Here is a 59,808-nt window from a genome sequence, read left to right on the forward strand (position 1 = left end):
ACGTGTTTATTCGCTCCATTAAACTATTCCTTTCTGAGTCCCTCTTAATTTAAGCCCCTCTCCCTGGAAACATAGTACAAGGAGAGAGAGTTTTCGGTTGGTACCAGTGCAGTGTTATGGAAACAAGGTAGAGGGGAGACACTGTGAGCAGAGCCTTGGCAACACTCCCATGAGTGGGGTGGGGTGGGGGGCAAGGAAGACTCTAGTGTGTGGGTTTTCCTTTTATATATTGCCATCATTTGTTTACCTGCTCTTCTGTTCTTCTGCCTCCCCTCAGAACAAGGTTCTGGGTAGTGAATAATCAATTAATTGATCATCGCTCCTTCGTACTTCTTTCTGTTTCATCGCCTATGACCCACCTCCTGAACCCCGCCCCATGGAGGCAAATAAAAACCTGAGTCCAGAGCCCCACTGCAGAATTTTCTGGACTCCTGGATCTGCCACATTCTTCCTAAAGACCATGAAATTCTCGCTCCTGACCCTTATTGTATTTTTGATCCTGTTCCAGATGCTGCCAGGTAACCAGAACCAAGGAAAAAGGAAGAGAGCTAGGGTGGGGAACTTCCCATGGGAGGTTTGTCATCTTTCTGTCCATCCATTCAGACAAGGTTTTCAGGGGTGTCTGAAATCTGCTTGACCTTATTAGAATGTGCTCCCAGGACAGACCTGATACCCCATACTGGGAATGTGTATCTGGTCAGAATCCCTAGAGCCATGGGCAGGATGTCTTCCAAAAAGTCCTTCTCACACTCAGGTGTAATTTCAACATCCCAAATTGCCCTTGGTACTTTGTATCAATGTCCCAAGGACCCAACTGAGCAGCTGCCTGACTTCAGCTGTCTCTCCAATCCCTACCAGATCATGAGTCCTGAAGCCTTTCTTAGACACTAAGTTCTAATACCTCTCCATAAGAAATCCTTTCATAGTCTGGAATGAATATATCTGCAGAGCAGTCACGTGGAAAAGAGCACAGTCCTTTCCACTGCTTTCCAACTATAGAAGTCTGATTTTGTTAATGATTTATGATGAGATTTTATAAACAAGTGGCCAGAGCTCTAAAACTACTGTTTATGAAGGCCCGAATAATTTTTAGACAAGGTAAAATTTCCTTCATCTGTCTGATGTTTAAAACCTTTTTTCTATACACGTATAAATGCATATAAGTATGTGTGTTCTTATAGCTCTTTTTTTAACCAAAAAGTAACTATGTGTTTCTCTAAAATGTTTTTATTCAATATATGGTAGACATCTTCCTTGTTGTCACATAAAAATTAGCCTCATTGCTTCTAGAAGTTACATACTGTTCCATCGTGTAGATAGATCATAATTTGTGCATCTAATCCCTATTCAGGGTAAAATGTGATCTTTCCAGATCTTTTTTTTAATCTTGTTTTATTTTTTATTTTTTAAAATTTACATCCAAATTAGTTAGCATATAGTGCCACATTGATTTCAGGAGTAGATTCCTTAGTGCCCCATACCCATTTAGCCCATCCCCCCTCCCATAACCGCTCCCATAACCCTCAGTTTGTTCTCCAGATTTATGAGTCTCTTCTGTTTTGTCCCCCTCCCTGTTTTTATATTATTTTTGTTTCCCTTCCCTTATGTTCATCTGTTTTGTCTCTTGAAGTCCTCATATGAGTGAAGTCATATGATTTTTGCCTTTCTCTGACTGACTAATTTCACTTAGCATAATACCCTCCAGTTCCATCCACGTCGTTGTAAATGGCAAGATTTCATTCTTTTTGATTGCCAAGTAATACTCCATTGTGTGTGTGTGTGTGTGTGTGTGTGTGTGTGTGTGTGTGTATATATATACACCACATCTTCTTTATCCATTCATCTATCAATGGACATTTGGGCTCTTTCCATACTTTGGCTATTGTGGATAGTGCTGCTATAAACGTGGGGGTGCATGTATCCCTTCAAAACAGCACACCTGTATCCCATGGATAAATGCCTAGTAGTGCAATTGCTGGGTTGTAGGGTAGTTCTATTTTTAGTTTTTTGAGGAACCTCCATACTGTTTTCCAGAGTGGCTGCACCAGTTTGCATTCCCAACCAGATCTTTGATAAGACAAACAAAATTGCAGCTGACTTTTTGTGCATATGCTTTTACTTACTGGACAAAAAATTTCTAAATAAGTTCCTAGAGGTGGACTTGCTAGGCAGAGTAAGTTTATGATTTTGTTTTTCATGAGCACTTACTCTTTGGATCAGATATGGCCAAAAGAATCACTCTTCTTTCAGGGAAAAAAGCTTTAGAAGACCCAAGTGAACATTCTTTACATAAACCCAGAAAAATCAGGGCTGTAGCAACTTCTCAACTGTAACACTGGTATGAAAGGAAAATAAATACTTTAGATAGTGAAGGAAAAGAACCATGAACCTAGAAATCTTATATCCATTTACACTGCTATTTAAATATAGAAGCATAGGGGCGCCTGGGTGGCGCAGTCGGTTGAGCGTCCGACTTCAGCCAGGTCACGATCTCGCGGTCCGGGAGTTCAAGCCCCGCGTCAGGCTCTGGGCTGATGGCTCAGAGCCTGGGGCCTGTTTCCGATTCTGTGTCTCCCTCTCTCTCTGCCCCTCCCCCGTTCATGCTCTGTCTCTCTCTGTCCCAAAAATAAATAAACGTTGAAAATAAATAAATAAATAAATAAATAAATAAATATAGAAGTATAACAAAAAATATGCCCAAGCATAGAGGGCCTATGAATGTTTGCCACACAAAGACACATTTTGAAAACACTCTTGGAGGAAGAACTCAAATAAAAAGAGAAATGATCCAAGAGAATGTTGGAAATGATATGAGAAGTATGAATTGTCAATTAGTTTGTAAGTTTTTAGTTGACTTAAAAAAAAACTGGACCGGGAGGGTTATAGACAAAGAAAAATATATCCCATAATTCCTGTAAATTTTAGATAATAACATGATTAGGGAGGGGATGGCCAAAGCTCACTGAAGAGGAAGACCAGGAATATGAGAACATTGCTGAGGTGCTTGCCTTGTTAAAAGTAAGTTATAATTATAGATAAGTTTCAATAATCAATAAAGATAGGTTATCATAGACATGGGCTTTATGTTATTGCTAATAGCATAAGAATAAAAATAAAATGAGTATATTTTAACCCATCTGGAAAAAAAAACCCTTATCTACCTAATAAAAAGTAGTAAATAAGAAAAAAAACTACAAGTAGAAAACATAAAATAACAGCAGATATAAGTCCAAATGTAATTTTAATTACAATAAATGTAAATGAATTAAACTCACTAGATAAAGGCTTAGTCTTTCAAATGAGAAAGAAAGCTCAAGCAACACGTAATCTAAAAGGTGCAGACATGCTTGATATAAAAAGATACAGATTAAAATAATGAAGTGCCATACCAGGAAAATATAAACTAAAAGAAAGCTGAAGTAGCAATCTAATTTGTGGCAAAGAAAAATTTAAGGCAAAACATATATTTGACAAAGAGGCAGGTTATATACTCGTAAAAGAAATAATTGGCACTTAAGAACCTTTGGCACTTACAATTTCAGCTTCCAGATTTGAAAACAACAAATGACAGTACTTCAGAGAGGAATAGTTAAGTGAATGGCATTTGGAGATCTTTAACCGAATTTTAAAGTTAATTGAAAACAATACACTGAATATCTGACCAACGTATTGAATAAACTTAAGCTATGGGATACATATGTTTACATAAGGACATTTTTATGCCCGATGGAGAGTAAGCATTCTTTTGAGAACACAAAAACTTTACAAACTTTACAAAAATATCCCACATATAAGACCACAAAGAAAGCTACATTAAACCAAATAATATCATAAAGATCACATTCTCCAATGTAATCAATGAAATTAGAAATTAATAATAAAATTAAAGCAAATGACTCATTTATTTGGAAACCAAATAACACATTGCTAGAAAAACTTTGACCTATATAAGAAATTATATTTACGAACAACTAAGTCACATGGATATGCCCAGAGTCAAATGAGGGGGCAGATCCCCCCAACCATAAATCATAATGTTATACAGCAAAGGGTGTGGATCCAAAAGAGGGTGAAAATTTGGGGCCTTTTTCACAGTCAGCCTACTACATGATATTAGAAGACAGAGCAGGATTACCTTGGGTGGTGGGGGTGGGATGAGAAGAGGAACACTAATGGATGCAGGAGGACACAAAGGGGCTTTCTAGTGCTGATTTCATAGTAGTTTTATGATGCACATCAGTAATTAGTGCAGTTTCTGGAATATGTTATGCTTGGGTTAAAATTTTGCTTTAAAAACTCAAGCATAATTGTGTTATGTATAGCTTCTAGATTTATGCTTTCTGTAATTTTTATCTAGATTTCCTTCTATGTCTCCTCCTTCTATACTTTTTTTTTCAATATTCGACCTGATTCCTGAATATCTTCTTTCATTTGAAATGATATGTGGTATCACTGAAATGTATAAAGTAGCAAATTTCAGCCATTGTTAGTTAAGCATTGGATCAAGTTCAAAAATGCATTTTTAAAACTGTTTATGACCCTTTGGGGACTTTTAAGATTAATAATACTATATCAAGACATAATGAAATATAGGTGATATTTGCATTTCCCAATTTTTAAATTTTATTTTTCTTAAGTAAAGTATGTGTCATTAGAAAATCTATTTAGATTTACTTAACAATTAACAACCAAATTTTGACAGTTTGAAGATACCTAGTGATAATGCCTCAACAGGTAAAACTTGTCAACTAAGTGTACTCTATCCCATTAAACTTGGAAAATCCTATTACCCATACGTTTTCTTGAAGTGACCAATAGGATTTTCGCAAACATCTCAAAATTAAAAGGAACTGTATTTTTATCTAACTAGGAATATTCCATCCTCAGGGATCTGTACAATTCTTTGTTGTTGCCCTTCCAGAATTTATTAATGTGTGGACTTCCCTCCAGATATGCTATAGCCTTTGTCTATAGGATGCTGGTTCTCCCAACCACCATCATCAGCATCACCTGGGAACTTGTTAGAAATGCAAATTTTCCCAGTTTTATTGAGATATAATTGACATATGATGTTGTGTAAGTTTAAAGTGTACAATGTGTTGACCTGATACACTTATATATAGCAAAACTGATACCACCACGGAGTTAGCCAACACCTCCATCATGTCACATAATTTCCATTTCTTTTTTGTGGTAAGAACGTTTAAGATCTACTCTCTTAGCAACTTTCAAGTATTTAATATGATATTGTTAACTATAATCACCATGCTGTATATTAGATCCCTGGAACTTATTTATCTTGTAATTGGAAGTATATACCCTTTGACCAACATCTCATTTCCCCCACCCCCTGGTAAACATCATTCTAATCTCTCTTTCTATGAGTTTGATGCTTTTTTATTCCACCTATAAGTAAGATCATACAGCATTTGTCTTTCTCTGTCTGACTTACTTAGCACAATGCTCTCAAGATCCGTCTATGTTGTAGCAAATGCCAGGATTTCCCTCTTTCTCACGGCTGAATATATTTCTCTCTCTCTCTCTCTCTCTCTCTCTCTCTCTCTGTGTGTGTGTGTGTGTGTGTGTGTGTGTGTGTGTGTGTGTGATCTTTATCCATTCATCTGTTGATGGGTAGTTCTGTATTTTGGCTATTATTTCTGCATCTTGACTGTTGCGAGTAGCGATGCAATGAACATAGGAGTACAGACATCTCTTTGCAATAGTGGTATCTCCTCTTCAGATATATACCCAGAATTGGAACTGCTGGATCATATGGTAGTTCTGTTTTTAATTTTGGAGGGAAACCCCATACTGTTTTCCACAATGGCAGTACCAATTTATATCCCCACCAACAGTGCACAAGGATTCCCTTTTCTTCACATCTTCTGTAACACTTGTTATCTTTTTTTTTTTTTTTTTTTTTTACAGCATCCATTCTAACAGGTGTGAAGTGATATTTCATTTTGGTTTTAATTTGCATTTTCCTGATAATTAGTGAATTTGAGCAATTTCTCAGATACCTGTTGACCATTTGGTTGTCTTCTTTAGAAGACTGTCTAGTCAGATCCTTTGCCCATTTTTTAGTTGAATTGTTGTTTTGTGTTTGTTTATGTTTGTTCGGTTTTTGTTTGGTTTGGTTTTTGGGTTTTTTTGCTACTGAGTTGTATGATTTCCTTATATATTTTGGATATTAACCCCTTACCATATATATGATCTGCAAATATCTTCTCCCACCCCATAGGTTGCCTTTTCATTTTGTTGGTAGTTTCTTATGCTGTGCAGAAAACTTTTCATTTGATGTAGTCCTGTGTGTTGATTTTTGCTTTTGTTGCTTGGGCTTTTGAAATCATATCCAAAAAATCATTGCCAAGACCAATGTCAAGGAGATGTTTCTCTAGGTCTTATTCTAGGATTTTCAGTTGCAGGTCTTTAGTTTTTAATCCATTTTGAGTTCATTTTTGTGAGTGGAATAAGATAAGGGACCAATTTCATTTTCATGCATGTAGACATCCAGTTTTCCCAGCACCATTTTCTAAAGAAACTATCCTGTCTTCGCTGAATGTTCTTGCCTCCCTTGTCAAACATTAGTTGACCGTATAAGCAGGGATTTCTTTCTGGGCTCTCAATTCTGTTCCATTGGTCTGTGTTTCTGTTTTCATGCCAGTATCATATTCTTTTGAATACTACAGCTTTATAATATTGTTTGAAATCAGGAAGCCTGATGCTTCCAACTTTGTTATTTCTCAGAATTGCTTTGGCTATTTGGGGTGTGTGTGTGTATGTGTGTGTGTGGTTCCATATGAAACTTAGAATTGCTTTTTCTGTTTCTGTGAAAAATGCCATTGGAATTTTTCTAGAGATTGCATTAAATCTGTAAATGGTTTTGGGTAGTGTGGACATTTTTAACAGTATTGATTCTTCCAATCTCTGAACACAGGGCATCTTTCCATTTATTTGTGTCTTCTTTAATTTCTTTCATCAAAGTCGTATAGTTTTCTAGAAATGCAAAGTTTCAAGCCCCATCTCAGGCATACTAAGTCAGAAATTCTAGGGGCGCCTGGGTGGCTCAGTTGGTTGGGCATCTGACCTCAGCTCATGTCATGATCTCACAGTCCATGAGTTCGAGCCCCACGTCGGGCTCTGTGCTGACAGCTCAGAGCCTGGAGCCTGCTTCAGATTCTGTGTCTCCCTCTCTCTCTGCCCCTCCCCTGCTTGTGCTCTGTCTCTCTTTGTTTCAAAAATAAAAACATAAAAAAAAAAAAGAAATTCTGGGGAAGAGGCCTATAGTCTGTGTCTTAACAAGCCCTCTGGGGGGGTTGTGCTCAAGTGTGAGAATCAGTCATAATCTCCTATAGCTGTATTTCTGAGACGTCCAACTAAAACACTGATAACACGGATTTTGTTTCATTGTTGCCTCTTAGAGCAATTATTTTTGTGTCATTTGTGGATCCAGCTCAAGCAGAAATTTCTGTACCTTTGGTATGGACAGTGCAAATAACCCAGCTGAATCAGAAGCTAATGTTACATAATCACACAACTTCTTACCGAATAACTGCAGTTCCTGCTGGCTAGAAAGCTCCTTTGATATTGATAAGATACTTAAAAATATGATACGTACCAAACCTTCCTTTGCCTACATAATCCTTCCTAATGAAAACAGGGTTGTTGTGAAGTCACTGTAATAGCTACAACTATAAGCAAGAATACTTTGAGGTAATTGACATCGTTTACTCTTTTCAGTCTGTGGGGGCCAAAAATCTTGCTGGATCATGAAAGGACACTGCAAGAAAGACTGCAAATCTTACATGGTGAAAAAGCCATGTAAAAATGGTGACTATTGCTGCATTCCAAGCAAGACAGATTCTCAACCACACAGACCAACCCAAGCACCTACTAAGAAGTCCCAAATTTTAAGCACTGACTTGGAAGGAAATGTTTGGGAACATGTACCCATAGCCATCATGAGGCAAGCCAAAATTTAGAGGGAAGCAGAAGAAATTTGCTATTTGTCGGGCCAGGGATGGTTAATTCCAGTCTGTCTTCCATGGGTGCATTAAGACCCACATGACCTCCTCTCTGCTGTCATTCATCTGTGTCCTCACAAGGCTGGATTAAGACCTTGAGGTGCCCACAGTACTCACTGAAATGGTGTCCCACCCCCAACAATATGTAATTCTAAAAAAACCCAATAATAGATCAATATAACAGAAGAAAATTTAGAAAACTTCCAGTGTTTCTCATGAAACTTTTCTCAAATAGTTTTTTGGAATATCAAGTATTAAACTACTTCATCCGAGAAAAACATTTTTCTGGGGCACCTGGGTGGCTCAGTCAGTTAAGCAACTGACTCTTGATTTCAGATCAGGTCATGATCTCATGGTTCGTGGGATCGAGCCCCGTGTTGGACTCTGAGCTGACAGCATAGAACCTGCTTGAGATTCTCTCTCCCCCTCTCTCTGCCCCTCCCCCACTCACTCTCTCTCTCGCTCACTCTCTTTCCAAAAAAATAAGTAAACTTTAAAAAAATAACAAGAAAAACATTTTTCCATTTGTTTTGCACCTGCTCTGCTAGTGTCCCATGTCAAAGGTACTATTCTCTTCACCTAGCCAAACAGTTTGAGAAGTGTCTGTGGAATTCCTTGTTTTATACTAGCCTTTTGGTTCAAAATAAGTAACTCCATAATTTTTTGACTAATAGCTACCAGAACACTAAGAATTTCTTTATAAAATAGAAACTACTTCATGGGGTGCCTGGGTGGCTCAGTTGGTTAAGCGTCCGACTTCAGCTCGGGTCATGATCTCACGGTCTGTGAGTTCGAGCCCCACATCAGGCTCTGTGCTGACAGCTCGGAGCCTGGAGCCTGCTTTGGATTCTGTGTCTCCCTCTCTCTCTGCCCCTCCCCTGCTCATGCTCTGTCTCTCTCTGTCTCAAAAATAAATAAAAACATTAAAAAAAATAAAAATAGAAGCTATCTCAGGTAAATGCATCCCATTTATTACTAACTTACCTTTGGTTGTAAATGTCTGTCAGACATAGACCAACGGAATAGAATTGAGAGCCCAGGATTAAACCCCTACATATATGACCAACTGATATTCGACAAGAGAACCTCAGTGGAGAATATCCAATGGAGAAAGGAAAGTGTCTTCATTAAATGGCGCTGGGGAAACTGGATAACTATATGCAGAAAAAAATGAAACTGGACCCCGAATTTACACCACTCACAAAAGTGAGCTCAAAATGGATTAAAGACTGAAATCAAAGGCGTGAAACTATACAACTCCTAGAAGGAAACTAAAGGGAAACTCTCTTGACAGTGATCTTGGCAATGGTTTTTTGGATGTGATGCCAAAGTCCAAGCAACAAAAGCATAAATCAACAAACAGGACTACAGCAAACTAAAAATCTTCTGTACAGCAAAGTAAAAAGGAAACCTATGGATAGGAGAGAATATTTGCAAATCATTTATCTGTCAAGGGGTTAACATCCAAAATATATAAGGAATGTATACAATTCTGTAGCAAAAACAAACAATCAGATTAAAAATGGGCAAAGGACCTGAATAAAAACATTTCTCCAAAGAAGATATACGAATGGCCACCATGTACATGAAAAGGTGCTCAACATCACCAATTATCAGGGAAATTCAGTTCAAAATCACAATATGATATCACCTCACACTGAAATGGCTATCACCAAGAAGATTAAGAGTTAACAAGAGTTGGCGAGGATGTGAAGAAAAGGGAACCCTCGTGCAGTTAGTAGGAATGTAAATGGGTGAAGCACTATGGAAAACAATATTGAGGTTCCTCGAAAAATCTGAAATAGAACCACCATATGATCCAGCAATTCCAATTCTGGGTATATATTGAAAGGAAATGAAAACAGGCTATCAAAGAGATACATGCATTTCCCTGTTTATTGCAGCATTTTGGACAATAGCCAGCATATGGAAACAATCTAAGTATCCATCAATGGACAAACGGATAAAGAAGAGGTGAAATATATAGATACAGATACAGGTGATATAGATATAATGGAATATTATTCAGCCATGAGAAATAAGGAAATCCTACCTTTTACAAAACATGGATGGACCTTGAGGACATTATGCTAAGTGAGATAAGTCAGGTAAAAAAAGACAAATATTGTTATGATACCACCTACATGTGGAATCTAACGAAAAACCAAACTCATAAAAACAGAAAGCAAAATAGTGGTTTTCCAGGGCTGGGGGTTGGAGGTTTAGGAGAGATGTTGTTTAAGGGCATAAATTTACAACAAGTAGATAAATATTAAGTCCTGGAGATTTAGTGCATAGTACAGTGAATATAAACAATATTGTATTATAGCCATCAAAATTGATAAGAGACCAGCTCATAGCTATTCCCACCACACACACACACACACACACACACACACACACACACACACACACGGTAATTATGTGACATTATAGAGGCACTATCACTAAAATGACAATCATTTTACATTATATAAATGTATCAAATCAACATGTTGTACACATTAAATGTATACAATTTATACGTCAAGTTGCTCAATTAAAAATAAAATAAACTCTAAATAAATAAACAAACAAAAAAACCTTCTCTCTGATCTTCTGCTTTAAAAACCTTTAAAAAAACCTTTAAGGGGCGCCTGGGTGGCTCAGTCGGTTGAGCGTCCGACTTCGGCTCAGGTCATGATCTCACGGTCCGTGAGTTCGAGCCCCGCATCGGGCTCTGTGCTGACAGCTCAGAGCCTGGAGCCTGTTTCAGATTCTGTGTCTCCCTCTCTCTCTGACCCTCCCCCATTCATGCTCTGTCTCTCCGTCTCAAAAATAAATAAATGTTAAAAAAAAAATTTTTTTTTTAAATAATAAAAAACCTTTAAAAAACCTTCTGCTTTAGAATGGGGCTGGGCCAGAGGAATGCCCTGAGGAATCTCCTGTCTCCTTTGCTTAAGGACTAGACAACAAAGACAACACTGTTGATTTGCAGGCTCCATGGGCTTATTTTCTTGACCCAAGCTCTGATCATATTTGGCAATCCAAAGGCCTATACAGGAGGTAGCTGAACCCTACATGATAATACTTACTTTTCTGAGGATGTGTGTGTGAGGAGAGGAGTACCCAGAAAAGAACAAGAAAAAAAAAAAAAGCTCAAATAAATGCTTCAATGCTCCGGCATAAGCACCATGGAGAGGAGAGAGGTCAATATCAGTCCCGTTTCAAACCTTTTTGTTACCTCCATTAAAAGGTCCATTCCAAAGGACTAATTAGAAGTCCTTAAGGAGGGGTGTTTGGGTGGCTCAGTCGGTTAAGCATCCAACTTTGGTTCAGGTCATGATCTCACGGTTTGTGGGTTCGAGCCCCACATCAGGCTCTGTGCTGACAGCTCAGAGCCAGGACCCTGCTTCAGATTCTATGTCTCCTTCTCTCTCTGCCCCACCCCTGCTCACGCTCTGTCTCTTTCTCACTCTCTCTCTCTCAAAGATAAATAAGCACTAAAAAATTTTTTAAAAAATAGAAGTCCTCAAGGACTCCATATTGGTTTTGATCTTTGTACAACTCCATCTTCTTGGAGACTCAGCAGCGTGAGAAGCCTTGGGCCCCCCTTCATGGTTCAATTGTGTGATAACTTCACATTCTTATGGGAACTTGGAAGAAAATCTTATCCTGAGTAGGAAGGGCTTATAACAGCAAGTACAGCTAAACCCAGACTATTGGCCACAGTCTTGCAGAAGGTTCCCATCCCAGTATCCATTATCCAATCAATTTTTGTTACTAAATACTTATGGGCTCCCTGCTGATACCATTCTCTCTAAACTTCACATGTTACCATATCAGGAGCTGTATTTCCCTTCTTGGGAATTTAACAACTAAATTTGAATTCTAAGAATGAATCACTACCAAACATAGCAGCACTAAAACAAAACAAAACAAAATAAAACAAAATCCCTGTGACATAGATACTAGTTCTGTCACATTTTGACAGATGAGAAAACTGAGGTCAAAAAGGGCCAATGTCACAAATTTATTCAACAAATATTTTCTAAACATCTATTTTATTGAAAGACCCATGGTTGACATTGAAGCTACAAACCTGAACATGACAGGCTTGATACCTGATCTGACGAAGCTTATGGTCTAGCAAAGAAAGTAGAAAATAAACAAGTGGAAATATAAATAATTTGTGATTACTGGTACAAATGAAACAAGGAAGGTACTCTGACTGAATGACAACTTCAACAGAAGGACCTCTCCTATTCAATTCAGAGTAGTCAGAGAAATCCCTTCTGAGAATGTGACATTCAAGCTAAAGCCTGAAGCAAATAGCCATGAAAAAAAAAGAAAAAGAAAAACCTCTACATGGCTAAAATGAACAAATCAGGAAACTATAGATGCTGGAGAGGATGTGGAGAAATGGGAACCCTCTTGCCCTGTCAGTGGGAATGCAAACTGGTGCAGCTGCTCTGGAAAACAGTGTGGAGGTTCCTCAAAAAATTAAAAATAGATCTACCCTATGACCCAGCAATAGCACTGCTAGGAATTTACCCAAGGGATACAGGAGTGCTGATGCATAGGGGCACTTGTACCCCAATGTTTATAGCAGTGCTTTCAACAATAGCCAAATTATGGAAAGAGCCTAAATGTCCATCAACTGATGAATGGATAAAGATGTGGTTTATATATACAATGGAATACTACTTGGCCATGAGAAAGAATGAAATCCTGCCATTTGCAGCAACATGGATGCAACTGGAAGGTATTATGCTAAGTGAAGTAAGTCAGTCAGAGAAAGACAGATACCATATGGTTTCACTCACATGTGGATCCTGAGAAACTTAACAGAAGACCATGGGGGAAGGGAAGGGGGAATAAAAATAATTACAAACGGAGAGGGAGGAAGGCAAACCATAAGAGACTCTTAAATACAGAGAACAAACTGAGGGTTGATGGGGGGTGGGGGAGAGGGGAAAGTGGGTGATGGGCATTGAGGAGGGCACCTGTTGGGATGAGCACTGGGTGTTGTATGGAAGCCAATTTGGCAATAAATTATGTTAAAAGATAAAAATATGAAAATATTTCTTCAAAACAAAAGACGAACGAACAAAAACCTCTAGGAACAGCGTTCTAAGAAGAGGAAACAAAGAATATGCGTTAAGTGATATGTAGTCACGAAAGGATAGATTATGCCACCATAGCAAATGAGTCCTAAAATCTCAGTGACCTCACAGCAGTGGTTTATATTTGCTTATGAAACGTCCAGGGATGGTCTCCTTCTCTGTCTTGTCATTTAGTTACAGCATCTGAAACATGCAGCATCTAAGATTATCACATTATGGGAAGAGATGGCTGGATAATGATGGGAAGTGTCCTGAAAAGCCAAGGCAGGAAGACTCACATCATTTCTCCACTTATTCCCATTGGCCGGAGCCCAGTCACAGGACAGCAACCCAGCTGAAGTGGTTATATCCTCTTAATCTCTTCTTCCTCAAATGTAACACACCTTCAATTCCTTCCCGAGACATACAATTCAAAATCCAACCCCGCGCAAAGCCCGGAGTCCTGAGTGATGCATGGCCCTCACCTCTGGTCCAGATGGGGATCTCCTCAATCTGACAACCTATGAACTGAAAAGACAGGTTATCTGCTCATCCACGTCATAGAAAATGCTGGGCCAGGAGTAAAGTAACTACAATAAATACTCTCATTTAAAAGAGCCCAGCAGCCATTATTCCATAGCGGTGCTGAAATGCTATTAGGGCCAAATTATGAAGCTCTCACCCTGTGCCTCGGGGAGAGTCCTTGCTGAGGCCCTGATTCTGCTTTCTGAGATGAGCTCCCTTGCCCTTTATTCTCCGTGACCCCTAAATCCACCCCCCCTTGGAGCTTCCTCCTTATGCGTAATTCTTCTTGGCCATATCTGAATTGTGGGAATTTGCTTTTGAAGCCTGCCTCCCTTATGGAAGACTGGAGAACCAAAATTGCATCTCACAGTCAAAGACTGTTGGGCTAGGGTTCATGGTTTGTTTGGCAATGTGGTACTTTTGAAGACTTAATAGGCTCCTAATCTATTTGCTTCCAGTCGGTTCCATCTGCAACTCACAAACCCAATGTTCCTTCCTGCACTTCTCAAATTATTTTTATGCCTCTTTGTACTGTTCTCTCTCCATCTTCCTCCCTCCCCCTTCCTCTCTCTCTCTCTCTCTTTCTCTACCCCTTTCTCTTTCTCATGAGTAGTAGCTACCTTGAGGCTCTCAGACTGAAATTGGAAGTCCACATCATTTTTTTAAAGTTTATTTATTTATTTTGAGAGAGAGAGACAGAGAGCATGAATGGGGTATGAGGCAGAGAGAGAGGGAGAGAGGATCTCAAGCAGGCTCCACACTGTCAGCTCAGAGACCAATGCGGGCCTTGAACTCATGAACTGGGAGATCATGACCCAAACCAAAATCCAGAGTCAGACACTTAACCCATGAGCCACCCAGGTGCCCCTGAAGTCCACAACATTACTCTAATCTCTTCTCTCACTTCAACACACCCAAAATATGTTGCTGGAATTTAGTGGCTCAATGCCTTTTAAAGCTCATCTCTTGTTATTTGAGACCTAGGATCAGTCTTGTTTTCTAACCCTGTAAGGCCATCAGTTTCTGGACTCTCTGTGTTCATAGTATCTTTATTTGTGATAGCCAAAACTAGAAACAATCCCAATGTCTCAGTGGTTAAATGGTGGTATTTTCGTGCTGTGGAACACTACTTAGCAATAAAAGGCGTATGTTGTGGGGTGCCCTGGGTTGCTCAGTTGGTTAAGAAACCAACTTGATTTCAGCTCAGGTCATGATATCAATCAATCATGAGATTGAGCCCTACGTTGGGCTCTGTGCAGACAGAGCAGAACCTACTGGGATTTCTCTCCCTCTCCATGCTTCCCCCCTTGCATGTGGACACACTCTCTCACTCTCTCTCTCAAAAAAAAATTTTTCTTTTAAAAAGGAGTAAACTGGGGCGCCTGGGTGGCGCAGTTGGTTGAGCGTCCAACTTCAGCCAGGTCACGATCTCGCGGTCCGTGAGTTCGAGCCCCGCGTCAGGCTCTGGGCTGATGGCTCAGAGCCTGGAGCCTGTTTCCGATTCTGTGTCTCCCTCTCTCTTTGCCCCTCCCCCGTTCATGCTCTGTCTCTCTCTGTCCCAAAAATAAATAAATGTTGAAAAAAAATAAATAAATAATTAAAAAGGAGTAAACTGTATAACCTTATGGAATCACTATATTGTATATCCAAAACTACTATAACATTGTGCATCAACTAGACTCAAAAAAAATGGATAAAAAGAACACACACACACACACACACACACACACACAAAGGAGTAAACTGTTGAAACATGCTGCAATAGAGATGAATCAAAATAATTACACTGAAGTATAGAAGCCAGATTTTTTTGAAGGAGTACATACTGTGCCGTTACATTTATAGAAAATTCTGGAACAAACTAAAGTATGATCACAAAAACCAGATCAGAGGCTGCCCGGGGATGGAGGAAGAGGGCAGGGAAAGGCAAGGAGGAGGGATTCCAAAGAGGCATGAAGAATCTTTGGGGAGTAGTAGATATGTTCCTTATCTTGATGGTGGTGAAGGTTTCATGAGTAAATATGTGTCAAAATTATCAAATTGTATGCTTTAAATATGTACAACCCATTGTTTGTTAATTATACCTCAAGTCCAATAGACAAGTAAACAATTACTAAATAATAGCCTCCAGGTATATTTATTGATGGATAAGATCTCAACTTATCCCCCCAAAAGAATGGCTGAATGTGGGCCCAGGACCCAGGACTATGATACCATGGACTGCATCCATGCATCTTCTCCCCGTAATAGACTCTTCCCTTTTTTAGGAATTACCCTTCTACACTGCCACCACTGTCACCTCAGACATTAGGGCAGACTATGAACTGGGGTGGGGTACATTCAGATGTTCCTTCTTTTCTATAACATGACAAAAAATGGTTTTCTCAAAGCCTTTCATTTGGAAAGAGTCGGGACACGGAGACCCGCCATTCATAAAATTTAAAACAAGTTTTTCTGCTTGGATAGAATCAGAAAAACTATCCTTTTTAAAAAAATTTTTTTCAGTTTATTCTGAGAGAGAATGAGAGAGCATGAGCAGGGGAGGGGCAGAGAGAGAGAGAGAGAGAGAGAGAGAGAGAGAATCTGAAGCAGGCTCTGCGGTCTCAGCACAGAGTCCGGTGCGGGGCTCAAACCCACTAACCGTGAGATCACGACCTGAACGAAATCAAGAGTCAGACACTTAACCAACTGAGCCACCCACGCGCTCCAGAAAAGCTATTCTTTATCCTATGTAGAAATTTCTCCTATTCTATCACTTAGCCTTGGCTTGACAAAGTCAGTTACAAAATACCCTCGACCTCTCTGAGCAGCCATTTCCTAGTAACGGTGTTCTTACTGTCAGAACATATTAAACGAAAGTTAATTTGGCAAGAGTCCATCACCATCCTGGGCACTCCACATGGGGTCATCCAAAAAGAGAAAAGTTTCTTCATCCACATGATAGCCCTGTAAATTTCTGCAGACTGTTCTCACAGGTATGGTCCACATCCCAGAAGAATCATTAACCTAAAGCTTCACAGGGACCTTTAGAGCCAAGTAAACAAGAGAAAGCAAGAGTTGATGGGTGCAGTGTAAAAATGCGACCATAAGGAGGCAGGACGAAGCCGACTGCAGAGGTTACATCAGGGTTCTGCACCCCAAAGGCAGATATGAATGCCATGGCCTTCACAGATGACTCCCAGACCTCCAATGGCCTCCAGAGTGTCCTTGTCAAAAGTAACATCCCAACTTACTGTTGGAACTGCCTTGGGTAGGGAGGCTTTCTGATGACATTGGGTGACATCCTCCTTTGAGTCCTATTACAAATTGTCTCCCCTAAACTCTGCAGCAAGCCAGCTCTGTTTTCTTGGGCAAGTCGCTTCCCCTGGTGGGCACATATGTAAGTGAGAAATGTGGACTATAGATTGTGTTTGTTACCTCTTATTTCCACCCACCTTCCCGGAGAATATGCTTTGTGCCTTGGGAGGTTCAAAAATGAGAGACACAGTCCCTTATTCTCAGGAATCTCGCAGCCCGGCGCGGGAAGACATACAAGGAAACAGTTTGAATGCAGGCTTATGCCAGCGTGGGCAGGACTGTGAACAGAGAAGGCAGGACCCTGAGGAAAGGCCTACGGAAGCCAGGGAAGTTGCCCTGGTGCGCAAGCCCTCCCCCTCCATATCCTCAGTCACTTCCCAAAAGCTTGTGACCTATAAGCCTCTCCACACTCTCCCAGTGCCTGTAACAGATGCCCTATCAGTGCACTAGTCAATAGACTGATGTTCCGTGTGGATTAGCTTTTACACGTTTGTCCGTATCTGGCCAGTTCAGCGCCTCATCCCTCTGCCCCCATCCCACAGAGGTCAATAAAACTCTAGCTCAGATTTGAACTGCACCAAGGGGTCTGGACTCCTGAGTTCACTGCCTCCTAACTTCCCAAGGACCATGAGACCTGGCTTTTGGTCCTTGGACCAAGGAACTGGCTTTTGCTATCCTTGTGTTCCTACCACAAGTGATCCCAGGTAATCAGAACCCAAGGAAGTTGCAAAAATGGAGGTAGGATGGGCTCCAGCCCACAGAATGTCCAACGTGTTATAGTACCCCCCCCAACCTGGGCAGCTCCATGGCCCCCACACTGGGCCCATGTCCCTGGTAGGGTAGAACCTAAGGGTGGGACAAGATGTCCTCAACAGACAGGGGCAACCCAACATCCAGAATTGTCTTTGGTTCTGTATTCCATGTTGTCATCTAAGGACCAGATGAGAGCTTGATGGACATCAGTTTTCTTTTCAGTTGGTGCCAGCTTAAAAATGACTCCAAAACCCTCTTTCCTGTGTTTTCTTAGCCCTAAAAGTCCAGGGATCGCGTTGAATGTGTCCCTTTCTTTTTTCTCATATCCTGGAATTTGGCAAACAGGTCAGAAGATATCTGCAGAGCTGCTGTGTGAAAAATAGAATTGATTTTCCTTCTCCCTTCGATAGTGAAAGTTTAGGCTTTTAGTAATCGCTGCTTCTTAAAGTCCCCTGAAGTCATGACCAGAACTTTGCGATTGCTACTGGAGAGGACTTGAAGTTTCTTCTTCAAAGCATCCCGCTTTCTCCTTCGTTATATCTCTCTCAAGGTACATTTCAATGTATGAGCAGAGTCATATAAAAAGGAATCTAAATACTTCTGCTTTATGAGAAAAAAGCAGTGTGTGCAATGTAGTGATTCCACAATTCTATACATTTCTCAGTGTTCATCATGACCAGTAGACTCTGAATCCCTTTCATGTGTTTCACCCATCCCCCACCAACCTCCCCATTGGTGACCATCAGTTTGCGCTCTGTAGTTAGAGTCTGTTTTTTATTTGTCTCTTATTATCTTTGTTCATTTGTTTTTTTTCTCTTATATTCCACATATAAATGAAAACATATGGTATTTGTCTTTCTCTGACTGACTTATTATTAGCATTCTTATACTTGAATAAAAAAATTAATTAAAAAATGTTTTAAAAAAAGAAAAAAGTAAACATACTGTATACATGGGTATGCAGCAGCCTTTTGTTCACTTAGTAGTATTTTGGGATTACCTTTCTATATCATCACCGAAAGATCTACCTCATTCTTTGTAAAGTTGTGAAATCTCACTATAAGATAAGCTGTAATTTAGGTACAGCCATTTGGGAATGTCCCACTTTTCTAACAGCTCATCAGTCATCATCCTTGTATAAGTATCTGTACATATTTGGGCAAGGATTTATATAGGATAGATTCCTGGAAGTCAAATGGCCAGGTTAAAGGTCAGTGTAAAGTATTTTATTCCATGAATTCCTCCCTCATATGCCTCTTAGGACACGGCCTGTTAAAGTTTCTGGCGATCAGGGTTTGAGTAATTCTCCAGTTGGAGTTCCAGGCACAATCGGGACAATTCCATGTGGTCCACATAGAACCAACTGGGTCAGCTTTGAGTTCTGGTGGGAAGGGGGGGGTGAGACTAGGAAAGAGACAGATGTGAAAAACTGATAAAAGCAATGCATGAATCATGGGAACTCAGAGCATGAGGGGAGTGAAGGAAATATTGCATGTTCTGGAGTTTCAAGGCTGAGGGTTCTGGTAAGGAGGTACAAATTTGGAGCCAGCCCCTTACACGGAATAGTTGAGATGATGAAGGACGCATAAAGTCTTTGTGTTTTATCTTGGCCAACCCTTATGTTTAAGGAACGTGAGTAAAACCCAGTGACATTTATAAGAACAAGGAGGGGTGCCTGGGTGGTTCAGTCAGTTAAGCGTCTGACTCTTGGTTTCAGCTCAAGTCATGATCTCACGGTTTCATGAGTTCGAGCCCTGCATCAGGCTCTGTGCTGACAGGATAGAGCCTGCTTGAGATTCTCAGTCACCCTCTCTCTCTCTCTGCCCCTCCCCCACTCGAGCTGTCTTTATCTTTCTCAACAATAAACTTAAGATTTTATAAGAACAAGGAAATCTCCATACCTCCCAGCAGCAGCGCACCAGGGCCACCATATTACCGTCATCCTGCCAACACCCAATACCAATTTTTACCAGTCTCACGGGTTAGTAATAGTGCACTGTTGTTTTAATTAGCATTTCTCTTATCCTATGATTAAAATACAAGAACGGCTTCCTTTCAGTTAGCTGCAAGACCCTCGTGATCTCAACCTCCAATTATATTTCTCCAATTACTCTTCACCTAACTTATCCTGTAGACAGGGTCACCACCTTATGGTTTTTCCAAAACTTCAGGATAGATGCTGCCCCTGGGCCTTTGTACCTGCTGCTTCCTCTGCCTGGTATACTTTTCTCACAGTTAGTCTCAGAGCTCCCTCTTTCACGTTCTTCTCAGTGAGATCTTTTGCTATCTCTTCCAATCACACACTCCTATCCACTCTTCCCTGCTTTCTTACTCTTCATAATGCTTGTCATCTGTATTCAACTGTATCTAACATAAAGACTATATCACATTCTTCTCTTATTCGCTGTCTTACTTACTGTCTCCTGAAAAACTGACATCTCCTTGAGAGCAGGACATTTAGTTTATTCTGTTAGTGGATGTATCCTGCTGTATCTTGAACAGTGCCTGTATGTAATCAACACTTAACAAACATTTGTTGACTAAATGAACAAGTGACTCTTTCCACGTCTGTTAATTGCCTGTTCATAGCATTTGCCCATTATTTCTTCTGGGCAGGTGATGCTTTCTTGTTGATGTGAAGTTCTTTGTCTTTGATATTATTCCCTAGTCACTGGCTTTAGTCACTGGGTATATTATCCCCCAATCTATCACATACCTATGCATGACCTTTGCCCATGATATGTCATTCATTGAACAAAAATACTTAATTCTGATCTAATAAAATCCAACCTGTTTGGGGTTTTTTGTATGTGTGTTTTTGTGTTTTTTGTTGTTGTTTTTGTCTTATGGGCTCTGCTTGGTGATTTTGTTAAAAAAACTTTTCCCTCTTAAAAGCAAAAATGAACTACTGGGACCTTATGAGGGATAAAAAGCTTCTGCACAGCAAAGGAAACAACCAACAAAACTAAAAGGCAACCAACGGAATGGGAAAAGATATTTGCAAATGACATATCGGACAAAGGGCTAGTATCCAAAATCTATAAAGAGCTCACCAAACTCCACACCCGAAAAACAAATAACCCAGTGAAGAAATGGGCAGAAAACATGAATAGACACTTCTCTAAAGAAGACATCCGGATGGCCAACAGGCACATGAAAAGATGCTCAACATCGCTCCTCATCAGGGAAATACAAATCAAAACCACACTCAGATATCACCTCACGCCAGTCAGAGTGGCCAAAATGAACAAATCAGGAGACTATAGATGCTGGAGAGGATGTGGAGAAACGGGAACCCTCTTGCACTGTTGGTGGGAATGCAAACTGGTGCAGCTGCTCTGGAAAACAGAGGTTCCTCAAAAAATTAAAAATAGACCTACCCTATGACCCAGCAATAGCATTGCTAGGAATTTACCCAAGGGATACAGGAGTACTGATGCATAGGGGCACTTGTACCCCAATGTTTATAGCAGCACTCTCAACAATAGCCAAATTATGGAAAGAGCCTAAATGTCCACCAACTGATGAATGGATAAAGAAATTGTGGTTCATATACACAATGGAGTACTACATGGCAATGAGAAAGAATGAAATCTGGCCCTTTGTAGCAACGTGGATGGAACTGGAGAGTGTTATGCTAAGTGAAATAAGCCATACAGAGAAAGACAGATACCATATGGTTTCACTCTTATGTGGATCCTGAGAAACTTAACAGAAACCCATGGGGGAGGGGAAGGAAAAAAAAAAAGAGGTTAGAGTGGAAGAGAGCCAAAGCCTAAGAGACTCTTAAAAACTGAGAACAAACTGAGGGTTGATGGGGGGTGGGAGGGAGGAGAGGGTGGGTGATGGGTATTGAGGAGGGCACCTTTTGGGATGAGCACTGGGTGTTGTATGGAAACCAATTTGACAATAAACTTCATATATTGAAAAAAATAAAAAATTAAAAAAATAAATAAAATAAAAAGTTTTCCCTCATTCTTCTGTCTCAAAGGGAATCTTTGACATTATTTTCTAACAACTTTTTTACTATGTCTTTCACATTCACAAGATGAAATGTATAAATCCATTTTTATTTTTCTCATGGAATGAGCCAGTTTTCCCAGCACTGTATGCTGGGAAATGGAAAAATCAATTTCTCCATTGAGTCATAGTGTCATTGTTACTGCATATTAAGTTCCTCATTTAAGCATGGATCTATTTCAGCTGCCTATTCTGTTCTAGTGATGTATTTATTCTTGTGATATTACTATATTTTTTATAATACCATAGCTTTATATTCTGTGAGTGTCTAGAAGGGCAAGCTTTTGTCTTGCTTTTTATTTTTTTAAGAAATCTTACCTCTTGGTGGCCTTTATTCTTCACTATAAACTTTAAACTAGTATAATCAAGTCTTCCAAAAATACCACTGAGATTTTAATTAGAAGTGCATTAAATTTATGGATTAATTTAGAGGAAAGTAAATCTTTACAATAATTAAGTCATTCCATTTAAAATCACATCTGCTATTTGAGTTTTAAAATATATCCCATTGAGGTTTTGGATATTCTTCATTTAAAACAAGATACTTCAGGGGCACCTGGGTGGCACAGCTGGTTAAATATCCAACTCTTGATCTCAGCTCAGGTCATGATCTCACAGTGTGAGTTCGAGCCCTGCATTGGGCTCTGTGCTGATAGCTCAGAGCCTGCTTGGGATTCTGTCTCTCCTTCTCTCTGCCCCTCCCCTGCATTTGCTCTCTCTCTCTCTCTCTCTCTCAAAATAAACAAACTAAACAAACAAGAAAAAAAACCCAAGATACCTCATAGCCATGCTGTATATTTTATTATACATTCTAGTTAGTTATTGTTAGTGTAGACAAGTACTATTGATTCTTGTAAATTGATATACCCATTAATTACAAAGTTTGTTGATTCTTTTTTTTTTATGTGATAATTATGCCTGTTGGAATAAATGACAATTTTATCCCTTTCCTTCCAATACTTACGCTTTTGTTTTGATTTGGCTTTTGCTTGTTGCTATTGTTGTTGTTGTTTTTCCTGTAAGCCCTGACCACGTCTACCACTATTATTTTAAACAATAGCAATAAGGGGCGCCTGGGTGGCTCAGTCGGTTAAGCATCCGACTTCGGCTCAGGTCATGATCTCACGGTCCGTGAGTTCAGGCCCCGCATCGGGCTCTGTGCTGACAGCTCAGAGCCTGGAGCCTGTTTCGGATTCTGTGTCTCCCTCTCTCTCTGACCCTCCCCCATTCATGCTCTGTCTCTCTCTGTCTCAAAAATAAATAAACGTTAAAAAAAATTAAAAAAAAAATAAACAATAGCAATAATAGTATGTCTGTTTTCCTGACCTCAACAAGAATGAATTTCTCCATTAGATAATGTTAGCTCTAGATTTTGATACATAACCTTCACCAAATCAAAGAAATCCTCTCTATTCCTGCTCTGCCGAGAGTTTTCATTATAAGTAAGCATTGAACTCTATCAAATCATTTTTCTGCATCAAATAAGAGTAATTCTATTACTTATCTATTTAATTCTATAAAGGTAGGAAGTTTCATTGATAGATTGATAGATTTTCTAGGTTGGATGATACTTTGCAGTTGGAATTAAACCCTACTTGCTTATGATGTATTTTAATAGACAATTGAATTCAGTTGGCTAATACTGTAATTAGGATATTTTTGAGTTTATATTTATAAACAAAATTGACCTATAATTCTTTTTCCCTCCTATTTTCTGGAACATTTAAAAAAATTTTTTTAATGTTTATTTATTTTTGACAGAGCGAGAGAGAGACAGAGCACGAGTAGAGGAGGGGCAGAGAGAAAGGGAGACACAGAATCCGAAGCAGGCTCCAGGCTCCGAGCTTTCGGCACAGAGCCCGACGCGGGGCTCGAACTCACAGACTGCAAGATCATGACCCGAGCTGGAGTCAGACGCTCAACCGACTGAGCCACTCAGGTGCCCCTGGAACATTTTATATAAGATAATACTTCGATTGATCTTCCACGAAATTAGAAGAACTCACCTTTAAAATCAGGAGGGCTGTGTGATTCACAAGAGCCAAAAGGTGGAAGCAACTCAAATGTCCACTGACAGATGAATGGACAAACAAAATGTGGTGTGCACATGAAATGGAATATTACTGAGCCTTAAAAAAGAAGCAGAGGCACCCAGATGGCCCAGTCAGTTGAGGGTTCTGACTCCTGATTTTGGCTCAGGTCATGATCTCACAGTTTGTGAGATCAAGCCCTGCGTCAGGCTCCATGCTGACACCATGGAGTGTGCTTGGGATTCTCTCTCCCTCCCTCTTTCCCTCTCTCTCTGCCTCTCCCTGTCTTGTGCTCTCTCTCTCTCTCCCAAAATATAGAAATAAACTTAAAAAAATAAAAAATAAAAAAGTGAAATTCTGACACATGCTACAATATGGGTGAACGTTAAAGTCATAATGCTGAGCTAGCCAGCGACAAGGACAAATACTGTGAGTCCACTTGTATGAGGTTACCAGAGTAGTCAGATGGAGACAAAGAGAAAGTAGCCTGGTGGCTGTGAGGGGGATGGGGAGGTCACTTTGAATGGGTACAGAGTTTCTTTTCTTTTTTTTTTTTAACATTTATTTTTTTTTGAGACAGAGAGAGACAGAGCATGAACGGGGGAGGGTCAGAGAGAGAGGGAGCCACAGAATCCGAAGCAGGCTCCAGGCTCTGAGCTGTCAGTACAGTACAGAGCCCAATGCGGGGCTTGAACCCATGAACTGTGAGATCATGACCTGAGCTGAAGTTGGATGCTTAACCGACTGAGCCGCCCAGGTGCCCCCAGAGTCTACATTTCAACAAGATCTCTACATAATTTCTATGCACATTACAAAGTCGAAGAAGCACTTCCCTAATACCTGAGCGAACAAAGCATCTCACATAGGAATACCTACACTATTCTAAGTATGCGGTAATGTTCTGTTCCTTAATGAGAATACAGGCACATGAGTATTCACTTTATTGTTACCGGTATATTTGATATATTCATTTGAATATATATTTAAAGTGGTTAACCACATGGGCCACAACCAATGCAAGAAACTCAATCAACAGTGATAACCAGACGAACTTTCTTTACGTGGATAGCGTCAAACAGGCCCACGGATATATAATATATAGTTCCTTGTGACTAGCAAGTTTCTGTTCGTTTATGGCAAGGTATTCACCTCACTTTCAGAAAAGTTAAAAAATGGCAGGAAAGAGGTTGGGAAAAGAGACTTTTAGAAACATGGTATTAACCAGGCCTGAGCTGGAAGTCTTAAAGCCAGAATCTAATTATGACCCATGATGTTGTTATGGGATTGCCAATATACAGTCATGTTTGTAAAACTGAGCACATCAGTAAGCTAAAATCAATAGTCTCTCCTTTCATTATTTAGCCTATAGTGGTGGGGAAAAAATGCTGGCACAAATGGGACACTGCGGGAAACCTGCAAAGTTGACAAAGTGATAAAAACAGTCTGCTACGTTCCAGGCCAGAAAGTCCCTATCACTTCTACCGCAACCATATAGAATTTTCAATCAGATATCACTGATATAATTGTAGCAGGTTCCACAACACCCTGCTTTGAAAGAAGCACCAAGAATAAAGAAGGTGAAAAGTCTGACTTGGAACTGAAAATTCAGATCTTTTTCTGAGAGGTTCATCAAAGCTCATGACTTCCTCTTGGCTGTCACTCACCCTGTCCTCAGAGGAAGGGACTAAGTCATATGGATAAAGCACTGAAAATACCACAGTGATCACCCCACCTCCGCCCTCCATCAATGTGTAATTCTAGATAAAAACAGCTGTGTAAAGAAGTCTGAAATTTTTCAGTACTTCCAACAATAAAGTCCTCAGTGCTTTTCTCAAAATTTCAAATTCTTAGGTTTTAACCCGTTTCTAGTGACCCTTATTTGCTGGCGACCTATGCACAGCTTTAACCGCTTAGTTAAGTATCCCAAAGCTCATCTTTCCACTGTCCTGTCCTCTCAACAAGTGATTTGGTATACCAGAGGCAGCCCTTGTGTTCATCCTGTCTCTTGGTGGCAGCAAAAATTGTCACAATCAAGATTCCAAATCCTTGGATTTATAAGAGTAGCTCCTAAGATACTAAAGCCTTGCTTTACAACGGCGGACGTCTCAGGTGAAAGCATCCATTTTACCACTCACTAACTTTGACCCTAAAGCCCTGTATCATCACTCACTGTAGGAAATTGGCTGGCCCACGTATAAACTATAAGGACTCTTTTTTGCCCCAAGTGCTTCAAGGTTGGAATAGGAGCTGTTGAAAGGCTGGCTTCATAAACCCATTTCCTCGACCAAGCCTCGATCACACATGGACATCCAAGGGTAGGGATGGCCTCCTAATTGTGGGTAAAAAGATGGGTCATTTTGTCCACTTGGTTACTGAGAGCTTTATTTATCTCCCTCTGATGGCATAAAAATAGCCATGCACCCCGTCTCATTTCAGAGAGGCCAACCCACACAACCACCTCCCACCTCATTTTCCCCCAGACTTCTAATCTTGCTCTTTCTAAGACCCTGACCAGCCCACCAGTCAACCCGTTACCACTGGCCACGAATTACTTTAGATCCATACCTTAGACCATCCCTCCTTCTACAGGAAGGATTTCTCTTGCTCACTGTGGAATTTCGGGCACTTCTAAATCGGGCTGTTTTGCAGCACTTCTGGCTGGTGATAGCACATCATGTAAGCCACTCACAAACTTGGCTGACCTTTTTCCTCCTTGTTAGCTAAACACTGGAATTCTCTGTGGCACTGTTAGTGTGCGATGTAGGAGAGGCAGTAAAACACAGCCATCTGAGCCACCTGCTCCTACAGTTTATTTATGCCTTCCAGATCTACTGAGTCTCCGCTTAGAATATTCCGTTTCCACCCAGCATTAAAATGCCCCTCCACAGGGTCAGGTAATACCCCCATGACGATGGAAAATTCAAATGGCACGAATTTATTTTTTTTCAAATTATCCTTAAAATTATTATTTCCCAACGTTTATTTATTTTTGGGACAGAGAGAGACAGAGCATGAACGGGGGAGGGGCAGAGAGAGAGGGAGACACAGAATCGGAAACAGGCTCCAGGCTCTGAGCCATCAGCCCAGAGCCCGACGCGGGGCTCGAACTCATGGACCGCGAGATCGTGACCTGGCTGAAGTCGGATGCTTAACCGACTGCGCCACCCAGGCGCCCCTCCTTAAAATTATTATTACTAGTAATTCTGATATTTGGAGTCCGTGAAGTCCTGAATCTCTGGTCTGTGGTTTCTCCTGGCCTTAATTCATGGTGCCTTATTTCCTTGTGCTTTTGTGATTTGGGGCTCTGATTTATGCATTTTCCTTGGCGCTTAATCTGAGTAAATTCGTTGAGTCATGACTTAAAGGTCTACTCCTTCATTTGTTTCTGTCACACATCTTTGTCACTACTACTTTGGGGCAACTTTAACTGAATCATCAGTTAAAGCTGATTTTTTTTTTCAGACCATCCATATGCCATGAATTCTGGTTAAGAAACTATGTGATATGTGAGAGCCAGCTTGAGGTTGTAAATTCCCACTAGAGATTTTTTTTTTTCCTGTGTACTGAGTATCAAGGTTCAAGACCAGACAATTTTCCTCAAAAAAAGGCTTGCTAGGGGCGCCTGGGTGGCGCAGTCGGTTAAGCGTCCGACTTCAGCCAGGTCACGATCTCGCGGTCCGTGAGTTCGAGCCCCGCGTCAGGCTCTGGGCTGATGGCTCGGAGCCTGGAGCCTGTTTCCGATTCTGTGTCTCCCTCTCTCTCTGCCCCTCCCCCATTCATGCTCTGTCTCTCTCTGTCCCAAAAATAAATAAATGTTGAAAAAAAAAAAAAAAGGCTTGCTAAAGGAGAAGGAAAGTTGTATCTTTTTGTTTTGGGCTTTTTTTGTTTTTTGTTGTTTAAAAGAACGGCTATTCTTTTTTGTTTTGTCTATTTATTTTTGAGAGAGCACGAGTGGGGGTGGGCACAGAGAGAGAAAGGGACAGAAGATCCAAAGCGGTCTCCAAGCTGAGAGCAGCAAGCTTGATGTACAGCTCGAACATGAAATGTGAGATCATGACCTGAGCCAAAGTCGGACGCTCAACCAACTGAGCCACCCAGGCACCCCGTTGTATCTGTTTTATCCTTACACAGCATGTGTAACACTTTCAGGACTGAGACTTATGTAGGAGTCTTCTCCTGGACTTCCATTTTTTCAGACCCTGGGCGCTGTCTCCTCTCCCTGGCCTACGCCCGACCCTGGCCAAAGCCATGGAAATCAAGTTCAAGTTCACCTGATTCAGCAAATGCTTTCAAGACAGAAGCCAGTTTCAGTTACTGCCTTCAGAAAAGCAGAAAAGGTCAAGGATGCGTAAAAAGTTCTTTTGTATACTTTAAATAAAGTATTTTAGATATTCTCAATGGGAGGGCTCATCCAGGTTCTTAGACCATTACTCTGACAGAAACAGAGGTCCAGAACCACCAATTTTGTCCAGATCATAAGGTTTGTTGTTATGAGAGGCTGGGCAGAAACATAGAAGGAAGAAGAGAAGAGAAGAGAATTGTCAAAAGAGGAGATTAACACTCAGTGTCTGAAGCCAAAATGCTGAAATGATTGTTTTCTTAAATAAAAGAGAGCTGTGCTGGCCATGCATGGCTCTCTTAAGCAGAACAAAGTGCTGAACTTCTATAGCATTTGCGGGGAGCGTCCTGGGGGAGTCGTGTTGGTTACAGACGTGGACATGGGTTGATGACCACCTAGAAGTGTAGACCCTGAAGCGAACCCAGCGCTGACTGTCTGACTTTCAAAGCATAACGCTGTCACTGATGATTTGGCTTTCCAAGGTGTCTTCACGGATGCAAGTTGTCCCTGATAGACGAGAAAGTTTAAAAACCTTTCAAGGTATTTACTTGTTAACACGGCTGGAGAACTGTCAGCCTTCTCCTAGGAATGTGGACAGTATTGATTCTCACAAAAGGAGAGAGAACCAGAGGGATGCAAGGTGACGAATGCCAGCGGAGGAACCCCGAGAGGCAATGGGGGAGGAGCAGCCCAGAGGTTAGGAGGGAAACAAAGAAAGAGTGAAGTCACAGCAGCCAACCCAGTTTCCAGGGAGAGGATGAATTGTGGTTGGAAACGCTACCGCTACCGAGAGGCAGAGTGAGATACAAGTTGAGCAACATCCAGGGACCTTTCAGAAAGGAAGTGCGCCAGTGAGCTTGGCCCGAGCCAGTTCAATGGTACCATAAGCCCAAAAGCAAACTGTAACAAGTTGAGACAGAGACTAGAGAAAGATCCCTGGTAAATGTAGCTACTCTCCTTTTGACAACATTTGGAAGTAAAGGTGGAGAAAGAAAGGAGATATGAGTGGAGGTAAGACAGAAAAAGTAAAATTAGAATTTTACCTCAAAAAGCTCGTGTTGGTTGTCATTGGGGGCACACGCCTCCTAGACTTTCAGGGATTAAAAGTGCTGAAGTGGGGCGCCTGGGTGGCTCAGCCGGTTGACTGTCTGACTCTTAATTTTGGCTCAGGTCATGATCTCACGGTTCGGGGGATTGAGCCCCGTGGTGGCGTTGGCGGCCTCTTTGCTGGGTGTGGAGCCTGCTTAAGATTCTCTCTCTGCCTCTCTGCCCCTCCCCCACTTGCTCGCGCTCTCTAAAAAATAAAAAGTCCCTGACACTCATCAAAAAGAACAACAGCATGTGATATTCAAATTCCTTCCTCAATAATCACCAAACAGACCTCCAGCCTCACGACTTGAAGCCTTGGCAGAAACAACTTATTCACACTACAGCAGCTGGTTAGGAAATTCTTCCATAAACGAAGGCATGCTTGTCTACAAGACGCCCACCCACTGCCCTGTGCATCCATCCCACTAACTCTGATCCCCCTCTGAGCCCTCCATGGCACAGATGAAGTCCTGGCTCTGCCCAAACGCTTCAACTCTCTCTCAGTGGTCTCAGGACCTTCTCTCCCCATCGTCCGTGGTTTTTCTAGATTCTTCTTGTCACTCCAGTTTTCTCTCCCACAGAGCTGGGTCCACAATGGGACAGATACCTCATCATGCAAAACCCAATCTCTCGCCGTGATTTCCAATGGACAAAAGACAGACAAGGGTAGCAGGTGCATGAATTTTAATAAGGGGTCTTGATAGCAGCTTGAAGATGTTGATCACCAGCACTCAAGGTATTTTTGGCCAGCGATTCTGTTGGCTCCAGTCATTTTTCGTCTCTCTGCCAGAAATGCTTATCCTCATGTAGGACTGGAGGCAGCATGACTGATAATTTAAGCAGTAGAGGTAGGGTTGTTCAGACTTTCTGCAAGAGGGTCTACAGATTCCCATGTTTCCCATGCATCGAAGAGTGTGATGTCTGCCTGGCCAAAAAAAAAAAAAAAAAAAATACAGATAGTTAATTTCCATTTAATAGTGGCAATACTAACATAGATCTGAGGAGTCAAGGAGCACAGTCAAAACCTAAAGGGCTGAAATAATTATGTGCGGGGTGCCTGGGTGTCTCAGTCGGTTGAGTGTCCAACTTCGGCTCAGGTCATGATCTCACCGTTTGTGGGTTCGAGCCCCTCATCGGGCTCTTTGCTAACGGCTCGGAGGCCAAAGCCTGCTTCGGATTCTGTGTCTCATTCTCTCTCTGCTCCTCCCCCACCTGTGCTCTGTCTCTCTCTGTCTCTCAGAAATAAATAAATGTAAAAAAAATTTTTTTTTAAATACTTATGTGCCACCACTGCCCACCTATTAGAATGACCAAAATCTGGAACACTGACACCAAATGCTGGGAAGAATGTAGAGCAACAGAAACTCTCCTATGCTGCTGATGGGAATGCGAAACGATAAGGCCACTTTGGAAGACAGTTTGTCAGTTTCTTATGAAACGAAACATACACTTACCACACAATCCAGTGGTTGTGCTTCTTAGTATTTACCAGAACTTGAAAACTTATGTCTACACAGAAATCTGCACATGAACTGCTTCACACAGGCAGTTTGAAAATCAAGCCCAGAGAAACAAAAGCTTCAGGAGGATAATGGAATTCCAGTGCATCTATAGGGTAGCGGAGCTGATGTCTTCCTGCAGAGAGAGAGAGCTGATGTCTTCCTGTAGAGAGAGAGCTGATGTCTCCCTGTAGAGAGAGAGAGAGCTGATGTCTTCCGGTAGAGAGAGAGCTAATGTCTCCCTGTATAGATAGCTGATGTCTTCCTGTAGAGAGAGAGCTGATGTCTCCCTGTTGAGAAAGAGCTGATGTCTTCCGGTAGAGAGAGAGCTGATGTCTTCCCGTATAGAGCCACTGTGATGCTTACAGTTGGTGGAACAGCCGATGCTATATATCAGCTAGCTGTGGCTCCATTTCCCAAGAAGCAGCATTGACTTCCGTGTATCATCTCAGCAGGCAGCTGGTTCAATTTCATTCAGATCTCTATGGACCAGTAATCAATAAATAACTAGGTTCTTCTTTGAGGATCAATATTTATTGACTTATACTAACTACCACCAATAAACCAGTCTTCATGAAAAAAAAATCTGCACATGATGTTTGTAGTTTTATTTATAACTACCCCAAATTAGAAACAACCAAGATTCCCTTCAGTAGGTGAATGGACAAATAAACTGTGGTCCGTCCAGACAAGAGATTATTATTCAGTGATAAAAAGAAATGAGCTATTAAGTCACGAACAGACACGGAGGACTCTTAAATGCACATCAGTGAGTGAAAGAAGCCAATCTGAGAAGGCTCCATAGTGTATGATTTTCAACTGTATGACATTTTGGAAAAGGCAAAATAACGGGGGTAATAAAAAGATCAGTGGTTACCAGAGGTTGGAGTAGGAGACAGATGAAGAGGCAAAGCACAGAGGATTTGGAGGATTTACAGTGAAGTTACTCCATATGATCCTGGGATGATCTATTCATGTCATTATACATTTGTCCAAACCCACAGTACAGTACCAAGGGTGAACCCTAAGGTAAAATATGGACTTTGGGTGGGGCGCCTGGGTGGCTCAGTCAGTTGAGCATCTGACTTCGGCTCAGGTCATGATCTCCAAGTTAATGGGTTTGAGCCCCATGACAGGCTCTGTGCTGACAGCTCGGAGCCTGGAGCCTGCTTCGGATTCTGCATCTCCCTCTCTCTCTGTCCCTCCCCTGCTCATGCTCTGTCTCTCTCTGTCTCAAAAATAAATGACCATTAAAAAAAAAAATTTTTAATATGGACTTTGGGTGATAATGATGTGTCAATAGAGTTTATCAGTTGTAACAAATGTACCACTCTGTGAGGGACGTTGATAATAGGGAAGGCTGTGCATGAGTGAGGGTAGAGGATATGTGGGAAATCTCTGTACCTTCTTCTCAAATTTCCTATGAACCTAAAACCGGTCTAAAAGCATAAAGTCTTTTTTTTTTTTTTAAAGAATCCCTTAAGGGGTGCCTGGGTAGCTCAGTCTGTTAAGCATCCGACTTCAGCTCAGATCATCATCTCATGGCTCGTGAGCTCAAGCCCCGCGTTGGGCTCTGTGCTGACAGCTCAGAGCCTGGAGCCCACTTCGGATTCTGGGTCTTCCTCTCTCTCTGCCCCTCCCCTGCTTGCACTCTATCTCTCTCTCAAAAATAAATAAACGTAAAAAAAATTTTTTTTTAAAGAATCCCTTAAAGGCAAATAAAGCTGTTATGGACATTCATCTACAAGTTTTTGAAACTAAATTTTCATGTCTTTAGATTAAATGCCCAGGGGTGCATTTGCTGGGTAACACAGTTAGTGTATATTTTGTTTTTTAAAAGGAAACTGGAAAACTGTTTTCCAGAGTTGCCCTACCACTTAACCTTCTCAGTGGCAATGTGTAAAAGGTCCATGTTCTCTGCATCCTTGCCAGTGTTTGGTAATGTCACTGCTTTTAACTTCAGCAGTTCTAATAATTATGTAGTGGAATACCATATCATCTTTTTTTTTTTAACTTGTTTTATTTTTTATTTTTTTAAGTTTACATCCAAATTAGTTAGACAATTATTTCAGAAGTAGATTTCTGGTGCCCCTTACCCATATAGCCCATCCCCCCACCCCACAACCCCTCCCGTAACCCTCAGTTTGTTCTCCAGATTTATGAGTCTCTTCTGTTTTGTCCCCCTCCCGGTTTTTATATTATTTTTGTTTCCCTTCCCTCATGTTCATCTGTGTTGTCTCTTAAAGTCCTCAGATGAGTGAAGTCACATGATTTTTGTCTTTCTCTGGCTGACTGATTTCACTTAGCATAATACCCTCCAGTTCCATCCTATGTAGTTGCAAATGGCAAGATTTCATTCTTTTTGATGGCCGAGTAATACTCCATTGTATATATATATCACATCTTCTTTATCCATTCATTCATCGATGGACATCTGGGCTCTTTCCATACTTTGGCTGTTGTTGATAGTGCTGCTATAAACATGGGGGTGCATGTGTCCCTTCGAAACAGGACACCTGTATCCCGTGGATAAATGCCTAGTAGTGCAATTGCTGGGTGGTAGAGTAGTTCTATTTTTAGTTTTTTGAGGAACCTCCATACTGTTTTCCAGAGTGGCTGCACCAGCTTGCATTCCCATATCGTATCATCTTTATTTTTTTTTTTATTTTATTTTTTCAACGTTTATTTATTTTTGGGACAGAGAGAGACAGAGCATGAACGGGGGAGGGGCAGAGAGAGAGGGAGACACAGAATCGGAAACAGGCTCCAGGCTCTGAGCCATCAGCCCAGAGCCTGATGCGGGGCTCGAACTCATGGACCGCGAGATCGTGACCTGGCTGAAGTCGGACGCTTAACCGACTGCGCCACCCAGGCGCCCCCCCATATCGTATCATCTTAATATGCATATCCCTGATGGCTAACGATGTTGAACATCTTTCCGTGTGCCTATTTGACATCTGTATGCCCTCTTTGATGAATTGTCTGTCTCCTAATTCGATGGCTTGGTTTTTACTGTTGAGTTTTGAGAGTTGTTTCTGTATTCTAGGTACAGGTCCTTTGTCAGATACGTGGCTTGAAAATATTTCTGCAATTTGCCTTTCAGTATATCCTATTCACAGGCCCTCTTGCAGAGTGAACGTTTTGAATTTTGATGAAGTCCAACTTGCTAATTTTTTTTTCTTTTGTGGATTGTGCTTTTCATATCTCAGAACTTTTCACCTAGCCCTAGGCCTTAAAGATTATTCCTATGCTTTCTGCCAGAAGTTTTATACTTTTACATCTTTTGTTTATTTTTAATTGCTTTTTAACTTTTTTAAATGTTTATTCATTTTTGAGAGACAGAGACAGAGCGCGAGTTGGGGAGGAGCAGAGAGAGAAGGAGACACAGAATCTGAAGCAAGGTCCAGGCTCTGAGCTGTCAGCACAGAGCCTGATGTGGGGCTCGAACCCACGAACCGTGAGATTATGACCTGAGCCGAAGTCAGACACTTAACCAACTGAGCCACCCAGGCGCCTCTACATCTTATGTTTAAATCTATGAGCCATTTTGAGTTAAATTTCGTATAAGATGTGAGGTTTAGATTGAGGTTCTTTCCCCGCCCCCCCCCCGTCTCTTTCTCTCTTTTCTTTCTGTTCTTACAGACGTCTCACTAATCCAGCACCATTTGTTGAAAAAGCTATCTTTCTCCCATTGAATTGCTTTTGCACATTTGTGAAAAATCAGTTGGCTGTACGCATGTGGACCTATTCCCGGTTTGCTATTCTGTTCCATTGGCCCATATGTCTGTCTCTCCACCAAAATCACACAGTCTTGATTACCTTAGCTATGGAAGTCTTGATATCTGGTAGCATGCTTCCTCTGACTTTATTCTTTTTGTTCAAACTTGTTTTAGCTGTTCTCATTCCTTTGTGGGTTTTTCTCCATTGACAAGATGTAGACAAAATAATCTTGTCTCTATCTACCAAAAATGCTGCTGGGATTTTGATAGAAATTGTGTCAAGAGTGCCTACCAGTTTGAGGAGAATTGGCATATTTGCTTGTTGAATCTTATACTCTATAAACATGGTATGTCTCTTCATTTATTTAGATCGCCTTTCTTTTATCGACATTCTGTAGTTCTCAGCATACACTTGCTACACATGTTTTATTAGGTATACACCTAAGCATTTTATACTTTTTGGAGTGATTGTGAATGGTACTGTATTTTTAATTTCAGTGTTCACATATTCAATGATAGTATATAGAAATGCAATTAATGTTTTATGTTTATCTTGTATCCTAGGACCTTACTGAACTGAATTATTAGTTCTAGATTTTTTTTTTTTTTTTTGTAGATCCCTTGGGATTTTCTACAGAAGCCATTATGATATCTGCAAATATAGACAGTTTTTATTTTTTTCCTTTCTAACTCGTATGCCTTTATTTCTTTTTCTTGCCTTAATGCATTGGCTACAGCTACTCAGATTTTATTTTATTTATTTATTTATTTAAAAAAATTTTTTTAACGTTTATTTATTTTTGAGACAGAGAGAGACAGAGCATGAATGGGGGAGGGTCAGAGAGAGGGAGACACAGAATCTGAAACAGGCTCCAGGCTCTGAGCTGTCATCACAGAGCCCGACGCGGGGCTCAAAGTCACGGACCGCGAGATCATGACCTGAGCCGAAGTCAGCCTCTCAACCGACTGAGCCACCCAGGCGCCCCAACAGCTACTCAGATTTTAAAAGAAATGACCTGGGGCGCCTGGGTGGCGCAGTCGGTTAAGCGTCCGACTTCAGCCAGGTCACGATCTCGCGGTCCGTGAGTTCGAGCCCCGCGTCGGGCTCTGGGCTGATGGCTCAGAGCCTGGAGCCTGTTTCTGATTCTGTGTCTCCCTCTCTCTCTGCCCCTCCCCTGTTCATGCTTTGTCTCTCTCTGTCCCAAAAATAAATAAACGTTGAAAAAAAAAAATTTTAAAAAAAAAAAATAAAAGAAATGACCTTTTTTAAAGATTAAGAGAAATCGATCCATACAACTTGGATAGATCTCAAGAGCATAATGCTGTCTTAAAAAGAAAAAAGCCAATCTCAAAAGATGACGTATGATCCCATTTATATAACACTTTCTAAATGATAAAAATTAGGGAGATAAGAGGCAGATTAGTGGTTGCCAAAGGTTAAGGTTAGCGACAGACGGTGGAGGCAGGGAAGAGTCCGTGCCACTGTGCAAGAGTAGCAGGAGAAGGATCTCTATGCTGATAGCATGGGTCTGTATCTTGATAACAGTGGTAGTTACACATCGCTGTGCTTGCAAGAAAATGCCATAGAAGTATGCACACACATTGCAACAATACCAGTCTCCTGGTTTGTGTATTGTATTGCGGTCACATAAAATATAATCTTCGGTAGGAAACTGTATGAAAGGTCCGTAGGACCTCTCTTTGTACTATCTCTGCAACCTCCTATGAACCAGTAAAAGTTCAAATAAGTTCAAATAAAAACAAAAAGTTCAAATAAGTTCAAATAAAAAGTTGATGAGGGTGGGGAGAAAAGGGAACCCTTGTGCACTTGTTGGTGGGAATATAATTGGTGCAGCCATAATGGAAAACAAGATTTTCCTCAAAACGTTACAAATAGAACTATCCTATGATCCAGCAATCCCACTTCTGGGTATATATCCAAAGGAAATGCAAACGGGATCTCAAAAAGGTATCTGCATTCCCATGTTTACTGCAGCAAAGAGAATCTGGAGGCAGAGAAGACAGTGAGGAGGTATTTTGGATGGTCTCACCCAGGGCCCAGGCAGCTCTGGTGGGCAGCCTAAGAGTCTCCCCAGATCACACAGGCGTCGAGCATGTGGACACACAGATTACGCAGCCCCTGCCTCTGCAGCGAGCTTGGAGATGGGCTGTGCACCAGAGCACGATCCAGATTCCAGACACAACCCTAATGTGTGTGGGTCCTGAGGCAGGAATGCAAATGGAAGCTCATCTATCATATGTCTGCATATTTAACAGTTATGAATAAAGCTAACAAGTGAGATAAATAAAATCTATCCTATGGCCCTTTGTGAAATAGCCCTTCATGGGGCGTCTGGGTGGCTCAGTCGGTCAAAGTGTCTGACTTTGGCTCAGGTCATGATCTCGCGGTTTGTGGGCTTGAGCCCTGCGTCAGGCTCTGTGCTGACAGCTCGGAGCCTGGAGCCTGCTTCGGATTCTGTGTCTCCCTCTCTCTCTCTGCCCCTCCCCCCCCAAGATAAACATTTTAAAAATTAAAAAAAAAGGGGCGCCTGGGTGGCGCAGTCGGTTAAGCGTCCGACTTCAGCTCAGGTCACGATCTCTCGGTCCGTAAGTTCGAGCCCCGTGTCGGGCTCTGGGCTGATGGCTCAGAGCCTGGAGCCTGCTTCCGATTCTGTGTCTCCCTCTCTCTCTGCCCCTCCCCTGTTCATGCTCTGTCTCTCTCTGTCTCAAAAATAAATAAACGTTAAAAAAAATTTTTTTTTAATTAAAAAAAAAAAAAAAAAGATCTTTTAAATAGCCCTTCATAATGACCTGAAAGGGCAGATTTGAATTTGTGATTCTTGGATTCTTCAGAGTTCTGTGCAGGAAAATGGCGGCCTGAGGGGAGCTGGCTCAGTCCACAGCCCAGCTCTCTCCTCTCTCCCATCCCCAACTCTGCCCCACACCGTGAGGACTCTTTCATGCAAGACATGGACAGTGCAGCCTGAACATCCCCGCTGGCCCACTGCCCCTGCAAACAGGAGTGTCCTTGACCCTCCTCCTGCCTAAGTTGCACACACAGTGGGCCCCATCTTCCAGGGGTGGAACTGGGGAAAGCCCATGTGGTCCTTGGAAACAGCACGGGGGGTTCTTTGGGAGGGAATTCCACGCCCCAGGTGCTCAAAGCATGGTCTTGGAAGGAGAGGAGGACAAGTTCTCTAAATGGATATATCCCACTTGCCCCCATCAACTCTCAACCCCATAGGGAGGGACTAAATCAGAAGACACCCAGAGTAGGACCAGGATCAGAGGAAGAGGTGTCTCTCTTCCCAGAGTCTAAGAGCAGAAATATTGAACTGAGAGCAAATTATCTCCAAGGGTCAGGATGAACTTATTCTGTCTTCATGTCATGAACCATGCTTTACAGAACATTCCTGGTCTCTGACCTCACTACAGGGAACACAGTTCAGGGGTGAACAACTGTATTGGATACATGGGGCCTAGAGAATAGGATTTGAGACCACAAGGCCGGGAAGACACCCAAGTCCTCTAGGTACCCGATCAGAATTCTTGAATGTTCCCCATGGGTTGGTCTTCTCCCAGGCTAAATTAAATGAGGCAGGTTCCTGTCTCCCTCAGAGTCTAACACAGCTGGAAGGCACACAGTACATATTCCTTAAATGCTTAAAGAAATCAATGAACAATAATAGTAATAGCTAACATTAATTAGGGCTTACGATATACTGGGCACTGTGAGCTACATTATTTCACTTCCTTCTTCCCACAATCCTGAGCTTTGAGATTGTCTATGGTTCCAACTTCGCAGGTGGGGAAGCTGAAGCCTGGAAGGGGATATGAACAGAGTCTGACAGCGGTAAGTGGCAAGGCTGAGGGGACTGAATAACTGAATCCATGACAGAACAGACCAACTGGATAGTGAACAAACTCATTTATAAATGGGTAAAATCATGTGCTTTATCTGTTTTTAGCACTTGGAAACCCTCTGATCCTTGGCGCTGTGGGATCTCCAGGATCAAAAGGCATCTCAGCCAATTTCCCTAGAAACCCAAGGATTTGGGCTCTAATCAGCCCATGTCAACCCCCAGCCTTTCACCCCCAGGATGGACCAACTCTCCCGCCCAAGGGTTCTCCCTCTCTCAGGACCTGCTGTGCCTTTAAGTCTCTTGGCTTCCCAGATGTACTTCTCAGTCCACTCCCGACCCAGTAGCCTTTCCTGCAGCTGGTAGATGAGGAACCATCACCCCACTGCTGCGTCCAAGCCCCAGTGATGTCCCTCTGCTACCTCTTAACCCCCATCCTGCCATCCCTCCACCCTCAATCCATTTGGAGCATCATTCCTCATGATTGACGCCCACAAGAAACAGATTTGTGACTTTTAATGGAACGTGGGAGCTAAGGAACCTGAAACAAAGCCATTTCTGTCCACGATATCCATTTATATTCCCTCTTTTGCCAGGTTTGGCTTTATGTTCTACTTGCTTGGACATCGGAGGAACGGTCCAGGGCTGTATTCTTTCAACTGTCATTGGTTGGACTGTTAAGTAACGACTAAGGACACAGCACCATTTACGATTTGAGCAACGAATGAGACTGTCTTCATCACTTTTGCACCCCAACCGGCAATGTCCATTCATCCAACACTCTGCTGTTGGGCCCAGGAACAACCATTAAGCAGATGTTAGTATCCCTCAAGTGGCAAGACAAGAGGAGGAACAGGACAGGGGAGAAGGGGAGACCGTTGAGGAAGTAACACTGGACACAGTCCCAGGAAAGGAGAGAAGCGATCTTGAGAGGGGAGGGAACCAAGACAATTGTTTCAACCTTGGGTGATCCAAGGCTTTCAGACATCCCACCCTCTGTCTTCCTATCCCCCAACCTGCTACTCCTAACTTTGGGATCACTTGCTGCCAATGAAGATCCTTCCTTAATGGAGCTTGGGAATGATGAGAAAGGAAATAAACAACTATAAGATTAGGAGATGGAGGGGATTCATCCACACTTCAACAGACTCAGCTCTTTATCAACAGCCTGGCCCTAACTTCAGCTCAACTAGCCCTGGGTCCAGCCACAATTCAGTCTCCAGTCCTCCTTGACCATATTCACCCAATTCAAAATCAAAACCCCGTCCAATTTTAAGTAGGATGCTGAGCCCTACCCAACTCAATGCCCCTCGAGCCTGAACTCCAAGCCAAACCCAAATTTAATCAAGTCACCAACCTCAGTTCTGAGCAGCAGTCATCAGACACCCTGCACTATTCATTACCAACTCCCAGCTTCCGCCCAAGCCCCAGTCTACCCCCAGCACCACCTCCACTCAACCCCAAATCCCATCTCCTCCCCAGCCCTCTCCAAACCATCAGGGAAGCCCAATACCTCACCTCCAGCTCATCCTAATCTTCCCCCTACCACTCCAACCCCAAGTCTTTCTCCCCATCACAACTCATCATCAGCTTCTAATCTAATGTCCTAAAGCCCCCAACAAGTCCCCAGTCTGCACCCAACCCATCACCCCTAAGCCGTCTCCCAGGTCCCACCAGAATACTACCCTGCCCTTAAGTGTCAGATGCTCCAAATAGCTACCATCCCACCACCTTGGCAAAAAAAAAGAATCAGGGAAAAATGTGGATGTGAGCCGATCATGGGGAAACCTCCCAAAGCCGCATCAGATGAGGAAAAGCTTTGTGCTGCCCGCAGTGAAGAGGAGAGGAAAGTGAAAAGTTCATGACCAAGATCCCAGACACTTGAGAGGGACCCAAGTTACCTGAGACCACCGGTTCCATGGCCAGAAGGAGGAGAAGAAACAGAAGTAACTTCATGGCTGGCAGGTCACAGGAGAAGGAGGTGGCTGTGCTGCAGGGGATAGAAATAGTGTTCTGTGCAGCGGGGATGAACCTCGCTCTTATTGGCAGGGTTGTGGGCAATGAATTATAGCAGGAGAGGATTTATATGAGATCAGCCAGGCCAGAGGACAGTGTGTAGCAGATTTCGTGGCAAAGCACGAGATGAGAGTGTGGGAAACTGGCCAGCACCCGTGCCAATAGTGGGAGGAGACGGGCAAATTAGAGCCTCTTAAGCCTTTCAAGACCAAAAGAACTAATTAATGAATGCATAAATATACATCAAGAAATTCCTAATTAAAAAAAGTACTTATTCTCAGCTTTCTAACAAAAGGATACATAAGCGTATCTTTCCAAGCCTTGACCTCGCCAATCTGGTTCCCAGTTCAGGGCTTTATCTTTGTTATTTGTTCTCCCTTGAGACCTTCCATGGCTGGCTCCTGTTTATCATTCAGTCTCATCTGGAAGGTCACCTCCTGGACAGGCCTTTCCTAGTCACCCTAGATATCGGCGCTCCCACCTACAGTGGCTCTGGATCGTCAGCCCTTGATGCACCACCTGCACGGATGTATCCGTTCTTTTCAATTCTGTTTTACATGCTTCATCTTTGTCTCTTCCATTCGAATGTCAGAAATTTGCCTTGTAACCCCACCGCCCGTAACCTCCCCTGGATTAGAGTATTAATTCAACTGTTTTAACAGGTATTCTCCCCGAACAAGGATTCCAAAAGACAGACATTGACTTCTTTCTCATGGAAAAGTCTGGGCAAGGAGTTGAGTGTAGCAGCTTCCTGATTCAGCAGAGAGCAAGGGTCCCCCTGGCTTGATGTTCTGCCATCCTCCACAGGCAGCTTCATTTGATGACCTGAGAGGGCTGCTCCAGTCCCCGCTGTCAAGGCCCCACTGCAGCCATCCGGGGGAGGAGAAAGAAGGAAATGAACTGTGTACTTTTGCCTTTAAGGGACACGACTCAGCATCTGCACACATGGCTTCCACTCCAGTACATTGGCCAGAACTTACTCACAGGGCCACACCTACATGCAGGGTAGAATGGAAATATTTTCTTTATTCTGGGCAACCGTGGCTAGCTAACATTCGGGGGTAGTCTTACTAAGAAGAAGGGAAGGACAGATATTGGGGGAGGAGCTAGCAACCTCTGACACACCCAACACATCGCAGGAACTTCATAAATACCTGTGGTCCAAATAAATAACATACCTTGACCTATAAGAAGTGATCTAATGGGGAAGCAACCCAAGTCCTTCCAGGGTGTAGAGAAAGTGCGTGGACTATATCCCTTCAGCCCAGCATCTCAGGAAGCTGAATAAGGACTGGACCTCGGGCAGAACTTCGGAAACTATGACAGGAGAAGAAGACCGAAGAGAATTCTAGGATCCAAGAATACCAGGATTGGAGAACAGGTTTTGATTTCACACAGATTTGAAATTGAGGATTGGCCCTGACATTCGGTACCTGTTGGCCTTGAGCAAGGTAAATTTCCTGAGTATCCTATGATCAAATACAAATCGTAACTACACCTGGTTGAATTAAGTGGGATAACTTGCATAAATTGCTTAACCAAGTACCTGACACCTCATAGGTGCTGAATAATCATTAACTATTATTATGTCAGTTTTCATTATCATTATTTTTGCATCCTCATATTTATTATATTTCTTTTCCTCCGAAGTGGAAATCATAAGCCTCCAACTCACATCGGACAAAATTGAGACTTGGTCAGGTGAAAGGAACTGCTCAGGCGCTTAGGTAGGAGAAAAGTCAGTCGACAGTCGCGGTTGCGAACGTTTGAGACAGAAGGGGAGACCCGGATGGAAACAGACAGGCACCACATCATCACGTGGGGGCCTTCATTGATTTTTTTAATGTGTATTTATTTTTGAGAGAGAGAAAGAGAGAGAGAGAGAGAGAGAGAGAGAAAGTGGGAGGGAGGGGCAGAGAGTGAGAGAGAGACACAGAATCCGAAGCAGGCTCCAGGCTCTGAGCTGTCTGCACAGAGCCCGACGCGGGGCTCAGACTCACGTGAGATCATGACCTGAGCTGATGTCAAGAGTTGGATGCTTAACCGACTGAGCCTCCCAGGCACCCCCATGCGGGGCCTTCGATGTCATGCTCAGGGCTTGGGAATCCAGCCTGCGCACAACAGGGAATAGATCTTTTAGAGAGGACTGTGGGGGCATGGTCAGATTTTTTTTTTTTTTTTTTTTTTTTTTCCTTGAAGAATCACTCCAGCAGCCCATATTGAAGATAATTGCCAGGGTAGAGTCAAGCAAGCAAAGACTAGCAAGGAGGCTGTTTCTCCCTCCGGGGAGAAATTACAAGGCCTCATTGTAGCCGGAAAAGCATAAACACAAAGGGTGTAAAAGGAGAGAACATCCAGCAAGTGCAGAGGAGACCCAGGCGTTCCTCCTGGTCCGGGGCTGGGAACTGGGCAGCCTGCGTGTCCTTGAGAATGTTATTCAGCCGCTACAGGACTCAGCACGGGGGACGAGACGGCCTCGCAGGATGTTGACAAGCCTGTATCCTGAAGTTAATCTCCTGACTGTAGTACCTCGGAAAAAGTAATTAACTCTGAACCTGTGTCCTTGGCTATGCCATGCGGGTAACAACGGTGCTTGCTCTGTAGGTTGTTAACGAGGACCAAATGAGTGAATAGGCACAAAGCATTTGGTGAATACACGTAAGACCCCTGACACTTACCCACCACAATAGAAGTATCTGCTGTCATTATTGTAACAGACCACAAGGTCCACCCTGGAGATTCCAGGCCCCTTCTTATTACAGTTCTTTGCGATATTTCATAAGCCCCTTTATGAAGCCTCCTAGACAGATTGGCAAGAAGCACTGGGACCGTTCAGAGAAACAGCCTTGACTGAGATAAGGAGAAATGGAAAGAGATAGGTTCATTGCTACAGCACATCTATACTTGGGCATCTGAGTTTATATTTGCACTGCATTTTGTTTATATGTACTTGTGCATGTGTGTAAATTTGTGCATAGCTGTGCATGCTCAGATTTTGTGTATTTTGTGTATAATTTGCGTGCCTGAGTTCTTTGTGTGTGTTCTGTGCATGTGAGTACTTGAATGTTCTATGTGTGAGAATGTTTATAGTCGGATGCTGTTTGTGCACAGATGTGTAATTGGTGGGTGGGTGGGTGTTTGTGTATTTTTGAGTACGTGCGTGCATGTGGATTTGTTCTCAGATCATCAAGTGCCAGGAGCTAGAGTTCTGTCAGTTAAGCTCCATTTTCCCCTTGAACCCCTACATTCTCTGACTCCGGAACATGACTGTTGTATGGTGATCTTCTCTGTTAAGGTGGGAAACCAGGCCGAGGCTAAGGGAAGTGGAAAGCAAGGGGCAGGGGCTGTAAGTAAGGCCAGCAAGCAGAAGCCACTGTGGGAGAAGAGGCCAGGAGACAGGGGAAGAGGCAGGCCTTGGTCAGAGAGCCAACTTGGCCCCTGGGAACTGTGTGGTAGCTTCCAGAACCCGCCCCGAAGAGAACAGACTGTAGCCTGGGCCTTTGTAATGCCTCCCACACGGTACAGGCTGGCCTGACCAGTTCTCTAAGACCTGTACCACCCACCCCCTGAAATCTGCAAAGTTGCATTTCTCAGCTCCTGAGAGGCCACCCAGTCCCCGCAGCCACAGTGGGGCAGGGGGTGGGAAGTGCTAGGGACCAAGTTCCCAGAGGGTCCCACATAGCCTAGGTACTTTTACTTTAGCTCAGCTGGTCCTCCCTCGAACCTGTGAGGTTAATAATACGACAAGAAGGTAGAAAAAATGAGAACCAATAAAATCACAGCCTTTTACAGGCTTCTTTGACTTCCATGGATTCACGTCTTCTCCTCACCTTCCCAGTGAGGTAGGAAAAGCATCCAGCTGAGGGCCTCTGGCTTGAGAAAGGCAATATGAGGCCAAGTTTGTATGAAAGTGTGGTGAGGCTCCCATAGAGGAACTGGGTGCTAGAGAAACCCCTACACTGGTATATCCCCCAACTGTGTCCTGCTTCAAGCCGTGTTCCATGAAACAGATGCGAGTGAGCGTGTTTCTTCTAAAATTCTTTAATACGTTCATAGTCACATACCAGTTCTGAATACTCCACGACACTCAAGCCTCAGGAAATGCTTTATTTCTGTATACGTATGTTATTTTATTTTTTTAATGTTATTTTTGAGAGAGAGAGAGAGAGAACACGCACAAGCAGGGGAGGGGCAGAGAGAGAGGGAGACACAGAATCCGAAGCAGGCTCCAGGCTCTAGGCTCCAGGGTCTGAGCACAGAGCCCGATGCGGGGCTCGAACTCACAAACTGTGAGATCATGACCGGAGCCAAAGCCAGACACTTAACCAATTGAGCCACCCAGGTGCCCCATCTGTGTATGCATTTTAAATTCAGCTCCAAGATACCACTTGCGAAGCTGGTGAGATGTCCAATGGCAGTTGTCGTTGGGGTTTCCTGCCTTCCTCCACTTGATCCTACTAGGACCCCATGATTTTGGTAAATGAGGAGGAACTTGATCCTTACTCGATGATGATGATCTTTATTTCTCTTGCTCCTCATGCTCAAGGTATTGCTGATGAATTCTGCTAACCGTTCATTGAGCGGCTCTGGGCACTGGAGAACTGTTCCTCACCGGGGCTGTCATACCCAACATGGAGGCAAAGGCTGCTGGTCCCAGGACCACAGCCATGGTGGCTGTCTCCACAGTGATGACCTCCATGCTGGCAATCCTGTCCAAACACTTATCACCTCAGGGTGTTTTATCAAACACCCTTGGAGCCGAACCCCCATCTTTTCTCCTGGTTGTGTGGAGATTCAACACCTCCAAATGGCAGGCAACTCCTCTCCTGAACTTGAAGCTAAACTCTTCATCCCATTCCTCCTGAGACCATCCAATCTAGCCGCCCTCCTTGTGCCTGGGCCTCTCTAATAAAGATGGGGGGAGTGGAGAGCAATCTTCAGGGCAGCCCCTGAATCTCTCTCTCTCTCTCTCTCTCTCTCTCTCTCTCTCTCTCTCACACACACACACACACACACACACACACACACATGCACACACATACTTTCTTCAGTTCCCCAGTAGCAAAAGAAGGCCAAGATTTAGAACACAAAATCCTGGCCCCCCTTCCAATAACTAGGCAGAAAAAAAATGATCTTTTCACTCTCTATGCTGATGCCTGGTCAAGTAAAATGGAGGAAAAAAAAATTATCAGGCAATTGCTACATTGAATTCTTAATAAATCACCCTGCCACAATGTCTGTTCCAAAAATATTAAGTACATTTGTATAACTGATCTCATTAATATGTAATGATTTTGCTTTTAAGGCAAAGCATGACATCCACAATGCCTCCAGACATTCAGAGAAGACACCGCCTGACTCACGCAAGTGTATATTTCAGTTTGCTCGGCCATAATGGAAGCATCCACCAATGACCATCACAGTGATGGGTGATGTAACTGTAGCCACCCCTGCTAAGTGTCTCATCTTATAATCTCAATATGTATCTCTAGTAATATTCCGTGGTTATTGAGTATCAAACATTGATACTATTCCAATGTGAAGCTATGCCCTAAAGAGGAAATGCTCGTGTACCATTCCCGCTATTTTAAGCCAGAGATCTCATTAAGTCAAAACTCTTCAACTAATATTGCTTGAATACTCGATTTGTGCTAGATTCTGCTCTGAGATACAGAAAATAAATCAGCCGCGGTCTTCATGGGGGTGACAGTCTATTATGAACACACACTCTGAGCAAATATAAGTACAGGTGTGGTGGGTGGGTGGTGCAGAGGAGAAGTGCAGGATCCAGGTGGCAAGGCCAGGACTAGGGGGAGGTGAGGGAGGTGCCCAGGAGGCACTCATATGACCCTGAGACTGAGGGCCCCTGACGGGTTGCACCTTAGGCACCTCCCCCTCCTCCCCCTAGTCGTGGCCCTGGCAGGTCTGAAGCCACTGTAGGAGAAGTCCAGGCAAGCCTCCAGATGTCCAGTGCCAGGATGGCTATGCTGCTGGTAGGATCCTGGAAGACTGTTTCTGCTGCCCACTCTCCCTTGGTCCTTCCAAGCCCAGTTCAATTGTCGGGACTTCCAATCAGTTCTATGAGCTACATAGCATCCTGACAAGAAATGTCCTTTCTGCTTAAGTCGGTCTCTGATGAACTCAAGCCATTACATCCAATGACAAATTTAAGGTGCGTCATCATCAAATATGTTGAGGAACGTTGCTGTATTCCATAAAGAACCCTTGTGACATTGGGCACCAGGATGTGGGACAATCGGACATGGCAGAGAGATGAAAAGATCAGTGGCAAAACTCAAGGCAGGAGGTCTGGGGTGGGAGAAAGAGGGAGGAGGCCAAGGAGGGACTGAGCCGAAGGGGTAGCCCTGAAAACAGATTGAACACTAATCGACTATTCAATCAATATTAGTTGAACAATTTTGACTTAATGAGATATATGCTTGACTTACAGGGCCCCTCCCCCTCCAAAGACTCAAGGGGCGATGATGGCAGACCTGTCATGAGAAGTGAACAGGAAGGCATCCTGTCTTTTTTTTTTTTTTTTAATTCAAGTTAGTTAACATACAGTGTAATCTTGGCCTCAGGAGTAGAACCCAGTGGTTCATCTCTTACATATGACACCCAGTGCTCATTCCAAAGAGTGGGAGGGCATCCCAAGTCTTCCTGGGAATCGAACGTGTGCTAGATTCTGTCCTGGGTGCTTCCTACCTGTGATTTCATTTAATCTAATGACACCCCTGTGCCTTGGGTGGGATGGATCCTCACTTTAGAGATGAGAAAATAAAACAGAGAGGGTTAAATGGCCTGCCCAGCGTCATGCAGCAGATATGTGACTCAAGGACTTGAACCCAGATCTTCTGATCCTGAATCCAGTGTTCAAAACTGTTTGACACGTCTGGTGATACTTAGACACTGAGGCTGGAGGTTTTCATGAAAAAAAAGGTGTGCTGGGGATGACTGAGTCAAGCCATAGGCTGAGGCCAATTTTAGTGTATGAAGGGACTGGATGGTAAGTAGGTGATGCTGAACAGAGCTTCCCAAGTCAGAATAAAGAATCAAATCCTTTTTGATTAATCAGATAAGTAGCAAGGGCTGGGAACACTTGAGACCGTGACCCAAATCATGGGGCTGGTAATGGGAAAATCCCCACTGTCTCAGTTCGGGATCAGTCTTAGAAAAAGACTAGCCCACAGTTCAAGATCATGTGGCCCCCACTGGGAGGAAAGGAAAAAGATGAAGTGGGAACCCACGTGGGGCCTGATACCTGCTCTCTGCAGGTGGAAGAAAACTATGAGACACAATCCAGGACTCCCTAACGGGGTAGAACTGGGGTTGTTATCAGGGGAGAGCAGTCACAGCCTTTTGGGCTGAAAGTAGAGAAAACGAAGCAGCAGGCTAAGAATGGGTTCTCATGTTCATCACAGATTCTTGCTTGCCTCCTCGACTTACCCTGAAACACCCCGAGATTCGGCCCCCCAAACCTGCAGTAGCCTGTATCTCGACTCTAAAGCTACACTGTCCAGCACGATAACCACTACCCACATTTAGCTATATAGATTAGATTAGATTGGATTCAATATTCAGTCCCCCTGTTACACTAGCCACATTTTTTTTTTCATGTCCTCATCGAGCTTACTGATTGTGGGGGGTGGGGGGGGGAGGATCTAAATAACAAATCACGTAATATGTACTTGTGGAATGATTTAAAAATCAAATGCTCTATGTTTGCATTACTGTCCCCCTGCCCCCCCACTTCCCCCCCCCACATTGACTTTATACGTACTCACATACCTTTAGAAAACATAGCATTGGTTGATGTTTTGGTTTCTATTTCGGGGGACGTCTTTCTTTTTTGCACCCCACAATATGTCTTGCAGCGTTAGGTAGATTGACATCCTCTTTTTTTTTTTTTTTCAACGTTTTTTTTTTGTTTTTTTGTTTTTTTTTTTTTTATTTATTTTTGGGACAGAGAGAAACAGAGCATGAACGCGGGAGGGGCAGAGAGAGAGGGAGACACAGCATCGGAAACAGGCTCCAAGCTCCGAGCCATCAGCCCAGAGCCTGACGCGGGGCTCGAACTCACGGACCGCGAGATCGTGACCTGGCTGAAGTCGGAGGCTTAACCGACTGCGCCACCCAGGCGCCCCGACATCCTCTTTTTTAAGTGAGACGTAGTGGTCATCGGTATGCATACTTCATTTCCGGGCTGATGGGCATTTAGAATGTTCTGGGGTTTTCCTTTTGCATTACAAACAAGGATGCAACTGGCGTCTCCACCCACTCACTCGCCACATCTCAAACGGCCAATAGCCACACGTGGCTAGTAAGCTACCATATTGGACACCGCGGAGCTGGGATGTTTCCATCATTATAGAAAATTCTCCTGGCAGTGCTGACTCTAGAAAACAGGAGTCAAATGGGTAGAATGAACACTCCTTATTTACATCATCTGGGCTGAACTGGGGGCCAGCAGGCTAGGAGCTAGGTGCCAAACAGACTAACCTACTGGTCTTCCCTGTTCTGTCTCACCTGCACGCACACCTCTCTTTGTTCTTGATTTGTAAGTTCAATGAGGCGGAGCTACCAGACACAAATGGGACAGTCGAGAATGATTTCGTAGAGCCGTGGGCTCCGATGACGTTGGGCTCAAAGTCGGGCGAGATGGGCCAGACTGCAGAAGTTACTCCAGGCTTCCGGTTGGGGGCAAGGATCTAGTTTTGACAGGTACGTGCTTGCGGTTGACACAACACTCAGTCTCATCACTGCATAAGAGTTAGAATACTTCACTGTCTTTACACGTTGTTCTGCACCTTCCCAACTTTTTCCAGCAGTGCCTGGCTGAAGTTAAAAAGGAGGGAGAGGACGGGGTCAGTCCTGAAATAAAGCAGAGGGCTGGGGAAGGGGGAAGGCACCCCGGCAGAGAAGACAGTAGTAAGGAAATAAGGAGATGTGCGGGGAGGAGTATTGGCCATTTTCCTTCCTTCTCCCATTTGTGTCGTCAGTCACAACCCCGACGTCCTCCCCAGGAGGCAGCTTCCCCTCCCTGGCCAGCTCCTTTGGGGGAGGCAGGAGCCTTCCCCCCCCCTCCCCCCACTAGGTTTTGTCTCCCTCATAATACAATGTAACCAGGTACCCAGTATCAGTTACTTTTTCCCTTTGCCCTCAGTCCCCTCTCTGACCCTATCAATGAAACGGGATGGGAGTCTGAAATACACCCATCTGGACATCTGCAAGTTTTCTAGGGCATCCGCAAAACTCCCAAGAATGTAACACTCCCTCCTCCACAACATCCTGGGCCTTTTTGTGCGTCTTAACCAGCCTAGATAATTAGCGGCTCCGGGGGACCCACAGCCTAGAGTGGCCCAGATAAATTAAAATTGCCTGAGAACGGTATCAGAATCCTCAATCAGAAATTCAGGAACCGTTTTCATGGAGGCAACAATAGCTCGAAAGCCAAATCCCCCCCCCGATGTTCTTAGAAAAGTGCCCATTTCCTCCATATTCCGCGCCTGCATCTCTCTCCTCCGTGTACCCTCCGCCCAGATCGTCATGTTCCACTTCTCCAAAGCACACCAGAGAAGATCAGAGTAGTCAAGTAATAGCACTGGAAAGATCAGCTGGTACAAGAGAACTCAAATTTTCCCCTGGCTACAGAGATCGTCCAGAGGCCTCCAAGGAGGCTGCCATTCTCCTAGTCCAGGCTGTTAGAGCCCCCAGAATTCCCTGAACATGACCCACTCCCGCTTGGGAGAGATCCTATTTACCTTGGGTAACCTGGGGCAGGAGCAGGCTAACAGTCAAAACCAGGAGAATACGCTTCATGAACGCTGAGGGCCGAGGGGGAGATTAGGAGGCTTAGAGGCTTCTGGGCTGGCAAGACACGCAGAGGTCTGCATTCTGGGCAGTCCAGACCGGTATTTATTGCCCCGAGAAGCACGGCAGAGCCATGATCAGTGAACCAGAAAGGGAACAGTCCCTTACGATTAGACAAGAAGACAAGTCATCAACCACACTGGTTGAATGGCCGCCGGATACCCCACCCTTGTCTAAACCTCCTGGGGAGGCTGGGACAGGGGGAAGAGACGTTAACAAAGAGAAGACACAGCCTTACCTTTGAGGACGTTTGCAATGTAACTGGGGAGCCAAGAAGGGGAAAAAATGCTTTCGCTAGTCATTCAGTTCTGGTAAAAGAAAAGAAAGGGCAGTGAGACCGAAAAGGAGTGATACTTCTGTGTCCCTTGGGTTCTCTCCAGCAATAAGAACATCTTAGGATGTCTCATATGTTGGGGATTTGTTTTAATGGTAAACGAAGGGCATGGGGCGCCTGGGTGGCTCAGTCAGCTAAGCCTCCGACTTTGGCTCAGGTCATGACCTCTCGATTCGTGAGTTCAAGCCCCGAGTCGGCCTCTGCGCTGACAGCTCGGAGCCTGGAGCCTGCTTCAGATTCTCTCTCTCTCTCTCTCTCTCTCTCTCTGTTCTGGCCATCACTACTGGAAACTAAAATGTCAGACTTTGTGGAGTGGGATGAGGAGGAAGGCCACAGCCCCGACTTTTAATAGCGTGTGTTTGAGAACAAGTGGCATCCTCCTAGGTGGCAAAGGAAAGGCCACTTTCTCCCATTGCGGTGTTTCCTATAATCTATGGTAGACTGCATTACCGACCCCAATTTTACACCCCTATCTGAATCCATTTCGAAGGTCTCATCCCGGGAGGAATGCACTTCCCTGTCCCTTCACTTTTGTCTGGGCTGTGAGACTTGCTTTTTATTAGCCAATGGCACATGGCCAGGAGTGACAGCGTGCCAGTTTTGAGCCCAGACTTTAAGAGGCGATGACCGTTTTTACTGCCCTTTAGCACCTCGGCCATCACCGTGAGAAGCACGCGCCCCAGTGGTCCAAAGACAATGAGACATCACGGAGCAGAGCCACCCCGGCTTGCCCACAGAGCTGCAGTGAGAAATTAAGCTGTGCCTGCTACTCCAACCCCAAGCAGAGCAACCCAGCCAAAGTCCAGCTTCCCCGCTGACTCGTGAGCCGTGATCAAGAATGCCGTGTTAAGACCCTGAGTTTGGGAGTGGGAGAAGACATAGTAATGGCTTAGACATACATAAAGCCAGCAGACAGATCAGAAAACAGCCAAATCAAATGCTTTTTAGCACAGTAATGGAAAGATCTATCATTTCAAAATGGGCAGACACAAGGGCACATTAACAGGAGGCATGTCTCCTTTCTGATACAGAATAAGACAGTTGTCTCCAAGAAAAACGAATGCTCTAGACAAGGGGCCATCAGACCTTTTTTGTAAAGGCCCAGATAGTAAATATTTCCGGGTTCTCAGGCCATGCAGTCTCTGTTGCAACTACTCAACTCTGCCTTTGTAGCAACAACAAGCGACCACAGTGTGTAAACAAATGGGTGTGGCTGTGTTCCAAGCAAGCTTTATTTACAGGCACTGAAATGTGAATTTCATATAATTTTCCCACGTCACTAAATATTATCTTTTTTATTTTTTTTTCAACTGTTCAAAAACGTAAAACCCAATCTTAGCTCACGGGTCATACAAAATCAGGCAGCAGGCTGGATCCAGACTGTCAAATGTTAGAAAGCTAAATAACGCCAAATAATGACAGGGAAAAGAGAATAGAGGAATATTCACGTACTGCTGGTGGGGTGTGGATCAGAGGCTGAATGACTATGAATCTCAAAGGTTCAGGGCCCCTCACTAGCTTGGACCCTTGTGAGTGCTGAGAATTCTAGAATGTTCTAGCTAAGGAGGGGAAACAAGGTTGCAATTAGGAAACATCAATAAATAGGCATTTCAGGCTGATTATCTTAAAAGATCCCAGTAATCTATTGTAATTTTGTAGCTCATTCTAAATACAGAGTCAGGGGCGCCTGGGTGTTGCAGTCAATTAAGTGTCCGACTCCGGCTCAGGTCACGATCTTGCAGTCTGTGCGTTCAAGTCCTGCGTGGGGCTCTGTGCTGCCAACTCAGAGCCTGGAGCCTGCTTTGGATTCTGTGTCTCCCTCTCTCTCTGCCCCTCCCCTACTTGCGCTCTCTCTCTTTCTCAAAAGTAAATAAACATTTAAAAAACTTTAAACCCATATTCACTTTGGGACCTGGTTTTGAATTTGTAATTTTGTGTTCTTTGTAAACAGAATCCCAAAATTCTAAAAAGCTGACTCCTACTCTTGAGATGGAAACAGTCATTCTGGGGAGGAATCTAATGACACTTAGTCCAATTAAGTGTAAGCATTTGTTGTGACCCAGAAATTCCAATCCCGGGTACATGTTCCAAAGAAATCCTCCTTTTCCAAAAGGAATATGCGTGGGGATATCATATGCTGGAGAGTTTGGTGTGCACAAATAAATATGGATGAGTGTTGAAAACCAGTGCTCACTATAACTGTATCACCACTTTGGAAAGCAGTTTGATGGGGTTTTTGTTTTGTTTTGTTTTGTTTTTAGTTTGATGGTTTCTTAAAAATTTAGACACACACTTACCATACAATCCGGTGATTTCATTCCTACATATTTATCCAAGATAAAGAAAGGGCTATGTCTACACCAAATAGTGCGCAACACATTTTCATAGCGGTTTTATTTATTCACGAGTAGAAACAACCTAAATATCCATCAAGCAGCAAAGAAATAAATGGCGGTATGTCCATATAATAGAACACTACTCAGAAGTAAAGAATTAATGGTTACTACACACAGTACACAGGACTCTAAAAAGTGAGTGAAAGAAGCCAGATAAAAAGAGACTATACTGAATAAATCTATTTGTATGAAACTCTAGAAAAGATTAATCTACAGTGACAAAAAAAAAAAAAAAACAACCCACCACCACCAACAACAACAGCAAAAAAGTATCAGTAGTTGCCTAGGGCTGTTGGGAGGGGGTGGGCATTGACTGAGATGGGACAATAGGGAACTTTTAGGATGATGAAAACATTCTATACACAGGTGTCAAAACTCATCAAAATGTATACACTTAAAATGGGCCCATTTTATACATAAATTATGCTTAAAATTGCAGTAAAGTTGACTTCTCTAAAAACTAGTGCTAATTTTAAAAAGCAACAGAACGAAATATATGACCTAAAACCACTATGTAAAATAAAAATACATACACTTTTTTTAATCTTTTTTTTTTTTTAATTTTTAATCTTTATTTATTTTTGAGAGAGAGTGTGAGCAGGGGAGGGACAGAGAGAGAGGTAGACGCAGAATCCGAAGCAGGCTCCAGGCTCCAAGCAGTCAGCACAGAACCCAATGCAAGTCTGGAACTCACAAACCATGAGATCATGACCTGAGCTGAAGCCGGACACTTAATCAACTGAGCCACCCAGGTGCCCCCAAAATACATACGCTTTAAAAAGGTACATATTCAAACATGGAAAGAGTTGCTTGTGCAGGACACGGATAGGAATTGATTGTAGGGATAGAAATCAATACATCAGGGGCGCCTGGGTGGCGCAGTTGGTTAAGCGGCCGACTTCAACCAGGTCATGATCTCACGGTCCGTGAGTTCGAGCCCCGCGTCGGGCTCTGGGCTGATGGCTCAGAGCCTGGAGCCTGTTTCCGATTCTGTGTCTCCCTCTCTCTCTGCCCCTCGCCCGTTCATGCTCTGTCTCTCTCTGTCCCAAAAATAAAATAAACGTTGAAAAAAAAAAAAAAAGAAATCAATACATCAGTAAAAGCATCAGCCATAACACCAACGCTGAGAGGAGCCTGGGTGGCTCAGTCGGTTAAGTGTCCAACTCTTGATTTCGGCTCAGGTCATGATCCCAGGATTGTGGGATGGACCCCCATGTGGGGCTCTACACTGAGCATGGGGCCTGCTTAAGATTCTCTCTCTCCCTGCCCCACCCCTCTCCCCCACTTGTTCTCTCTCACTGTCTTTAGAATTAAAAAAAAAAAAAAATCAACAATGCCTAATTTGCTGTGAATAATTAACTGGATCCTTGAAACAGAGCTAAAAGAAATAAAAAAGGGGGCTATTTGATAAGAGGCTTTCTTCTAAGGATCACTAGTGAGGAAATCAGCCCTCTGGACTGGAACTCATTTCCTTTCCTTCCAGAAAAGGTAGCTAAGGCCCAGGGCAAAAACAAAGGCACAACTCCCTCCATTCTTGAGGAGAGAGGTTGTTTCTAGAGTCTTGAAAGACTGGAGAGAAAGTAGAAAGCAACTCGTGGGAGCCCCATTCTTGCAGAAACCTGAGTTTAGAAGGAACTTCATTTGTACATCAAAAGAACTTTTTTTTTTTTTAATTTTTTTTTTCAACATTTATTTATTTTTGGGACAGAGAGAGACAGAGCATGAATGGGGGAAGGGCAGAGAGAGAGGGAGACACAGAATCGGAAACAGGCTCCAGGCTCCGAGCCATCAGCCCAGAGCCTGACGCGGGGCTCGAACTCACGGACCGCGAGATCGTGACCTGGCTGGGGCTCGAACTCACGGACCGCGAGATCGTGACCTGGCTGAAGTCGGACGCTTAACCGACTGCGCCACCCAGGCGCCCCAAAAGAACTTTTAAAAGACACAGAGTTTCTCCTACACTAAACTGTTTCGAGATCTACCTCTCCTGCAGTAAAGAACTTTATCATAATATACAAAATGGAGTATTACTTGGCCATCAAAAAGAATGAAATTGGGGCACCTGGGTGGCTCAGTTGGTTAAGCGTCTGACTTCGGCTCAGGTCATGATCTCATGGTTCGTGGGTTTGAGCCCCTCATCAGGCTCTGTGCTGACAGCTCAGAGCCTGGAGCCTGCTTTGGATGCTGTGTCCCCCTCTCTCTCTCCCCCACTCATGCTCTATCTCTCTGTCTCTCTCTCTCTCTCAAAAATAAGCAAACATTAAAAAAATTGTTTTTAAAAAGAATGAAATCTTGCCATTTGCAACAACATGGATGGAACTAGAGTGTATTATGCTCAGCAAAATTAGTCAGAGAAAGACGAATATCATATGTCTTCTTCACTCATATGAGGAATTTAAGATACAAAACATGAACATAAGGGAAGGGAAGCAAGAGTAATATGAAAAACGGGGAGGGGGACAGAACATAAGAGACTCTTAAATATAGAGAACAAACTGAGGGTGGGGGGGGGATGGGCTAAATGGGCAAAGGGCATTAAGACACTTGTTGGGATGAGCCCTGGGTGTTATACATAGGGGATGAATCACTAGATTCAATTCCTGAAATCATTCTTGCCCTGTATGCTAACTAACTTGGATGTAAATTAAGAACTTCACCATAACCCTGCATGTTCGTTCTCGTGGATGCCGATTCGCAGAATAAGTGGCCTAAAAAGGAATGACCGGAACCCATTATACGAATTATTTAGCAGACTCAGCACTGGTTTTCAGCAGTAGAGGAGACTCTCATAAAAGGCTGCGTCCCCTCTACATTTTTGCTTCATTGCAGTCTCTGGGGGTGGGGACATTGGAGGGAGGTGGGGAAAGAGGATGAAGCTACTGGCCACAGGAGGCTTGGAGACCTTCTGGCTTTCTTTCTATTACATTCCAGCTCTCTGGCTCCTGGTGCCATGTGTAATTAGCAATGGCAGTGGATATGCTGGTGTTTCTTCTTCAAGTTACTTGAAAGGATGTAGGGCCAGTGTGGGGGAATTAAAAAAAAAAAAAAAGCTTTGGAACCAAACAAATCCAGGTTTAAATCCTCACTTTACCATTTATCATCCACGTGACTTTTAAGTTTTTATTTAAATTCCAGTTAACATACAGTGTCATATCAGGTTCAGGTATATGATATAGTGATTCAACACGTCCATACAACACACGGTGCTCATCATGTAAGTGTACTCTTAATCCCCATCACCTATTTTACCCATCCCCTCCCCATCTCCCCTCTGGTAACCATCAATTTGTTCTCTAGAGTTAAGAGTCTGTCTCTTGGTTTGTCTCTCTCTCTCTCTCTCTCTCTCTCGCTTTTTTCTCCTTTGCTCATTTGTTTTGTCTCTTAAATTCCACCTATGCATGAAATCTCATGGTATTTATCATTCTCGGACTGATTTATTTCACTTAGCGTTGTACTCTTCCAGCTCCGTCCATGTGGTTGGAAATGGCAAGATTTTGTTCTTTTTGATGGCTGAGTAATAGTCTGTTGTTTATAGACACCACCAGCCATGTGGCTTTGAACAAGCCTATTCATGGCTTTGAACCTCAGTTCGTCATTTCTCATATGGAGACACCACCGCGGACCTCAGAGGTTAGCTGGGAAGATTAAATAAGGTACTACTTGTGAAGCACATAGAGCAATGTCTGGCACACAGGAAAGCCCTGGTGACTGGTAGCTGTTGTTATTTACCGTGAATTCTCACCTACCTTGACTTCTTGGAGCATTTGACTCATGACCTCTTTCCTCCCTGAAGCTCTCCTGGCTCCCCTCTGTCATTAACCTAGTCAGTATTCAGCAAGGATTGTCAGTGATTCAGAGACCTCTCTGCCCACTGTGGTTTTTCAAATCAAAGTCGTAAGTTTCAAAACTTTGGGTCTCAGTCTAAGATGCAAAGTGTTTACCCAGAATCCAGGCTCAAGGCCAGATCTCGCTTCTGCCTCTGGAGTGCTACAATGTATCTCTGTTCGAGCTATGATGAAAGACATATCAGAGCACGTTGCCAAGTTTATCCCTGTTTCTAGCTCTCTTGGGCCCCTCGGGATGACTTCTTAGTGTTGCCCAAACCTTTCCAGAAGTTGCTCTTTCTCTCAAGGCGTCATATCATTTTGTCTTCTTTCCCAGGCACCAACCACTGCTGTCTCCGTGTCAGGTTGTGTTTTCATCCCTCCTAGAATGTCTTTCTCTAACTGCCCCCCTCCCCATCCCCCTACGCAGGCCATTTTAAGGTTCCTATGGACCAAAGTCTAAGGTCCTCTGGACATAGTGGCAGAGGAACTAAGAGGGTTCTGGTCCCTAAAATGCTTACAGCTTCTTCAGGAAAATGGAAAGCAAGCATTTTTAAACGAACTTCCAAAGACGCTTAAGAAATGTTTGCTAAATAAATCAAACCTTGATGAAGCAGCTGCTATGAACAGTCCAACTCTGTTGGGCACCAGAAATACAAAACAGTATAGGATAGTGGCCCCTAATAACCAACTGTATTAGGATAAACTAGATTACGGTGTAGTAACAACAACAACAACATCAAAAGACTCTTGGTGGCTTGTGAGAACAAAGGTTTACTTTTCGCTCACGCTGCACGTTCTTTGCGGGTTGGCCGGAGACACTGCTCTGTCTTCTCACTTGGGAACCCAAACCGATTGGTAGCCACTCAATCGCTGCTGATCACCATGGCAGAGGAAAAAGAGAGCCCTAGTGGGTCTTAGAACTGCCTTTTACGTGCCCTGACCTTGGAAATAATGTGTATGACCGAACTCACTGGCTACAACAGCAACACGGCCCCGGCCAACCACAAGAGGGCCAAGAAATGCACTCCTACCGCACGCCTAGAATGCCGAGAGCCGGAAGTATTTGAATAGCATCAACAGCCACACGTATCATCACCGTGGCCAGGCAGGACGGCCACACAAATAAAAACAATACAAAGTACTCTGTGCTGAATCAAAATAGAAAAACATATTCCGGTGGAACAGCACAAAAAAAGGGACAATTAACAAAGGCCAGGGAGGTCAGCAAAGTTTCATGGAGGGCCTTGTCAGAGCCTTGAAGGGAGGCAGGTTCCAGAGAAATGGCAGAGGGGAGGGAGTGAGGGGGTATTCCAGGTAAGGGAGCAGTGTGGACAGAGCGATGGTGGCTGCCAAAGCTCGTGAGCCATTTGGAAATAAGGAAAATACTATGGCTATAGCTGAGAGTTCATGCACCATATAATGTTGCAGGATTGGATAGCCATGAGACCTTTAAATTCTTGAATGCAAATATAAGAAACTTAGACTTGGCTCTGGGGGTCAAAATCAGAAAATCGAGGGAGACTAAGAAGGTAGGGATCTGGTCCTTCCCTTCTCTCTTCCCATTTTAACATGAGCATCTTTCTGTTGATCTGTTTGATATATTGGCTTCCATTTAAGGGTTTGTTTTTTAAGTTTTCTGCTGGGGCACCTGGATGGCTCAGTCAGTTAAGTGTCCAACTCTTGATTTTAGTTGAGGTCATGATCTCATAGCTCCTGAGATCAAACCCCGCTTCGGGCTCTGCCCTCACAGTGCGGAGCCTGCTTGGGATTCTGTCTCTCTCCCTCTCTCTCTGCATCTCCCCTGCTCACGTTCTCTATCAAAATAAATAAATCAACTTTTGAAAAATATGTTCTGCTGCTTTAAAAAGAAGCTTGAAAATCCCTGGTGTCAACAATATGGAGCCTTTTTCTTTTTTAGTTTTTGAGCATAGATTCTTAGAATTCAGAACTAAGAGGCTGTCTCGTGTCTTATGTTATCGAAAGCAAAAGTTCACTCTAACCAATCCTCCCCCTTTTTTTTTAAACACTTTCAGTGATGGAAAAATTAGTACATGTCAAGATAGCACATTCCATGCTTGGACTCCTGTCATTTTAGGAGGCTATTTCTTTGTTGTTGTTGTTGTTGTTGTTGTTTAGGAGGCTATTTCTATTGAACCAGAATTTACCCTCCTGTAACCTTTACCCAGCATCCTGATTTCTCCCCTCCAATAGCTACCGCGAATGAGTCCAAAACAAAACAAAAAAACACTCAGGACCGCGTCTTTGAATTTTGACAATGTACAAGCCAGCCTTGAGAGAACCAGAGCTTCCACGACAGCAGATACAAGAAAATAACAATCCTGCTGGGGATGCCGAGAAAGTGAGATCAGCCCCTGTTTGTGAAGACTTAACTTCAGAGGGAGAGAGAGCCAGGTACACAGGCCAAAAGCACTTACAATAATAGCTACCACTTATGGTGTCCTTCCTCGTGCCAGAAACTATTCTGAGTGGTTTAGACATATTAGTTTACCTCATCTTCCCTGCAACCCTGCAAGATAGGGATGACTATGCTCCTCCTTTTCCTGATGAGAAACGGAAGCAGAGGCAAGACTGGGGTCTCTGCAGCGAAGGCTGCTGTGCACAGGGGTCTCTGGGGTTCACGGCCGGGCCGGGCAGGGGAGGCTCTCTGCCGGGACTGGCTCAGCAGCACTGAGCAGCATGTTTGGCACATGTTTGTAGGCCAGGATGATACTATTTTGATGACCAAAGATCGCTTTGCAATATAGTTTGAAATCAGGAAGTGTGACACTTCCAGCTTTGTTCTTTCTCAGGATTGCTCTGGATATTCAGGATCTTTTGTGGTTCCGTGCAAATTTTAGGACTTTTTTTTTTCTTTCTGTTCCTATAAAAAAAAAAAATGTCGTTGGAATCTTGATAGGGATTGCACAGAATCCAAGGTGACTTTGGGTAGTATAGACACAGTTACGATACTAAGTCTTCTGATCCATGAACGCGAGAATACCTTTCCACTTCTTTGTATTTTCTTCGATTTCTTGTATCAAAGTCTTGTAATTTTCATATACAGATCTTTCACCTTCTTGGTTAAATTTCTTCTGAAGTATCTTATTGCTTTTGATGCTATTG

General features: G+C 43.1%; 4 protein-coding genes and 1 pseudogene across 4 annotated transcripts in view; 2 read left to right on the forward strand and 3 right to left on the reverse strand.

Moving 5' to 3' along the window:
* Nucleotides 1-278: 278 nt before the first annotated feature.
* On the forward strand, nucleotides 279-8,188 carry LOC147582699 (defensin beta 118-like). The gene is made up of 2 exons (XM_086699858.1): nucleotides 279-518; nucleotides 7,741-8,188. Exons 1-2 carry the CDS (start codon nucleotides 377-379, stop codon nucleotides 7,980-7,982), a joined length of 384 nt encoding a protein of 127 aa, XP_086555984.1. The 5' UTR covers nucleotides 279-376; the 3' UTR covers nucleotides 7,983-8,188.
* A 7,789-nt stretch (nucleotides 8,189-15,977) lies between these two features.
* On the forward strand, nucleotides 15,978-25,354 carry LOC147582700 (defensin beta 118-like; annotated as a pseudogene).
* Nucleotides 25,355-29,830: 4,476 nt separating this feature from the next.
* Nucleotides 29,831-40,397, reverse strand: DEFB119 (defensin beta 119). Its single transcript, XM_086701910.1, has 2 exons — nucleotides 40,141-40,397; nucleotides 29,831-30,086 (listed from the first exon to the last, which is right to left on the reverse strand). The coding sequence occupies exons 1-2, from the start codon at nucleotides 40,193-40,195 to the stop codon at nucleotides 29,893-29,895; spliced, it is 249 nt and encodes an 82-aa protein (XP_086558036.1). The 5' UTR covers nucleotides 40,196-40,397; the 3' UTR covers nucleotides 29,831-29,892.
* Nucleotides 40,398-48,845: 8,448 nt separating this feature from the next.
* On the reverse strand, nucleotides 48,846-50,133 carry DEFB121 (defensin beta 121). The gene is given in 2 exon segments (XM_025932531.2): nucleotides 48,846-49,093; nucleotides 50,020-50,133. Coding segments are annotated over 2 exon segments (216 nt in total). The 5' UTR covers nucleotides 50,078-50,133; the 3' UTR covers nucleotides 48,846-48,935.
* A 9,324-nt stretch (nucleotides 50,134-59,457) lies between these two features.
* LOC147582701 (beta-defensin 122-like) overlaps nucleotides 59,458-59,808 on the reverse strand; it is an 8,938-nt gene continuing 8,587 nt past the window's right edge. Inside the window, exon 3 of the mRNA XM_086699859.1 lies at nucleotides 59,458-59,560. Coding sequence (XP_086555985.1) covers nucleotides 59,458-59,560 — 103 coding nt within the window. The remainder of the gene's footprint in view (nucleotides 59,561-59,808) is intronic.

The sequence above is a fragment of the Puma concolor genome, chromosome A3 (assembly GCF_028749965.1).
Source record: "Puma concolor isolate L17-30 chromosome A3, mPumCon1.1.hap2, whole genome shotgun sequence".
In the NCBI taxonomy this organism is placed as follows: Eukaryota; Metazoa; Chordata; class Mammalia; order Carnivora; family Felidae; genus Puma; species Puma concolor.

Bases quoted from the DNA above. Each gene is read 5' to 3' on its own strand.
- LOC147582699 (XM_086699858.1), top strand. From the start codon at position 377: ATGGAGGCAAATAAAAACCTGAGTCCAGAGCCCCACTGCAGAATTTTC. The intron at 519-7,740 runs GTAACCAGAACC...TACTCTTTTCAG, and splicing joins CCTGTTCCAGATGCTGCCAG to TCTGTGGGGGCCAAAAATCT.
- DEFB119 (XM_086701910.1), bottom strand. From the start codon at position 40,195: ATGAAGTTACTTCTGTTTCTTCTCCTCCTTCTGGCCATGGAACCGGTG. The intron at 30,087-40,140 runs GTAACTTGGGTC...TTTTTTGGCCAG, and splicing joins CATGGAACCGGTGGTCTCAG to GCAGACATCACACTCTTCGA.